Source organism: Eucalyptus grandis, chromosome 9 (genome assembly GCF_016545825.1).
Source record: "Eucalyptus grandis isolate ANBG69807.140 chromosome 9, ASM1654582v1, whole genome shotgun sequence".
NCBI classification, from domain to species: domain Eukaryota; kingdom Viridiplantae; phylum Streptophyta; class Magnoliopsida; order Myrtales; family Myrtaceae; genus Eucalyptus; species Eucalyptus grandis.
The window spans coordinates 29,125,578-29,197,666 of record NC_052620.1 but is presented as its reverse complement, the minus strand read 5'-3'; the positions used below and the strand labels follow the sequence as shown (position 1 = coordinate 29,197,666).

General features: G+C 39.9%; 3 protein-coding genes and 1 pseudogene across 4 annotated transcripts; 2 read left to right on the top strand and 2 right to left on the bottom strand.

Annotated features, from left to right (window-relative positions):
* Window positions 1-30,451: 30,451 nt before the first annotated feature.
* LOC104420501 lies at window positions 30,452-36,545 on the bottom strand (annotated as a pseudogene).
* Window positions 36,546-37,278: 733 nt separating this feature from the next.
* Window positions 37,279-38,314, bottom strand: LOC104420500 (abscisate beta-glucosyltransferase-like). Its single transcript, XM_018862414.2, is given in 2 exon segments — window positions 37,279-37,732; window positions 37,734-38,314. Coding segments are annotated over 2 exon segments (1,035 nt in total).
* A 4,985-nt stretch (window positions 38,315-43,299) lies between these two features.
* Window positions 43,300-44,887, top strand: LOC120288499 (putative disease resistance RPP13-like protein 1). Its single transcript, XM_039302518.1, has 2 exons — window positions 43,300-44,733; window positions 44,825-44,887. The coding sequence occupies exons 1-2, from the start codon at window positions 43,300-43,302 to the stop codon at window positions 44,885-44,887; spliced, it is 1,497 nt and encodes a 498-aa protein (XP_039158452.1).
* Window positions 44,888-45,644: 757 nt separating this feature from the next.
* On the top strand, window positions 45,645-50,988 carry LOC104418695 (putative disease resistance protein At3g14460). Of its 2 annotated transcripts, none has more exons than XM_039302710.1 (5): window positions 45,645-47,984; window positions 48,165-48,383; window positions 48,712-48,771; window positions 48,930-49,069; window positions 50,527-50,988. In XM_039302710.1, the coding sequence occupies exon 1, from the start codon at window positions 45,700-45,702 to the stop codon at window positions 47,485-47,487; it is 1,788 nt and encodes a 595-aa protein (XP_039158644.1). In that variant the 5' UTR covers window positions 45,645-45,699; the 3' UTR covers window positions 47,488-47,984; window positions 48,165-48,383; window positions 48,712-48,771; window positions 48,930-49,069; window positions 50,527-50,988. The 2 variants fall into 2 exon arrangements, with proteins under 2 accessions (XP_039158644.1, XP_039158645.1); XM_039302711.1 differs by having other exon boundaries at window positions 48,915-49,069.
* The last annotated feature ends 21,101 nt before the right edge of the window (window positions 50,989-72,089 follow it).

Sequence of the window (72,089 nt, the reverse complement as noted above, 5' to 3'; positions counted from 1 at the left end):
TTGTAGCAAGATAAATCCTTAAAATTGTAGGGAAAATATGGTTTCGAATTGGGTTGAACAATGAAGTCGGATCGAGTAATCAAGTCGGACTTTGAGGCGTGATATCATTTTCTTTAAGGATTTATTTTCCCCACAACGTTGCTAATGGTCACCGGCCAAAATCCTCCAGGATATAAGAAAGTCTCGGATGAGAATACTAGATAGCAATTCTAGTATTTCTCCAGGGTCTCTCTAGGAAACAATTGAAAGAATGGCCATAGTTTTTCAGACAGAAAGCTCGAAAAAGATGAAAAATGATCACTTTCGTTTTTCCAAAAAATAACAAGTATATATATAAAACAGTTTTGCAACTTTTCGTGAAAATTGCCAAATAATGAACAAACACGTCCTTTAGAAAAATTGTTCAAATAAACAAATGCGACTCTTCAGAAGAGTCGAAAACGGAACAAATGCAATCCTTCGGGAAAAGTTGCAAACTGAATAGGTAATTTTCCAAAGGTTGTATTGAAAAAACACAAATAAAATTCGGAATAATTTTTTTTTAAATAGAATTTCGAATTTTCATTTTATATATTTTATTTCCGAAATTCTCAAAATAAAAGACAACCTTTGAATTTACTAAAAATTAATTAAAAAAATAAAAATAAATAAATAAATAACAAAGGGATTAGTGTTAATTAAACCGCGGGCATGCTAAGTCCCAAGTGCGCCAAAATCGCGCAATTATTCGCGCATCCGCACGTGGGTATGGTGGGGTCTAGCCCCACCCAATCATTCCTTGAGGTGCACAAGGAAACCCTTCACTTATAAATTGCGCCACTTCCTCCCACTTTTCCTATGTGGGATAAGGAAAAAACACTTAGTTTGTTTTGACAAACAAACCTCCAACAATTGGTGTCAAGAATGGGGAGAAGCATTACTTACTGCATGTTATATTCATAACAGAATACCTTCCAAGAAGAATGACATAACCCCTTATGAAATATGGAAAGGTAGAAAGCCAAATTTGTCATATCTTAAAGTGTGGGGGTGTTTGGCATACTACTGAGCTTCAGATCCTAAGAGAACAAAGCTCGGTCCTAGAGCTATCAAAAGTGTTTTCGTTGGGTATGCTGAAAATAGTAAAGCTTATAGGCTTCTTGATTTAGAGTCTAATGTCATAGTAGAATTGAGAGACGTTGAATTCTTTGAGAATAAATGTTTTACAAGTTCTGAAATTATTGAAAATAATTCAAGATCTATGGAAACTCAAAGTGATTCTCAAGAGAAAGAAACGAATGATTCTAAAGATATGATTGAACCAAGGAGAAGTATTAGAGCTAGGAAAATAAAAGACTTAGGTCCTGATTTTATTACTCATGTTTTTCTTGTTGAAGGAGATGGAGATAATAATGTGATAAATAAATACCCTTTAGTATTAAATTTAGAAGATGATCCGCGCCACCACCACGGTGTTGCTGTGGACGTGCGTGGTGCAATTGACGGCCTTGGGAGAGACGTGGGGGCCGAGAGTGTTGCTGGGTTTGCCTTCTTGTCTGTCTCAAGAATCTGCGGTCTTGGACGACAAGGCTTCCGTGGTTCCTATCAGGCTCAAGATGAGAGTGGATCGAGGATTGACCTTTCAAATACCACCAATTAGTTGGTTAGATATTTCCTAACATCAGCACCAGATTCTTCCATTGATACAGATAAGTATATTTATTTAAAATTCACTAAGAATATGCTGTTTTAGTGTATTTGATGAAAAATCGTAGTCAGTTTGCAAACATGAACAGGTTTGAAGGTAGGAGTTGTATGAGGAAACTAAAGTGAAGAAATGAATCTTGAGAACATGATCAAATGATGAATTCGTTAAAAAAAAATGATTAAAATCTTTTGACTCGTCGAATTTTGTCATACTTGTTCAGTTGCAAATGAAAGAGCTATGCTTACTTAAAAGTTGAATCCCATTGTTTGGGAATAGTGTTTGTTTCCCTCTAGCCAGCAACCTTGAATTTGTCTAGGTGGTTCTGAATGTGAATGATGCATAATGTATTTGATTCATTTGAACTTCAAAATGTCAAGTCCAACTTTTATGTCTGGATTGTGCGTAAGTTCCTCCGTAAGGACTACTGTTGAAGTATGTATATTCATTTGCACATTCCTCAATTTCGCATGTTCAATTATCATTTGCTGATACCTTTGACGGTTTGGCCTCTTGAAGTGGCTGCATTTGTTCAGACAGCTTATATAGTGTCGGATATGTCTCGGTTTATGCCTTGTAATGCTTAATAGTGATGCATTGCTTTCTAGAGTGCATGCATGTCGAGAAGTTGCAAAGATTGAAACAATGTCTTCTTATGGTCTCGTGAAATTATAAATTTATTGGTTTATGAAAGTGTTAATGGTCATTGTAGTGGCATCGAATTTTACGGCACTAGAACTTGGCATTTTTCCGCATGAACATTCGTTGATATTTAGTGCAACAGATTTGACATAATTCTGTGATCAGTGAAGAACATCAAAACTAATGTAGTCAACCCGGGGCACTTTAGGATGTCTACGTTGACTCCACGTTATGAAGAAATGATGCAGTCTTGCATGCCAAATTCTTCAGGTATTAAATGTGCCATCATCAATGGTTAATAGCTTGCTGGAAATTAATCATGTGAACATCCTGTTTATAAGTTTGCACTCGTTTTGAGCGGGTTGAATCATTTGCTGTGGATTTTCATTGAAGAGGAATAAATATGTTGCACGACCTGACTCCATCCTTCTTTGCGTCATTGGATGTTTCATCCCCAATGGGAAAGGTTAAGTCGATATAGATCTCTTGGATGCCTCTTAAAATAGTCTTGAAGTGGGGATTTTGAAGGGGGCTATGGAGCCAATGTGATTGGAGTCATTGAGACAAAAAAGGTATCTAACTTTCATTTTAAAATGAAAGATTTGAATGAAGTAGATACCTTATTGGGTGTTAAAATTTAAAAATAGCGGGGGTTATTCTTTGAGCCAAAGTGATTACATGGAGAAGATGTTGTATAAATTTAAACATCTTGTTTTCAAATATATGAGTACTACATTTGATTCCAGGTGGAGAGTTTTTAATGTGAGTGATATTGGTCTTTAATGTATGCGATGCATTATACTAGACCTGATATTACTTTTATATATGCAAGTTGAGTAGATATACTAGTATTCCAAGCATAGAATATTGGAATGCTATTATTAGAATTTTTCGCTATCTTAAGAGAACTTAAAATTTGTGATTGTTCTATGATAATTATTCGGTTGTATTACAAAGATACACCGATACTAGTTGGATTACAAGTATGCGAGATGAAACTTCTATATGGATTTTCATATTACATGAATGTGTTGTTTCTTGGGTGAGAAAGAAACAAATGTGCATGATTCACTCAATTATGGAATTTGAATTGTTGCTTTAGCAAAATTTGGGAAAGAGGCTAAATGGACTATGAATTTGTTGTTGAATATCAATTCATGGCTTAGTCCTATGCCTCCTATTTCTATCCACTGTGATAATCAAAGTACTTTGGCAAGAGCCTATAGTAGCATTTATAATGGTAAGCCTAGACATATTAGTCTAAGACATGAAAATGTGAGACAATTGATTATATATGGTACCATAACAATTGTCTACGTGAGGTCAAGTAATAATCTAGTCGATCCATTGACAAAGACTTTACCAAGAGACATGGTAATAATGACCTCATAAGAAACGAGACTGAAACCCTTTAATTGAAATCACCAATAATGGTAACCCAACATTTTTCTAGAACATCACTAGTTACAAGGTTTAATGGGTAAGAACAAGTTATTGAATGTGATTGTTTGATACTAACGTAGCCCTGATATGAGAAGTTAGTATCGTCTATTACATTTAGTAGGTTGGATTGAATTCTTAATAAAGTATAGTACAAACTTGTAATGTGTTGATAGTAATGGAAACACATGGTAGATACTTCACCTATATGAGCTTAGAAGTGGTGCCGCTTCTTACAAAAGTTAGGGTTGCTTTCTAGAGAGCTCATGAAACAGGATCAAGCACAAGGCCATAATAGTGCGGAGTAATATAGAACTTCTCGCTGTGACAAGAGGTTAGTGTATGTGCGGTATGTCCAGTTTTATTATATAGAAGTGCAAGTTTAAAGCCGAGCTACTTGTCACTTTGATAGAGTTTTGAGATACTTACACTAAGTAAAGGTTTAACTCGAAAGAGACCTTTATATATGTATATTAATCTCATGGAAATTTTGGCTGTATATTTCTAAGGTTTTATTTATTGTTTTTGTTTTATAAACAAAAGTGGGGGATTGTTGGTAATTTGTTTATAAAACAAATAAAGAGGTACCTTGTCCCATATCGAAAAGATGTGAGTGCGCACATGGACAAGATTTGGCACTAACCGACGATCATTAATTTTATTTATTGAAAATTCGGATTTATTTTTATAAAAAATTAACTATAAATCTTATTGAAACATTGTGACTGTTCGTGAAAAGTTACAGTTATTTTTTATTTTTTATTTATTTAATTCCGAATTTTTATGTCTTTTTAACGTAACATTTGAGACGTATATGTCCATTTTGCAACATTTCTTGAAAGGTTGCCTTTGTTCTTTTGCAACCTTTTGAATGGTTGTCTCTATTCAAAAGACAAAGATAAGTACGTATGTTTTGAGATCAAACACACATCTTCTTCCATTTTTCTTTGTTTTTCTTTCGAAAGAATCTACAGCTATTGTTTCTAATTGTTTCCTAGAGAGACCACGGAGAATTACTAGAATTGCTATCTAGTATTCTCATTTGAGACTTTGTTGTATCCTGAAGGAAATTTGCTGGTGACCATTAGCAACTTTGTGGGGCAAATAAATCTTTAAAGAAAGTGATATCACGCCTCAAAATCCGACTGGAGTACTCTAAAGATCCGACTTCATTGTTCTACCCAATTCAAAGCCATATTTTCCTAGCATATGGCAGCACCAAGTTTCGCACCAGGACTTGCACCGGTAATTTCCTGAATTGCGCGCACCCAATTGCTCGTGCAATTACCCTCTTTCCTTGGTTCAGATCTGGACACGGCATTTTCTTACATGGGTTTTGATGGGTGAAGATGAAGTTTCTAGTGTTGAGCTAATTGGCAGAATCTGAGCAAAACGGGCATCTTGATTTTGATTTGATTTGGTGTGTAGACGGTGGTAAAAACCCCACATTTCAAGAAAAGTTTGTGTGCACGCTCATTGAAGGGCTTAGGGAGTTGAATCTTGCAGTGTGGAACAACAATACCCTCACTTTCGACGACTTCATCGGCAGTGGAAAGTAATTACTTCTTGCCTTGAATCCATTCTGCTCACCGAAACCGTTGTTGAGATGTTTCTGTTTTTTGGTCCTTGAGTGGCTAGTGTTCTTATCTTAGTCGTGTTTGTCATTGTCTCAAAGGGTTCAGCTCCAAAAGGTCCTTTCTCAAGGCTTTGATGATACAACCTGGCCTCTTCAGACTAAAACGGGCAGGTACAATTCGTAGAATCTATTCCTCTTATCTTATGCATGTAGGATTATTTAATTGGTTCAAAAGCAAAAAGAGAAAAGGTTAGAAGATGGCCTTTATGTAAGAATAGTGGTTTGATTTCTTTAATTCACTATTTCCTGCAATCTTAAGGGAGATCTTAGTAGTACTGCTCCCATGTTTTGTTCCATTAAAACGATACAAGCAGCCAACTGCTTAGCCTCACTTTAGCCTCCCACTTAGCCAGAAGACATTTTATATTGTATAACACCGCTTGCTATACAAAAAAATTGTTGATCTGATTAGTTTCCTTCCTTGGAATATACATAAAAGCGGGGGGCGGAAGGAAAAATTGAAGATAGTCCAATGGCAACTTACCAGTTTCTTCCATCTCATTCTTTCTCCCATATTGAGATGTATATGGATTTTCTAGCAGATGCTCCTCTCCTTTAATATTTCTTTATACGTGTATAAAATGTCTACCAAATTGATGTCCCCGGTCGATCTCCATGGCATCAAATTCTGTAGAAGGACAACCATCACACAGCATTTGTATTAGAACCCTCTAAAAAGAAGGAGGTTTTGATTGTCTAAATTAAAGTGCCTCTACTTTCTCTGTTTCAAGATATGCTGGAGAAGCACACGTGATATTACATTATGCAAATGCAATAGTAAGTACCAATTTCATTTCAGTAGAAAATATCAACCATTACCATTTACCATGATCATTCTGTGGTGGATTCTGAACAATAACGTGCTTCTGCTGCTATGGAAACCGGCAACAACCTATGCACCATATGTACTGCCATTTGTAGCTTCTTCAACTCCTCCTCATGTGTCTATGTACTGCGCACCTCCTCCCCCATCAGCTCATCTTTACAGTGCATCCGCTACAGCATACCCTGCGACTGCTCCTGCATACCCATCGTATGCACCGAATCCAACAGCATATCCATTGCATCCACTAAATCCAGCAGCATACCAACCACCACCGTATTTTCCCCCTCCGCCATCAGCCTATCCTCCTCTAGCATATCCTCCACTGCCAGAGCTGCTATAGAATCGTCGCACGGAGGAGGGGGTTCGAGCGGCACGCAGGGGTGACACGGTGAGATCGACAGTCAACGGGCAGAGCGTTGAGTAGCGGCAGGGGCACGGAGGTCGCTGGGTCGCAAGTTGCTGAGGCGCGGCGTCAGGCTCTGGTGGTGTCGATTGTAGTTGGAGTAAGGGGCACTGAGCGCTGGGTTGGGGGCAGATCTAGGCCGATGGGCGGAGCGGCGGTGGAGTAGAGAGGCGCAGTAACGTTGGGAGTGACGATCGTTTAGGGCTCGGAGTGGCGTGCAGTCGGAGGCCGGCGGAGGGAGCTGCTGTAGGCGTCAATGGTGGGGCTGGAAGTCGCAGCGAGACCGACGGAGCAATGGTGGCGGAGGCGAGCAGAGTGGCAAGGTGGCGAGACGTGGCAGTGGCTGGCGTCGTGGTGTCAACGCTGTGACCCACACGGGCACGAGACCGACGCGAACATGGGGCAGCGTCGGGAGGAAGAAGATGACACTGTAGCCCCTGTTTTTTTTTTCTTTCTTTTTTCTCTCTTTCTCTCACGTCACTCATCAGTCCTCTCTACCTCTCCCCTTTTCACTTTTTCTATCCTCTTTTTTCTTCGACGAAGAGACAAGATTTTTGAACTCAATATACCTAGATCCAGACTAAGGTATAACGAGAAAAGTCGAGAAACATTTACATCCAAAGTGAAATGTTTAACGAAAATAATTAAGACATCTAGATCTAGATTGTGATGTCAAGATTTTTAACTCGATATACCTAAATCCAGACTAAGGTATAACGAGAGAGATCGAGAAACATTCACATCCAGAGTAAAAATTTTAGATGAAAATAATTAAGACTTCCAGATCCAGAATGAGATGTCAAAATTTTTTAACTCGATATACCTAAATCCAGACTAAGTATAATGAGAGAGATCGAGAAACATTCACATCCAAAGTAAAATGTTTAGATGAAAATAATTAAGACATCTAGATCCAGACTGAGATGTCAAAATTTTTTAACTCGAAATACCTAGATCCAGACTAATATATAACGAGAATGATTGAAAAACATTTACATCTAAAGTGAAATGTTTAACAAAAAGAATTAAGACATCCAGATCCAGACTGAGATGTCAAAGGAACCTACCTGGAATATCTTACTTTCAAGGAGGGTAGAGTGATTCAAGATAGTTGGTGTTACATGTCCAAAACCCGTACTTTTCTACGGTTGCCCAGAATAGTAACGAGACTTTGTAAGGAGACTACTTTCCTAGGTCCTGTACCTTTCTACAGTCGCTCAGTATGGCAGTGTTTGGTTGTGTCTAGGACCCGTAACTTTCTACGGTCGCCTGAATTAAGGTTTTGCTTGGCTAAAACCTGAATCTTTCTTCGGTCGCCTTAATCAGACTAAATCTGGAGAAAAATCTTTGGGGGACAGCTCGATCGAGTCGAGTGTCGATACACTTGAGAGAGAATACATGTGCAATGACAAGTATTTAAGGTACGGATAGAGATATACTTACCTGGTAACATCTCCGATCCTTGGGACACGTCTCCTGTAAAACACAATTGTAGGAGAGGCAACATGCATTTACAAACATGCATTAATTTAAGTGAGGTTCATGCGTGATGATTTTTATCAATCTTGCATCACCTAATTTCCATTAGGAAAGATTTCAGAAGAATATTCCAATCTGAACACATGAGTGTCATGGATGTGTTAGGTGAGGGATCTTTCAGTCTGAAAGGACTTTTCACTTATCCTCATTGAAAATGCCATTTTATCCTGACCTTTGATGCAAGATTTTGACAATCACTCTATCTCATCATTGTCATGCCAAACAAGAGTCTGAGCAATCTCGCAAGTGGTACGACCTTACCAATTTGAGAGGTCTTTAACAGGGGTCGTAATGTAGGATTGGTCAACGGTTTATCAAAGGGGACTCTTTGAGTCGAGGCTATTGAAAAATGACATTTCGCAATTGCCTTGGGGTTTACAAGTCAAGAAACATAAGAAATGAGGTAGAAATTGCCTTACTCGCACTTCTTCGAGCGATGCTTTTAAACATATGAACTTTTACGTTAATTCAAGTGCCATAATCTGAAGAGACTTTGCAAAGGACGTAACGTAGGCTTAGCTCATGGGTTGAGAAATGAAATGATCATTAGGCTCAAAAAGTGTTTAAGGGGTCAAAGTTGGTGATCATCTTGACATTTCCACCAATTTTTCTCCACCGTCGAAAATTTCCTTCACATCACAACTCCATCGATTGCAATAGCATTTGATTTTTTTTTTTTGTACCACCTTGCTGCGGATACGACTCAAGTGTTTGATTTTTCTCTTTAGGCATTAGCATTGCTTTTACCAAGCACACTGCTTTTTCGTACCCCTCTTTTTGCACTTGTTTTCTTTGGATTTGCATAGCCTCCATCTTTTATCAGCATTATAAACAATGCTACTTGAGTGGTTTGTTTTTCTTGCCTTACCCTAGTGTGAGAGATGATCACCAACTGGGTTTAATGTGAAATGAATTCATAGGTTCAAAGGGGGTACGCAATGGATAAAAGTGTATAGGATAGAGAAAGAACTGTTCTTCGTCATCCTAAGGCACTTTAATTACCATATAAGTTATACTGCGAAAGCAATACTCAAAGATTGGTGCAAGTGTGAATAAGAAAATTTCTATAATTCATTTCAAATTTTGCCCCAATATGGGATAATCCTTGACAGGAATAATTTAAAAAGCTCTTCATATGTGTGGGCTCAAAGGGCTAAACAATGGGTATACTTGTAGTGTTTTGGGTAGAAGAAGAAACCGCATCTGATCACTTCGGTTGACGTACCCTTTGCGAGATCACCCTTTTCCTTGCAGGCATGGGATTTTTTCACACAACTCACCGAGGATTAGTGTATGAACAATGTATGGAATAAGGCTTGCCTTTCGTCATTCCAAAGTATCCCATTTGACACATTCAATTTATCTCACACAATTCATCATAGAAAACATGCAAGATTTGTAACAAATTTGAACGATTGAATTTGCAACTCATTGAGGCAATTTATTCATCATAAAAATGATTACAGTTCAAAACATGACATGAAAAATTCAATTATGGACAACATCAGAATTAACTGGAGTGAAAAACTCACGACCATCTATTTCTGGGGAAAAGTACACTAATGGTGCCATAAGTTGTGTACGACGCTCACTTTGGTGCCAAAAGTTTCCGCCAGATCACTTAAGTGCTAAAATTTTTTAAAAACGCTCACTTTGGTGCCAACTCCGATTTGATTGGCCGGAAATCTGACATGGCATTTTTTTTATTAATATTTGAAGCCGACGTGGATCGCCGAAAAATACAATCAGCATGCAAACAACAAAACGACGATGTTTAGCGTCTTTTCCCCCAAATAAGAAACCCTAAATCCCCAAATTCAAGTAGAATCGGAAATTGAAAACCGTAAATCCCTAATTCGACCAATTCGAGTGCATACTTCGATTTTCTCTCAAAGTTATTAGCTCACTCTTGTGAATGGAGGGCAGAAGCTTCAGCAGTGGCTCACATTCCTATAAAAAAACGAATTAGATGGTGAGTGTTACTGATATTGTGGGTTACCGAGTCTGAGAAGAACATTTTGGACTCGGTTGAATCCCGGGAGAAGATTCCATGGGTGCGGTAGATATAGAGAAGGCTCAAAGTGCAAATATTTCAAATGGGTTGATAGGAAATTCTCTGATCGAGCGACAAAAGTAATCCTGGAGTTACTTGAAGGCCAAAATCAACCTCCACCTGCGTTAATGGACGAGTTGGAGGATGTCGACTCAATGCAAGCTCAAATGAAGGGTTTAACATCTCTGGTCGACCATTTGAAGAGGGAGGTTTCAAGGCTAAAAATTGAAAGAAACTTTTATCGAGCGTTGATTGTGTTCTTATTCTCTTGTGTAGTTTATTCAAATATGAAGTTAAGTAATGAGAAGAAGTTTGTATGTCTACCATTTTTGTATGAAGCAGAAGGTTTTGTTGTAATCCATGGTAGAAATGCAAGGTTGGAGTTGGAATGCATTAATTGTGAGCACTTCAGAAATGCAATGTTTGCTTGCTGCATTTTTTATTTGCCCTCCTGATTTATGTTAAGAAAACTATACAAAGTACTAGTGATGTCAAGAACAGAGCAAGGAAAGAAAGTGTCGAGAATAGAGCAAGGAAAGAAAGTGTCGAGAACAGAGGAAGGAAAAAAGCTAACGAAAATGAAGAAAGCAACAATAGATATTATAGCACGTGTAGCATGTTTACATTGAGGAATCAGTATTCAGTTTTCAGCGTGTAAAGTCAAACTTTATGTTTTCGTTTTCAGTTAGTTAGTTGGTTTTCATTCTGTTGTTATCCTCCAGATCAATATAAAAACTGATGAGCCAAGAGTAAACAATTAGAAAAGTTCTTTGATGTAAGCGAGCTCTCATTGAATAAAAATACACTTTTTCTCTCTGCATCGTTTTTCATTTTTCTCCCTCTCGTTTCCATTTTCTGGTTTGTTCATCAAATCTCTTCAAGCTGGTTTGTTAGTTTGCTGCAACTGCAAACTATGGCGAATTGGAAGATTGGAGTTGGAATGCATTAGTTCTAAGCACTTTTTATTGTTTAGTTGCGTATTAGCAATGTTTGTTTTGGTTAGTTTTTGCTTCAAATAGAATGGTTGCTGCATTTTTATCGTTGTAATGGTTTGCTGGTTTGCCGGTTTGCTGCAACTGCAAACCATGGCAAAATTAAGGGATGGAGGCAAATTAACGATTGACCATTTCAGTGCCAAAAGTTGTAAATAGTGATCGCTTGAGTGCAAATGATCATTTAAGTGCTTGTTGCGATTACAAAATGATCACTTATGTTGTACAAGTTGTAAATAGTGATCGCTTGAGTGCTAATTTCAAACTTGCACCAGTTGTGGTGCATCCCGCATCTTGTTCTTGCACCAGTTGGCTTGCTGGTGCATCTTCTTGCAACACAACAGCCCTGCAACGAGATGCACTAGCACCCAAAACTGCATCTTATTCCAGCACATATAACCAAAACCCCACAGACAGCATCAACACATCAACTACATCCTATTCCAGCACATACAACCAGAACCCGACAAATAGTATCAACACATCAACGACTTCAACCAGCAACACTATATGCACACATTTAAATCTAAAAATAATAGCAACCTCATAAGAACATTGCACCAACAACAAAATATACATAAACAACTATTGTCATTGATATTGATTGATTGTTTACAAAAGAAAAGAAAAGCATGAACTTCACTCCCCAATCACTGAAGGTTCAGCATCCTCTTAAAAAAAAAAACCAATGCCAATATGGAGGCAGCAACTACCATCAGTGATATAATATCCAGCAACCTCCTAAAAAAAGAAAACATAAAAAGATGCGATCATGTCCAGCACCACATAAAAATAAACATAAACTATGTCCAGCACCCTTCCATCAGCAATACCACATAAAAAGAGACCAAGTCCAGCACCCTCCCATCATCAGCACCACATAAAAAGAGACCAAGTCCAGCACCTTCCCATCAGTCAATATGGACAACACCCTGATCTCCTTTTCGTCTTGGGGCTTTTAATTGATTCATAATCCAAGCACTCTTTCGAACTGGATGTGCAGGTTCTTTAACTGGGCGTTCTGTCATCTCATTTTCCTTGTTTTTGATGGTGGTTATTCTTGTTCTAGCACATGTCATGTGTTGGTCCATATCATCACTATCGCGTCCATTCGTTGGTTGAGATGGAACTGGTGCCGGGTTATGTTTGGATGGCTATTTTGCAGCTATTCCCACTATCTTCTTCTTTGAAGCACTCTTCTTTGGCTGTGCTCTTGATTCTTGAGTTGGCCCACCTTGAGAGAGAAGTACCTCCGAAGTTCTCCCAAGCTACAAGAACATAGCGATATTGTCAACCAAATGAATTGAAGTACAACAAATTAAATGCATGAGGCCTACAAATCTTACATTCAAAATAGTCATTCTAGTCCGTTCATCTGTGTAAATCCCATAACCATATTGCCTTAATCTTTTTCCAATAGCCCCTCTTGTTCGCTGTGGTGCATCATTTTCAGCAGCAACAGATGGGGGAGCAGCCTCTACAACTTGTGCAGTTGCTTGTCTTCTCACCTGAGAAATACATAAAAAATTTAAAATTCAGCCCATAAAAGACAAACATAGCGATGTACAACTTACATGAACTTTTTTTCTTCTCGTTTGCTCAACGGTGGACTCAGTTGTTGTTGCTATCCTACCTATTACAGTCCCTGTCCCTACACTTGAGCCTACAACAGGGCCTTTTTCTGGCCCTTTAGAAGGCCTTACAACAATGTGCTATATCAGGATCATGACAAACTACAATGAATAATTAAACATCTATTCATTTTCATAGTCAAAACAAATAGAGAAAACTTATCAAATTACAAATGCATAATAGAGGAAAAGCATCAGAGAAGCCAATGCACATGGTCAACCATCAAACTCTATCGAATAGGAAATGTAAAGTTACTGAGGTAAAGAGGATACTTACCTTACAGTAGGGCTTTCTGTTTGCCCTTCAGTAGGCACTACTGTAGGGCTTTCTGTTTGCCCTTCAGTAGGCACTACTGTAGGGCCTTCTATCCTACCTTCACTAGGCTCAACAAGAAGCTCTTCAGTAGAGCCTTCTGTCTTACTTTCAGTCATTACATCTTGCTATTGATGCTGCCTTTTCAGCTCACAACCTTTTTTACTGTGCCCTTCCTTGCGGCAATATGAGCATTTCATCTTTGAGCTAGTTCTACTCATCCTCTGACTTGATGCCTCTTCCTACTGCATTCTTCTTTTCTTTTTTGGTCTTCCAATTTGCTTCTTCAACGGCAAAGGTAGAGGGCTTTCATGATTTGTTGGCTCCCAAAATTTGCTGCTTTTGATAGGCTGCATCATGAATTGGTATGAAGCAAGGTATTAGCTTTTTTTGTACCAATCATGTAGGTAATTATCTGGGTTTTCTTGCTTCATCTTAATAGCACAAATTGCATGGGCACAAGGAATTCCATTTAGTTGCCAGGCTCGGCATGAACACTTTCTTCTATCCAGGTTGACAACATACTTATCTTGATTTTGAATAATCTCATATCCATTATCTCCATTCCAAACTGGATGGTAGAACCTACTAGCAGTAATGTTTGCATCCAATCTCTTCATAATCCTAGGGCCACAGTCTCTAGTTCATTTCATAGCCTCATCTCTTTGCCTATGCAGTCTAGTCATCACCATCACTCGAATATCATCAAGCATGCTGATGATTGGTTTGCACCCGGCCTCTAAAATTCTGCCATTGAAAGCTTCGCTGAGGTTGTTATCAATGATATCACATTTGAACTCTTCACTGAATAAGGCCTGACACCAGTGCTTAGCTTCTGTTTGGAAGAGTACATCAAAGCCTTCCTTTGTCAGCTGCAATAATCCTTGTTTGGCTAATCTGAAATCAGCCATGTTTGTACTATTTGCTATATGCCAGAACTGCTTCTGGAGCCTATCTCCTTTGAAGTTCCTTGACCAGTTTGCATATATGTGCCTCACGCACATTCTATGCTCAGCATGTGGCATCAACTCAGCCAATGTAGGAATAAGTCCCTACAAAAATTCAAACCAATAAATACAAGTCAGGAAAAATATGCAAATGATTAATATTAAAAATGAGTGAATTAATTGACAATGAAATTACTTTCTGTTGGTCGCTCATGAATGCCCATCCTCCCCCATCGGTTATCTCAAGGTCAACCATTAAATTTTTGAGAAACCACGACCAAATATCATTGTTCTCTATCTTCACCATCGCCCAAGCTATCGGAAACATTTGATTATTGACATCTCTCCCCATAGCAGCCAACAACTCCCCCTTACACAAACCCTTTAGAAAGCATCCATCCAATTCTATAACTCTTCTACAACCAGCCAAGAAGCCCCGTTTGTATGTATCAAAATAGACATAAAATCTATCAAATCTAGGCCCAATATCAGGGAGTGGCCTCTCCACAACCTCTACATACACCCTACTAAATGGGTTTTGAAACATGCACTCGCTAACATAGTCCCATACCTGCGCATATTCTTCCTTATACCCACCCATCAGTATTTTCATCACCCTCATCTTAGCTCTCTCGCATTGATTCCTTGACACATTAACCCCTACTTGCTCTTTCACTAACTGTTGAAATTGAGGACTCTTGATCTCGGGCATTGCTTTGATAGTGTTGAAAAAAATACTTCGATAACCACACACTCGTTATCCTTTTATTTTTAAAAATAATTAGACAAGTATGTTCCCCCTGCAAGGACCTAATCTGGAATGACTCATTCTTACTCAGCGCGCCATAGAGCTTCCATGGACAATTGGGTTGTGAGCACTTAGCTCTCACAAATTCCTTCGTGTTTCTAATGAATTTAACACTCCTCTGCTCACCAATGGAGTTCTTCACAACAGCTTCCTTGAACTGTTTGGCATCGTCAAATCTCATGTCCACAGACAAAATAAGTTTATCAACAATCGGATCATAGCAAGGGTACTTACTTTTTCTTGGACAAGCAGGTTCTTCATCAACATTGTCAAGCTCATTCTCCGAACCAGCAACTTCATCGCCGCAGCTTTCTTCATCTTCACTTCTATTACCTTCACCTGGAACTCCATCCCCATTTACTAGCTCGGGCCTTTTTGCTAAAGGTGCAAGTTTTTTTCTCAGAAATTCCCTTTGCTTTTGTCTTGATTGTGCGACTTCATCATCATCTTCGTCACTTAAGAAATTTACTGAAGTAAAATATTCATCTTCCGATTCACTGGATAAAGCAATTTCCCATTCTAATCCAATGAAGTCCTCATCGCCCAAATCTTCACCCAAATCTTCACCCAAGCTTTCAGGACATGTCACCGTTTGTTCATCTCTATCAATGTGAGTTCTCTCCCTTTCATCCCCGACCTGATTACTCGCTTGAATATGATCCCTCACTTCTCCTCTTTCAGTGGTGGTCTGCTCATCCCCATCCTCATCCTCATCCTCACCATTCTCATCATCATCCTCATCATCACCATTCTCATCATCATCCTCATCATCACTATAATACTTAACATATACCTTAACTTCTTCACCGTGAAGATAATAGTAAATGATATCCTTAATACCATTATCGTCATTAAAAAATCTCAACACATCCTTCAATTCCTTCCCAGGAACATAGTAATGTAGTTTTTGCATTTTTGCATCGTAAAAAATACACCAAATCCCTCAGAAAATCAATATATGATGGCTTCTGAACATTGACATAAATAGTACATTCATTTCCACCAGTATATTCACAATAATCGGTGCTGATAAGAAACTCTCCACCATAGTAAACAATGATGCCTACCTGATTCGCGTCCATGTCGATGCTGCACCCAATGAAAAAAAAAAAAGTCATTACTTGTTGAGACCACATGACAGAATCATCAACTTCACATAGAGGTCCTTGTCATTTTGTTGTCAAGAAACAAATGCAACTAATCTCCCTAATTCAGTGCTTTTAAAGAAACAAAAGAAACCGAGTTGAATAAACAAAGTGAGGTCCCACCACCCATTTTTCAATTCAATCACATTCGGTCCCCCTATTTCCCCCACAAAAGCAGTCCAATTAATTAAATAAATTCGGTCCCACCACTATTTCCCCCCGAGTCGAGCCCATTTTCCCCTCCGCGCCCTATTTTTCTATTTGGTCCCCACAAAAAAAAGGGAATGAACGACAAAACCCTCAATTCGGTCCCCACAACTTTCCCCACCACTTTCCCCTTGAGCCGAGCCCTCAATTTGCCCTCCACGCCCTAACTTGCCCATCGGAACCCTAAATTTTTCAGTAAATTGACCTATGTACAGAACATGACAAACCTGAGTGAGTGAGAGTTGAGGACGCAGCCAGTGAACGAACGCGAATGATGGCGCAACTACAGCAGTGGCCGAGCGACGGCGGGCGAGTGAACGACGGTGGGTCAGCGAGCTACGGCCGGCGGCGTTGAGCGAGAACCCTATACGAACACTGTTTTTGGCCCACGTCGTTTTTCACCGTATTGAATCCACTATACGACGATCGTTTTAAAGGTAATCCACGTGGAATGGTAAAACGATGTCGTTTCTTATGAAGAAAAGGAAACGGCGTCGTTTTATGCCATCCACCGTGGACAATATTAAGAGTTGTTGAATTTTTTTTTAAAATATAAATGCTACGTAATCATTTTGGCTGGAATTTCTCGCCGGTGGCACCAAAATGAGCATTTTTTCTCCAATTTGGCACTTAAGTAATCCGGCGGAAACTTTTGGCACCAAAGTGAGCACCGTACACAACTTATGGCACCATTAGTGTACTTATCCCTCTATTTCTACCAAGATCAAGGCACCTCCAAGAAGTACCTTCCTCACCACATATGGGCTGCTGTAATTTGGAGCAAACTTGCCCCCAAGATCTTCCACCGGATGGTCCTCTTGCCCCAAATTTGTTTTTTCATTGCAAGTATGCTCTAAGCCTATTGATCACAAGTCAAGTTTATGATCATTGAATCTTGATATGCTATTTTCAGATGTCTTTTGTCATAACAAGTTATAGAATTATGCTCTGAGACAAGAAGCAAATGAGTCAGGCAAACAAATAGGTTTAATCTGCTACAAGCTTTGGGAATTTTTTTTTTTTTTTTTTTTTTTACAGTGAAATGCTTTTGTTTTCAAAAAAGTTTTTGGGAGAAAGCATGAGAAACTCCAGCCCTTAGGATTTCTTCGTGGATGATATTTTCTTTTCATGGTTGGATATCGTCATGGGACTGGTTTGGTGTACCTCGTCATGCCCTCAAAATTAGAAATAAAATTGTAATTTCATTGAATAGAATCAAATGAATTACATTATTAGAATGGAAAATGCAAATAAGCAAACCCTAGCAACGAAAGTGATAATTGAAATCTCAGAAAGTAGGAAATCCTAGAAAAAACTTAAAATCCTAGAGAGCATAAAAAAGACTCCTTCGTAGAGGAGTGTGAAGATAAGAACTTCTTCACTTAGTGACAAAATTTGCACCTCTGTCATGGCTGGGCAGAGAATCCTTCTGATTACTGCTGAAAGAGAATGCCTTTGTATCCAAGAGGTTTTGGATTCGATGCTTGATGGTGAAACATTCATCAGTTGAATGTCCCAATTCACTGCTGTGGTAATCACACTTCTTTGCCGAGTCATAACCACGAACGTTTTCGCGATTAGGCCGCTTTGGCTCGCTAGTAAGCAAACATTTCTTCCAGAGGACTGCCAACACTTGGGATGGAGATTTAGGGAGAGGAGCGAACTGCCTTCTATTACTTGATTGACGGCCAACAGTTTGCTATTACTTTGGATTCATTTGGATAGCCGGGGCACGATTGATACTTTCTTGGCTATAAGCCACATTCACATCCACGGCAGCTTCTTTCTCCCTCTTGGCAGAGAATCTTTTACTTGATGGCTCAGTAAATCATCATTCCCTTATCCTCATCTCGATTTGTTCTCCCACAGGAATAAGTTGATTGAAGTTCTCGACGTATGTGCTAGCCATCCGATTATGGAACCCAAACAGGAGAGTCTTGACGAACAGCTTCATCAACTTCTTGTTCGTAGATTTAGGAGTGATTTGAGCCACCAGATTTCGCTACCTCACAACATACTCTTTAAATGACTCGCTTTTCTTCTTCTCCATCCACTCAAGATCCTCTCGAGAAGGTGCAATGTCCATATTGAACTTGTATTGCTTGAGGAACGCATTAGTCACTTTCTAGGTGTCGAGAAGGTTTACATTCTTCATTATGTACCAGTTCAGTGCGGGCCCAATCAGACTTGCATGGAATAATTGAATCATGAGGGGTTCATTCTTAACATATTGGGCCATGCGTACGTGGTACATCTGCAAATGTGCTTTTGGGCAGGAAGTATCATCATATCTCTCAAACTCCGGCATTTTAAACTTTTTGGGTACCTTAACCTTCTTATACACAGACAAGTCAAAATGGAGTGAACTCTGTGACTCTTGCAATTGCTTCACTTTCTCCTTGAGTTTCGCAAAGTGTTTATCTTGCTCCGCCTTGGGGACGATGTTAGGCTTTGTCTTTTCGGCGGTGATCAACGGTGGGTCATCTTTTAGCTCGGGCATGTCATCATCACCCATTTGAGCATAATTTGCTTGCTTCGGGATAACTATTTTGGGAAGAGCAGGTGCAAGAGTCGGATTCACTTGGAGAGACTGGATTTGAGTCGTTATCAACTGCATAGAGGCGACTAATTGTTTGAGCTAATCTTCCATGGTGGAAATACGATCGTGCATCTCGGTTTGGGTGGCCATTTTAGCTCTTGATTGAGTAACAATGGGCGAGTGTGGCGGATCTGTTGTCACCTAATATAATAAAAGTAATGTAAGAACCAATGACAATATAGGAAAATGGCCCATGACAATGGTCTAATCGTCTGATTTTATTTGAAATTTGAACCAAATTCCCTAACAATGAACTAAAAATTGAAATCAAAGTCCTTAAACATCAAATCTAAAAATTGAGAACATTGAACTAGAATTTGAAATCAAAGTCCCTAAACATTGAACTAGGAATCATAATTTAAAACATCTTATTTTATATGCTTTCGGGATCTCAACGCCTTGCGAAGCTTCTTATTTTCAGCTTCAATCATTTCCACTTTCTGTTTAAGACGCTCAATTTATGCTCGCTGAGTAGGCTTCTCGGTCACATTAAGGACTACTGGACGCAAGGCAGCAGGAATTTGGTGTTGTTGGATGTAGAATGCCAACGCATGGTGAATCTCCTCCTCGCCTTTCAGTCTCCTAGGCACCAAAATCTTCTCTAGGTGACATTCATTCTATGCAGCAATGATCATCCGGATCTCGTTGAAGTAGTCATAGTTTGTTCGAATAAAACGAACTTGGAACAACTCTGTTTTGAGTGGCTGAGGAACTTCTTGAAGAGCTTTGTACCGACGGGCCACCCTATGCGGGTAATAATAAGTTGCACCAGAAAGGTCCAACAACGAGATTGGCTTATCATGCTTGTGTGAGAAACGAGTCTCCTCAACTCAGAACCATTTAGTATGCCATAGGAATGCCTTAGGATTATGATCTTTCAAAAAATTAATCCAACAGGTGTATTTTTTTTTTTTTTATAGGGAAAAACGTTCTAGCACCGCAAATTTTTGTATAGGGTGCCTAAAATCGTCAATCTTAAATTGTTTCATAAGGTGCCCAAACCCTCTTATGTGGGAGAATAACCATATTTGCAAAAGTTTAGGGAGGGCACGCATGGTCCTTTCCTCATTATGTTTGAAACGGGTTAATGACAAAAATGTTTAAGCTAAAACCATATTGACATAATTTAACCTGTCACAAACATGATTAACCACCCATGAAATTGAAGGATTAATGGCATTTTTTGATAAAGAAAAATGATTAGTCCAAAAAATGCTAACATGAAAATCCTTGCTTTTGAAATCATTGGCTGGTTTGCAAAACATTCTTCCAAAAATGAAAATGGACATGCATAGTAATTGGCTTTAACAACCTTCCTTACCTCTTCGGCCTCGATTTTTAAAAATTGTGATAATTCAGAAATAAAATCAATACCGATAGGCGGCCTAATAAGTTCCTTTTTTAGGGGCATTCCAATGGCAACACTATATTCATCTAGTGTTGGGGCTAGCTCATACTCACCAAACATGAAAGTTGAAGTTTGTGGACACCAGAAATGGAGCAGCACTATATAACACCGGAGTGGATGCTGATATCTAACAATGGGAGAAGTCGGGCAATCCTGGCTTTCACAAATCTCTACTCGTCTTAATCTAACTGGTCCAGCCACATTTTGAGCTCTTTTTTGGGAGTGGAAATGAATTATATGTCGGTTTTCCCCATTGCATATAATATAAGATTGACGACGAAACCTATTGTCATGAATCAACAAAATTGCAATAAAGTAAGTAAATTGCGGAGTGAGAATTAAACAACTTACTTTCACCGGAAAGGGATAACAATCACATAGACACACGCGTGAAATGTGAGGCTCGATTTCTACCTAGATGGCTTAACAAAGTGGGGCTAAGAGAATGATCTGACTGCCACAGTCTCGCGTAACATGTCAGGTCCTCATAACTCCGGCTTAGTCAAATGGAATGTCCAATAGTCACGCAGTCTCGTGGATATTAACAAACACATTTGATACCATGGAAAACTTTCGAGGAAAAAAAAGGTCAACCTCTACATAGTGATCTCGCTTTGGAGGAAGTGTCATTCTCAATACCATCCTAAAAATCCTATCGCAGCCCAAGTCCGGCAGCAAGTTATGAGTGCAAAGCAATAAAACATGCACAACAGTTTGAATGCAAATAACACTTCTATAGTTTAAATCTAAACATTCATCCCTAACTCCAACATACAAGACAATGGTTAGCAAAGACTACTCTTCTTATACCTCCCATATGCAAGAACACTTAAATTAGGGACATACTCGGTATCCTTGCTGCCAAACAAAAACATTTTTAAAACAAAAACAAAAATTGGCCTAAGTCCACTAAGAGTTTCAACATTAATTCCTAACGGATTCACCAAGCTGTCGCGACCTAAATTTTGGGTGCACCACCTAAATTTAGGCTAATGGACTACTAAGTCTTTAAACTTAGCTCGGGCTCTTCCAAGCCCATACCAATTCGCATCTTAAGATTTAAATATTTAACATGCAAATGATTATTATCTAAGAGTCACCACTAATCGGTTTACGGTAGGTTGATTAAACACCTGAGTAAAATAATTGGAGAATTATTTTACTCATACGAACCAGAGACTAAGAGTACGGGAACTTAGTTACATTAGATTTCTCTAATGCCCTTTTGGTACCATTTCTTTTAATTTTCAAAAATGTTTTTGCAGACAGCTTGGATTTATTTTAACCTAAATTACTATCATGCAATAGGGTGATCACACAGATGTTCAATCATTATTAAACATTGAATAAATTGCACCAAATGAATTCCATCCACTAAAGCAAGTATTTTTTTGGACTTTTCTTTTAACTAGAATTTTATCATAAATCATGCATTTAAACTATATGACCTAATTTTACTAACAAGCTATTTCTAATTAAATGAACCTAACATGCAAACTAATTGACATGCACCTAATATTTTTGTATTCTTCTTATTAAAATTCGGAATTAATAAAAACCTTAATTAAACTATCTAAAATGAATAATTTTCTAATATGTTTTAAGGATTAATTTGACTTAAACCCTATCCTATCTTAGAAAACTATTTTTTAAGAAAAATGAGATTATCTAAATTTGCAAACATTATTTAAGAGTTTCATCTAAAAAAAAAAATCAATCTAATTTATTCCAAAAATCATCTAAAAAGTGCAATCCTAAAAATGCAATCCTAATTTACTAAAAACTCCGACACAAGATTTGAGTTTTTTTTTAAATATATTTTTTAGTGTTTTTCCAAGATAAGCAACTATATCTAAACAATCAAGATAATCATCAAATAAATGATTAAAATAATTAAAAAAACATGTTGTCTCACAGGTCAAATTAACGATTACTCTAACCCTAAACATTACGACAAAATGTTCAAAATAATTAAAAATCTAATTCAAAGTCTTACGGATCAAATTAATAATTATAATGATTTAACAATTAAAATACTATCAAAATGCCCAAAAATTAATATAATTAAAAAAATGATCCAACGTCTTACAAATTAAATTAATAATTACAATAATTTTGGACAAAACCCTTGCGGATAATGCCTACAAGATTCATGAGTATTGACATCCAATATTCCAATTTAAATAACTAAAATTTAAAAAAATATAAACAAAATAAAGTAAAATAAAATAAATGAAAAATAAAAATAGAAATAAAAATAAACTACCTAATAGGGGTTTAAAAAGGGGGAGCACAACGGTAGGTGGCACCGACCGGTTGCCGATCGGCGTTGAAGCTCTGGTGGGGGCTGGCAGGCAGCGACGGTGAGGGCCGTCGCTGGCGGTGGTGCCGCAGCAACGGGCATAGAGCTGCTATAGAATCGTCTCACGCAGGAGGGGGTTCGAGCGGCACGCAGGGGCGACGCAGCGAGATCAGCAGAGAGTTGAGGAGCAGCAAGGGCGCGGAGGTCACTGGGTCGCGAGTTGCTGAGGCGCGACGTCGGGCTCTGGTGGCGTCGGTCGCAGCTAGAGCAGGGGGGAAACCAAGTGCTAGGTCGTGGGCAAATCTAGGCCGACGGGCGGAGCGTTGAGGAACGGCGATGGAGCAAAGAGGCGCAATAATGCTAGGAGTGACGATCACTCTAGGCTCGGAGCGGTGTGCAGTCGGAGGCTGGCGGAGGGAGCTGCTGTAGGCGTTAGTGGCAGGGCTAGAAGTCACGGCGAGACCGGCGGAGTAGCAGTGGCGGAGGCAAGTAGAGCGGCGAGGTGGCGAAACGCGGCAATGGCTGGCGTCGCAGTGTCGGCGCTATGACCGTCTTGCCGACACGGGACCAACATGAACATGGGGCAGCGTCGGGAGGAAGAAGACGACATTATAGCCCCTATTTTCTTCTTCTTCTTCTTCTTCTTTTTCTCTCTCTCTCTCTCACGTCACTCACCGGTCCTCTCTCGCCTCTCCCTTTTTCACTTTTTCTATCCTCTTTTTCTTCGTCGAAGAGAAACCCCCCTCCTTATTCTTCACCGTACACAGCCCCTTTTATAGGCAAAAACGTGATCTCCATGGAATACTTCGTTTCGAAGATTGCATATAACCACCCAATCACAAAAATCTTTTTTAAATTTCCTCATCTCCTGAATATTTTTTACTGATTTTATCGCCTAAAGATAAGATTGCGACCCGATTTTCTTAAATTCCAAAAATCCACCGTACTATCATTTCAAATCTCTATTTAGGTAATTTTTGTCATTAAAATAAAATAGGCTTGGGCCAATTTATTCGTTTCATGGGCTTAGTCCGACCTGCCAAGTTAAAACTCAGAACCATTAATTTGAACCCATCCACCACCGGTTCAATAAAATGCAAAAAATGCAGATTAAAAATAAATGCACCTAAATTTATATGCAATTAACATTTTTTTTTTCAGGAATAAAATTAACCCCTAATTTTTTATGCAATAAATAAATGACCAGATCGCCAAAATTTAGGTGTCAACAAGTATCACTTCAATCTCCCCTGCTATTGAATTTTCACAACTTTTATCCTTTTCTTTTATTCGAATCTCAAATTTATCGTGCTTTTATTTAATTCCTTTTTTTTTAAATTAAGCCGTGAATTCTATCTTGCCATCAAATATATTTTCACTCTCACTATCAAGACAATAAAATAATTAGAGATTTCTTTCGTTGTTCGTATGTATGTATATATATTTTTTTGGCCGGAGCAAATGAAAATAAATTGTTATTTTCTATTCATGTTTTTTCAGTTACAAGTCATGCCTCATATGTATATTTTTATTCATGCTGTGGACATGTACCGCCATTGCATTCCGTGCAAATGCAAAAATTATTTTCACAACTTGATTGACCACATGTAATCAACTAAATTCCTATTTTTTTTCGCTTTTTTTCAAAGTTGTTTAGACATAATATCTAAAACTTTAAAACAAATAACGACCTTACTATGGGGGAAAAACACACGCTCACACACATATTTTTGTTAGAAAGAACATCTATAGTCGAATGTCGGGCCATCTTTTAATTTTAAAAGCCCGTACATCAGGCCCATGGGGTTTTATTTGACAAGTGCCAAGCACGTGGCCTTGTATATCCGAACGTTGGGCGTTGCGTCTTCTTTTTTACGCTCCCCTTTCTTCTCGAATTTCAAATGCTAATCCCTTCTCGATCGATCAGAGAGAGAGAGAGAGAGTGAGAGAAGTTGATAATGATTGCAGCTCGGCGACTCAGTCACATGTGGCGGCGGAGGTGAGGCCGAGTGCCAGCGTGTAGGTGACGGATTCGAGGGCTTGCTGGATGGAGCGCAAGGTAGGATATTCTGTTCTTCACCCAGGTTCGTTCTGTGAGTCTCTGGAAACTTGATCTCTTGTTGATGTTTTCTTGTTTTCCTTGGTGATGACCGATTACTAAAAGTGTTTGTTGTTACTGGTTGTTGATTGTTCTGTTCTTGCTCTGCTGGACGTTCTGCAGTTGTAATCTTGTCCTACGTTTCTTGGTTCTTTTTGGGCTTGTGAGAATGTCTTGTTGCATTGCACGACGATGATGCTTTGGGGTTGTGGTAGGTTATCATGTGAAAGAAATCTAGCGCAAGAATTTAGAAGAACAAGATTCTCGCTAAATTACCCTTCGCTGATTAAAGTTTCACATGCTTTTCGACATCCATATGATTCGATATATGCGGATTTTCAGGATGTACCTTATCTTTGTTGTTTCAAACGTTACATATTTTCAAGTCAAACCTTGTCATCGTCTTGCTACAAATCTATGGACTCTGCTCTGCTATTCTTGACCAATTTTCTTGCCCAAAAATATCTTGGTACAGTCAAAACAGAAGTGCTTCCAGCAAATGATCGTTTCAGAACATCCGCTATTCAACCTTTCTTTGTTTTTTCCAGCCATCTTGGATGTATGTCTGGAAAAATGTTCCTCTTCAAACTATGTTCTTTTAGTTTGGTTTAATGATTGTCATATGCAGCTCTAGAATTAGCCTTTCAAATCGGGTTTCTAACAAGCCTTGACAATAATTTCGCTTTTAGAATGTTATCATTAGAGAGAGGAGGTTCTCTTTTTGGATAAAATTTATCAACTCGAACTAAAGTTAGTTAAATCCTCTTATTGAAGGAGTTGTACTGCTTTTCTAAGATGTATCTGTTTTGCTATTTTTCAGATTCCCTCCTTATTCCTTCTGTGTTATATTTTCCAATTTACAAGAAGGACATGATATCTCGGCATCGATAATTTAATGTGTACATCAGAAAGTCCCTCTTTTTTGGGTTATATAGAGGCAAAGTCTAAAAGGAAAATATGCTTCGTTTTCGCTCTTTTAACGGAGCGTAATTTTCGAGAATTCACCCCCCTCATATTATGTGGTCAGAAGCCTCGTTTTAACTTATTGTCCTTGGTTAAAATCTCTCCTTTAAGAAATTTTGAAGTTGATGTTTGGCAAATTTCAAGGATGAAATTGATTTGAGGTGAGTACTGAGTAGTTGTAGCGTCCCCATTCTACAAAGAAATATAGAATAGGATACTTTTGGGGTTGACACTGGTGTGATGTTTTCACAAGTGTTTTTTCATATGGTTTAGTAGGTGTTGTTAAGAAATTTTCAGGTTGTTGTTCCGCAAATTAATGGACAACTTCGTTTACTGGCACAAGCATAATAAACAAGTCTAGAGAGAAACGTCAAGTGGAATGATTTTTGAAGTGATGGTTTCTATGACTTCTGAAGTTAGGTTTGATTGCGAAACAATTTCAATGATTTTGGTATATTATTTGAGGTTGATTGATCAAGGAATGACTTTTTATGACTTCGAGTAATTATTCGAGATTGTTGTTTGAGAATTTCAAGGACGGAATTCATTTTTGGTGACTAGATGCGAGCGGGTCTTGATTTTAGAAAGAAATATGTTGCAGAAGAGTTTTCAGATTGATGTAGGTTGATGTTTTGCAGTGGACAAACTTCGTTTAAGGGGACAGTCATGATATCGATTTCTATTGACTTCTCAAGTTTAGCTGATTGTGGAATGATTTATATGATTTTGGACAATGCTAGAAAGAAATGCAGAACATTATTATTTTGGGGTTGATGCTAGTGAGATTTTTTTTTTTTTTCCTTTTTATGTTTTTTGATTTTGATTCATAGGTTCCCTTAAGAAATTTGAGGTGGACTTTCTGTAAATTATTGGACAACTTTATTTAAGGCGTAGATGTGACATACAAAGTTAGAGAGAAACCCAAAAATGAATGAGTTTTAGAGTATTGATTTTTATGAATTTTGAAGTGGAGTTGATTACTGAATGCTTTCTATGATTTTGGGTGATGCACTCATTCGAGCGACGCCCTCGTTGCTCATAGCTTGGAGAGCGGCCTTTTTGGCATGAGCACGGGCTCTCTTCTTCTGATTCCACTTTGTTCGGACTTGCTCGTACGATGGACTACACCCTTCCAACATTAGCTCGGGCATGGCACGCGACGAGCACTCAACCTCGGGGAAGAGCACTGGGATCGGCATGGTGTGTGTTGGAGTAAGATCTAACTCTCATTCGAGCAATATCCTCATTGCTCGCAGCTTGGAGAGTGGCCTTCTTGGCATGAGCGTGGGCTCTCTTCTTCCGATTCCGCTTTGTTTGGACTCGCTTGTACGATGGACCACACCCTTCCAACTTCAGCTCGGGCATGGCACGCGACGAGCACTCAACCTCGGGCAAGAGCACTTGGATCGGCATGCCGTGTGTTGGAGTAAGATCTCTCTTCCTTTGGCTTCTCCATGGTTGGTGGCTTGTTCATGTGCTTCTCCGCCTTCAAGCTCTTGTCGAGACGCCAGATCGTCGCAATGGTCTTGGTGTCGATTACCCCTTTCGTCATGGGGATCATTGCAGGACATTTTGGATTGAGGATCGTGATGCACTTGGTCATCATGTCGATCATGGACCTCATACTATGGAAGAATTGCATACCCAGAATGAGATCATAATCGTCGAGAGGAATTACCTTGAATGACAACTTATTGGGGCGATAGCTTTGAAAAGACAGATTGCCTATCTTTTCTTTCATCTCAGGTGAAATACAATCGGGAGGCACTAATTCAAATCCCTCGGGAAAAATAAGAACAACCCCCAAATTCAAACCTCCCCTTTTACCATTAGCAAGAACTTGTTTAAGTTGCCCTTCCATCCGCCAATTTGGACGTCCACATCGAGAGTGGATCCTATGCCATTGAGTCCATTCGAGTTGATGGTCTTGAAGGACCTCTCGGTTGGCTCTACGCGAAGTGCCAAGGCTTTTGCCACTTCGATTGACATGAACATGTTCGAGGCTCTAGTGTCAACCAAGGCGTATAGCGCTCGGCCGCACATTTCGACCTCCACGAAACACGTCCGACTTTGAAGCAACTTTCTTTTCTTTGGATGGCGATCGAACTTGGTGTTGACAACCTTCATGCCTCCAAGTCGGATTTGCCGCTTCCTTTCTTTGGGCACTTTTGGATCCAACGTGCACCTTTGCAAATGAAGCAAGGAGAAGGCGGGGTTGATTGAACTTCCTCGTCGTGTACTCCATTTGTTGTCGTCCCCTTTGGAAGGACAGCTTGGAAGTTCCTTTCCCCCATGTCTTAACTCGGTCGCCTTGATCTTTCGGCACATGGGAGTGTCTCCAGCTTCGTCTTCGGAGGATCGATCCGACCTCCAATCCCTTACTCGGTTTTTGGCTCTGGTGAGGTCGACAAGAGACTCGGCCATGCTTAGCGCTCTCACGAGACTTTGCACATCCCGTCGCTTGAGTTCGAGTTGTCCCACGACTTCGGTCCATCTATGAACGCTCCGAGAGTCTCCTCCTAGGTTGTGGATTTGGAGTTTGAGCTCCGTGAATTCCTTCACGTACTCTTGGATCATGCCCTTTTGTTTGAGGCGATGGAGCTTGCTATGGGCTTCTTGTTGAGCAAACTCGAGGAAGAAATAATCTCGAAACTCCCTCACGAAGTCATCCCATGTGTCCACAGGATCGGCGCCACGCTTGGTCTCGTCGCACCTATTGCGCCACCAAAGCATTGCAGTATCAGTAAGGAACATTGAAGTGGTTCCTACCTTGATCAACTCATCTTGGATGTTGACGGCGCTAAAGTATTGCTCCATGCTTCAAACGAAGTTATCCACCTCCTTAGCAGATCGGTTGGCTTTGAATTCTTTAGGCTTTGGCACCTCAAGCTTGGGCACCGCTTGTATAGGCATCGACCCATTGGCAATGCTCAATCTACATAGGGCAAGCTCAGTCTTGAGCTCTTGGATCTCCACCTTCATGACTTCGACCTCATCCCTACAAGGGTTTCCTTTCTCAATCACTTGGACGCGCTCCTTCAATACATTGCTTCAAAGGCTTCGTCCTTGTCGTGCAATGGAGCCGTCACTTGGTTGATGCCGACTGTGAAGTCTTCATGGAGCAAGACCTCAACCTCCATGATGCGGTCTCTCACGTCGTCGAGTCCTTCCATGAACTCGACCATGGCACTTTGAACCTTTGCCAGCTTCTCATCCAACGCAGTTACGACATCCATCGAAGCTTCTCTTTTCTTTGTTCGGTCACGAGTCTCCTTTACTTCAACGGCCTCTCCATCCATGATAGCTTCTTGGCTCAACATTCTCTCGAACAATTGGTGCTCATCAATCTCTCGAAATGGATCCCTCCTTTGCTTTGATACCTCTTGTCACAGGCTGATCGATTGGGATCGTGACCATGTGGCGACTTAGACACTTTTGGATCAACTTGGATCGTTGGAATGCCTAAGCCAAGCCTTGTTTGATCGATCGTACACTCCCTCACTTCACTTGGATCATAAAGAGAGAAGCTCTGGAAAGAAATGAGTCTTTGTATTGTTGAAATGAGGGGGAGGGCATCCCTTCTTATACTAGAGGCCTTCAGATTACATCTATTGATCGAGAATTCATCCAGTGGACGCATCACCAAACCTACCAACTACCGAAACTAATGACAGGAGAGTTCTAGAATTTGGCGTAATAACCGTATCGTCCGACCTTGAAAAGTTCTGGAAGAAATCTTATCGTGAATCCTAGCGATCGCAGGAAGTCCTCCTCGGAAAGGCACGGCCCTTTAGCTATAGATACCTCTTGGCTGTGACACTAGTGTCTTGGGCCGATCGTTTGGGATCGAGATCATCGACTTAAGCTCCTTTGGATCATTTGAAATTGTTGGAGCGCCTAAGCCAAGCCTTTCTCGGATCAATCACTCACTCGCTCGCTCCCCCTAATTCTTAAAAAGAGAAAGTTTCTAGAGAGAGATGGACGAAATGTTAAAGGTTTCGCGGGAAGTTTGTATTGTACATTAATCTTGTAATTACAATGTCTTAACACCGGAAGTTTTCTGCCTTTGACCTGGAAACTTAGGGCGTGCATGACAACCATTATGTTCCAATTCTGGAACAAAAATAGATTTTTCTATTTCTATTTCTAGAAGAGTTTCTAATAAAAAATAACCGTTTGATAACGACACAAAATTTCTTCATTTCGGACGACGGCGGAAGTGGCTGGCGATCGGCAACCGGCGGCCGACGGCGAGGGCTGGCGGGCAGCGGGCAACCGATGGACGGTGGTCGGCGGCAACGAACGATGGACTAGTTGACGAACGATGAGAAAATTTTTATTTCTCATTTTGTTCCAGAAATAGAAAAATAAAAAATTTAAGCTTCGATTTCTATTACAAACATATTTCCGGAATATAAATCTATTCCAGAAATAGAAAAATGGAATAAGTTTATTAAACGGATTTCTATTCCAGAAACAGGTCTGATATAGAAAATTGTTTATGGAATAGAAATTCTGGTTTATCATGCACCCCCTTAACTTTTCGTTTTCTTTTTTGTTTGTTGCTTGTCAAGAACAGTTTGGGTAGCAAGTTACTCGATTCTGGTGTTTTATACCGGTTCCGGTTCCCTTTTTCTTTTTTTTTCTTTTTTTCAAACGCTTAAAGTCTATATCAACCTAAAAATATAAGGGAAAAAACAATTGTATTGCAAATGGACGTCTTCCACGGTGGGTGTACAAACCCCGTTGATTTGTGTGTCTTGTAAATGATCGTGTCCTAAGTGCTATTCTTCTGGTCACATGTAAACCAAAATCTCCTTTTCAAATATCTGCATTGACCGCCACAGTTTCGGCATCGATCTCTCTTTTCACGATGTATGTAACATCTTACATTTTCAAGCAGAAGCTATTGCTAACTACATCGATAATTACAACACCATGGAAGAGAAAATTTGCATGGACCTAGTAAAAAATATGTTCAAATGCAATCAAATAGCCAGCAGCTCTATAGTAACTGAAATGCAGAACACGGGAAACAATCCAGACGAGTCTTATTTTGGACGCGTAACATTATTTTTGTAACCATAGACTCCGTTTTGCCTATAGTAATAATCAAACATATTCACACGATCGCTGAAGTTCCACTTTCTCAGCAAATCTGTCCCTTCAAAAGAACATCTGAATTCTGAGGAGAACGTGCGTGCAATGACTTCTCTCACCTGGCGCTTTGGGAAGCTTCTGCTCTCCTGGAACAGCTAAAATCTTGTTAGCACTTGGCATTATCATATGCATAGTCACGCAAACAACAAAGAGTTTTCAACTGACACCTCTATGCTAACCAAGCAGATACAAATCGATCTTGTGCGACAATGATAATCTTAGATAAAGCAATCGCTGTCAAAGTAATTCCCTTCCAAAAGAACAAAGCTCACTCATATAAGTGATTTGATGAGGATGCATCTTATAGGTGATCCTCCTGCACCCAGCAATCTCAAAGGCGGACAATGGATGGTATGCACTCCTGCAGGGACATCTTCGAGTTTCAAGCCCTCAACAAGAACAATTTCCTGCAGCATTACCATAATGTCAGTTTCTTGAGCCAAGAGCTCCATATGAGAATGCAATGACGTGAAATCTAGGCAAAATTACCAAAGAGACAATAATTAGGTGATGAAACGTGGTCATTCTCAATTTTGAGCCAAAAATTTCAAATAAGTCAAATCATTTTCTTACCTGGCTTTCAAGGAAGATGAGATGGGATGGAATCAAATTATCATATGCAGCAACAGACAGGTAATCAATTCCTGCATTTTATAGCACAGACTGCGTCATGCAAGAGTGCATCTCAATCTCAGAAGCAATAATCTACAAGTTGCAGAACAAGAAAGAAAATAGATGGTCAAGATGCACTACTGTTCAAGAGGTAGGTTCAGAAAATAAAAGAACCTGCAGTAAAGCTCAACAGCCTTATAGAAACATACGCTCAAGCATATAAAAGTCAACAGAATATCACGTATTCATGTTGATGGATATTACAGCACCATACTGCAACTTGTGTCATCAGAGAGAAAATCAATAAGATGAAAGAGTAGGCATTTCTTGTCATGCCCAAGAGAAATAACATTTGCTTGTAGTGAAGCTGCAAGTGAAGATTGGTGGTGATAGAAAAGGTAGCTGCCCAACAGAGAAATAGATCCCAGCATTGTTTCGGGGTGATGATTAGGAAACATCATGAAATACACTGTAAAGCAGTGAGTCTCTGTAAAAAGGTGAAGATAAGATGATAATGAAGCAAAAAACCATAAAAAGAAAATTAATCTTCTCACTAAAATTTGCATTAGAATAGTACTTTAGTAAAGAGGGACGAATCCTACCTGCAAGTTTAATGTCTGTGTTCTCTACCACCATTTTGCTCCATCTCTCATGAATCCCACATAGTTTGTGTTGAACTCTTTTTTGTACATAAGCCATTTGAGAATGAAACAGAGCACAGATCAAGCTTTGTCCTTCTGATAATCACACTTAGTAATACCAGATTATATTAAGATACTCTGATAAGTGCTCCAACAGCACATGAATGGGTAATGCGGTTTACAACAATGTGACAACATCAAATTAGTTCAGCTGACCATGACCCAAAAAAGGATGCCTAGGAACAGAAGTTTACCTGTCAGTATTTAGGGTTCTGAACAACACCCTTCTCACGCCCTTGGGAATATGTAAAAGACTCCATTACTTCAGCTGCAGGAAGTAGTCTATCATTCTCACAGAATTGGTTGGACAATATCACTATGTTTTAATCACAAGTCGTATCAAATGTAGGCTGAATGCTGCAACCATGCAAACTATCAGCAGAGCAATAGATGACAAATGACGCAAAGACCATTGGTTATTGTTAAGACCCAATACAATTTCAGTTAATTGTTATCTAGCTCAGATGTCGCATAAATTAAGATAAAATCTGCTACCTAAGGGTGTGTTTGTTTGTGTTTCTGTTCAAAAATTGTTCCAGGGAACAGAAATAGAAAAAACTATTTCTGTTCCAAGGAATAATTTTTGACCAGTTTTTACAAAAAAAAAAAAAAAAAAAAATTTTGACCGAAGAACGCGTTTAGTAAATTTGTTCCTGAAATAAAAAAGAACAGAAACATGTTTGGTAAATTTGTGTTTTTTTTTTATTTCTTTTAATTTTTTAATATTTTTATTTTATTTTTCATTTTTTTCTTTCTTTTTCTTTTTCTTTTTTTCTTCCTTGTGGCTGGTCGCCGGCCTCGGCCATGGCCGAGCTCGCCGAGGGCCAGCGACGCTCCGGTGAGGTTGCCGGCCCTCGACAGCCGGTCACCAGCCATGGCCGAGGCCAGCGACTAGCCAAAGAAAAAAAGAAGAATAAAAGAAAAAAAGAAAGAGAAGAAAAATAGAAGAGAGAAAATTTGTTTCTTGAAAGTGTTTGAAACAAGAAACAAGTTTTTTTTTTTTCTTGTTTCTGTTCCAAATTTGTTCCCGGAAACAAAAATAGATTTGGAACAAAAACGCAAACAAACGCATTTTGTTCTTTTTTATTCCCCGGAACAAAAAAACAGGATTTTTGTTCATTAAAAAAAAAAGAAAAAGAATACAAACAAACACCCCTAAGTATCCAGTGCCAAGCACTCTTAAAGCAGTTAGCCCAATAAGATGTATTGATGTAATCTTGTCATTCCAAATATTTCATAACTTCGTAGAAAAAGCATGTCAAGACTAAGTCAAGACTATGTTTTTGGATAACTTAGCATGCATAACAGATAAGTGATCAGCATGCTGCAAGAAACTCAACTGAGGGACAAAACTGTGATATTATTATCCCTCGGAACATCAACCAAGCAAAGCAGGACCAAAAGAAGGAGAAACCGATGATCATCAGAATTTTACAAGACAGAGCATGACATAGTGATACCTCAATGAAGATGAGGATTTAACACAAATGAACAGCAAAGATGGAACCAAAACTAATGGGAAAGCTCAGGATATGAAAAGTAAGAACAGAGACCCTTAAATCAACTTTAATTAACTTCAATGTCTTTCTCCACTGTATAAAAACTGCTCTACTCTGATTAACAAGACTTTTGCCTTTTCAATAAAGCTTCTAATTTCTTGGCCACAAAAGAAATTATTGAAGTTAACAAACTTTGATTTACAATTGAGACTCACGAGGCAATGAAGTTTACAAGACAAAGGTCAGTGCAAATTATCGCTCGACAAAGAACAATTTTCAAGATGCTTAAAGCTATAGTCGGCAGAACCACACGATCATCAGCTACAGAAGCTAGAGACACAAATTAAAAACTCCTCCCAAAACCTACTAATATCCAAAAGAAGAAATCAAACCCACCATCAAGAAACAACACAAAAAGCCCATAAATATACCATTGAGGACTGCCAAATCAAGCGTGTCCACATTAAAACCAGCATCGAAGTAATGATCAAAGACGTGACCGGAAGCATCCACATAAGTCCCCATGTAAGTGGGCAACTTCATCTGAGTTATTTGCTAAAGACCCATTCTGCATGCTTGCCGCAAGCCTCAGAAACAAACCCAACCCATCTTTTGATCCCCGTGACGGCATGTCATTGGTGATTCTATGACTAATATCGAAGATCATCCCACCATCATACACTTCTCAACAAAAGGGGCTTGAGCTCCTCGCACCGTCAGACACCGAGCAGTCGCCAACATTGGCACTGGCGGGTAGGTGTCAATGGCTGTGGCTATGACAACAGTGAGGAGGTGAGCAAAGAGAAGTGGGGAGAGAGTCTTCATGGTGACTCACGGTGTGGAGAGGGAAGTGTAATAGACCAAAAAAATCAAAGGTAAAAGAGAGCTTTTTCACTTCCAACTGATATAATGTTTGAAGGGGTCGATGCGATGTTGATGAGGACTGAATTGTAGACTTTGATAGTTCAATCACTTGATGTTTTGTAAAACAAAAACTTTCGACGAAAACTCACAGATCTGAAAGATATCGTGTTCCCAACATTTCATATGAAGTGCATGAGTGCAGGATCAAATGTTTCAATTGTCTGCGACTGCGTTAGTTTTATTCAATGATTTGTAAATTCTCAAGAGGATTAATACTGACAAGGAGGTTGGAGGAGGAAATGTCTACAAGTTTCTCTACTTCCACCTTTATAGCTGTCTCTTGGTAACTCAATCTTCTATCCATTTTACCTACGATGATCAACTACCTTTCGAGAAGCAAAATTTATCTTGAAACAGCCATATAGCATATGGTCTTGAGGGACTATCTCTTCACCAAATCAAGTGTTATTAAACTCGAATTGTTCGCTCATAAGTAATAGCGAACGAAATGATCAAACAAAAACAAAAGCTAATCAATCCAAGAGAAGAACACATTACCATTGAAAACTTCCAAATCCGGCATCGTAATAGTGATTGAATACATGCCCAGGATTGTCAACATGAGTGCTTGTGTGAGCAGGAAGCTTGATATCAGAGAAATTCGCAATGAAGCTGTTCTTCACACTGAGGAGAAGCAAGAGCAATTGTCCCAGGCTCTCTTTCAGAGTTGAACAAGGGTAGGTCTGGCATGATCCTATGCGTGAAGTTAAAACATCACCAAATACCACACCACATCCTCCAATAGAAGTTAAACTTTCAACCAAGAATATTCTCCTATCATATGAAGACCAATGTACCAATTTCACCACAGTCGAAGAGTATATCACCATAAAATGAAACAGGGATAAAAAAAGCGCCACTTAATGAGCCAGCCAAACAGAAAATGCTGCATAATGGGGACCTTTTCCAAGACCTCTGCCTTATACATCTTCAGCAACCCGATATTCGCCTGTTCCAATTAGGCACTCCACTAATATCATCCAGCAGCGCCGAATGCCCCGCAACAGTGCCTTCTTCACCTTCTTAGCAATGCGAGAGAAATATATGTACTCATTGGAGAAGTTCTCCAATATGTCTTCGTTGAAAATTGCCTTGGGCTCCGTGTACTTATGGCCAATCAGCTGTGATGGTCCAAAAATGAAAGGCGGGAAACAATAATCATCAAGACCCCCAACACCATGGGAAGCAGCAGGCTCCAAAGAACACACCAACTGCAATTTTCCTCATCAATTCTAAATACTTCACAAAAACCCTAGCCACTACAGCTTAGTAATCTTCTTCCGTATGAACTCCCATCCTCGCTAAGCGATACAACCATGCAGCAAAATTGGTCTAAAGCCCACTGCCATAATCAATACGACTCGAATTGCCAAAACTATCAGTAACTTCAGGAACAGCGTCGACCGCCGCAGATCGCAGATCGCAGATCAGCAGGAAGAAATGTAACCATCAGAGACTCACTACTACCAAACGCTCATGCCACCTTCTGTACGATACATTACCGTTACGCGCTGCTTGCTGGACCTGAGGAGTTTCATCGATCCGACGAGCCGGATCCTCGAGAATGGACACGATCGCGGACACAGTGGATGATGATTCGTGGCACAAGTCAGAAATCTTGCGGCCGCGAATCGACTCAGAGAGAGCGACGACGAAGCCAAGGAAGTTCTTGGAGACGTCGGAGTTGTGGAAGCGGCGGATATCGCTCGGCTTCTGCGACTGAGGGACTGGTGCCAGAACGATCGCTTGTTGCTGAAAGTACAGAGACCCCGATGACAGATTGACGGCGGGAGCGCGGAGGGGGCGGTAGGTAGGCGGCGGGGAGACGCCGGAGAAGGGAGGCGGGGGAGAGGGTTTAGAGGTGGGGCCGCCGCATCTGGCGCAGGTGGCGCCGGAGTGTTCGGAGGCGGCGCCGGCGACGGCGCAACCGGTGGAGGTAGGTGCTTGGTGAGCGGCGGTCGTCGTGAGATTCCATCGGAGGTGGAGGAAGTCGGCAACGTGAACGGTGGGGATTTACCGGCGTGAATGTTTGTGAACGGGAACGGCGATGGTTAAGAACGGAGAACGGACTTGAAGGCGCCGGACGGCTCTTCGTATTTTACATTTTTAAGCGCGGCGAAAGGTTACTGCCTGCCATGCCATGACATTTAATATATCTCGTATGTTATTTATATAATTAATAACAATTTTAAGTAAAATTAGGTCGTATTATTTCTTATAGAGTTGGGATGTGGCGACGGGATACTTCTCTTCTTTCTGGTATAAGATTATTAAACGTCAATTCATTTTATTCACCGTTTTTGCGTGACCTATTTATAAGGATTTGTCTAATGTTTAAATGACGCAATTTCTGTGGTTTGATTTATTAATGGTATATGAGAAGACAATGGAATCTATCTCCCCCTACAGCCATTGAAAACACACAAGCGATGCTATACAGCCATTAATGCTAATTGGGGAGCTGCTAACTACATATATGAAACTCCGCAATTTCAAGGTGGTCATTAATAATTTACAAACGTTCTTTTTCTTTTCTTTTCTTTTTTTCATATTTGACATTCACTACAAATGCCAAATAGAGACTCATTCCATTAGACCAGACCGATCACTCCTACCAAGTTTCAATTCAGCTGGTCCTTGTTTAAACCATAAGTGCACAAAGTTACAGAGTCTTTGCCGTCACATAACGCCAATATCATCATGTTGCATACTGAGGTAATATATTACTGACTCGATCCTTGTAAACTTAGACCTTCTTGCGAGACTTGAGCTCTTGAATCAAGGCCTCGGCATCTTCATATGACGACCCGCCTTGTTCGACCGCTCTCTCGACCTTCTCTCCAAGATCTTTGGCTCTTCTCCTCATCTCCGCCGCCTGCTCTACTCCGTCCATCACTTTCCTCACGGCCGCCTCCACTTTCTCCCTACCCACCGGCGGGCCCGGCTTGCTGTTCCAAGATGTGCACTCCATGCTTCCGACCTGGACCCCAACCCTCAACTCATCAGTGACCAGTTTCTCATTGAAAAACTGCTCGGCTGATCGCGGGAAAGTGACCATCGGAACTCCGGCGCTCACGCCCTCCAGAGTCGAGTTCCATCCGCAGTGTGTCATGTACCCACCCACCGGAGGGTGTTCGAGAATCAACTGCTCCGGCATCCATCCTCCGATAATCAACCCTCTCTAGGACTCCTTCAGTCTCTTCGAACGCACTCGGAAGCCAACCCTCTCCGCCTCTCTCTCCATTTTCCGACGACTCAAAGATTTTCCCAACCGCCCAAATGAACGAACAGCTCGAAGCCTCGAGACCATATGCAATCTCAAGGAGTTGCTCCGGGGTCAACTTGGCCAGACTCCCAAGACGAACATAAAGGACGGAGTTGGGTTCTCTAGCATTGAGCCAACTCAAGCAACTCTGCTCGTCAATAGCCGCTTGTTGCCCTCTCTCAGCCATATCCTCCACATTCCTATTGCACAGCGACACTGGTCCGACGCCCCAAGCTTTCTTCGCCGTCTCCTCCTTGAAGTACTCCACATTTGTCGATTCCAGATCGAGAAAGCTATTCACCACAACCCCAAGATTCCTGTCCTCCGAACTCCACATCCGACCTGGCAGCTTCCAGCCGCCTGGACGCTTGTGAAAATTCAGAAGCTGCGACCTTGTCACCACGATCCTATCCGACAGGCCCGGAATCTCAAGCGGGTCGTATTCAGATTCCACCATCTCGTGAGGCGTGTGAATCCGCATCAGTTCTTGGGCACACCGAGAGAAGTAGCCGTTCATACCGAACACGACCAGTAGTGGTGGACATGTTGGAGTCAGGTGGCTCAGAGCATGAGGGCAAGTCAAGATTTAGTTGATGGAATATTCGATTATCGACAGCCGAGATTTAGTACTAGCAATCCAACGATTTTAGAATCTTAAACGGAGGCCCAAACAACAGGAAGAAAGAGGAGATGGGTATGGACTATAAAGAGCTGTAGCTTAAATTTATTTAAGGCCTTAACTAAAGACCGGTCAATTACTTGGGAAAGCTGAAAACTCGGTAGCAGATTGCTTCACACCAGCCAAAACAAAATCATAAAGAAAGACTGTCGCGGGTCGTCTCAATCAAGATACGAATAGTGGACTTATAAACAATCTAGTAATAGGGAAGGCCACCCATGAAGAAGTGGATCTACTTTGCTGCTCAGTCATCACCATCCATGTCTAAGTCTCAAATATTTCCTCAACTACTAAAAGGATAAACATAGATTGAGCATTGAGAAAATTATCAAAACAGTCCTAAATTTATTATAATTTTTTCAATTCAATCATATATATTTTTTTATTAATTCAGTTCTAAGTTTTTTACAATTCAGTCAATCCAGCCATTTTTTATCCGCTGGCATTGAAGTGGATAATTTTTGCAATGGATTGAGATGATTTGCAAGAGTAGTGGAAGGCGATTTGCAAGAGTCTAAGCTGAGGTCGTCCATCGCGGAGTGAGAGGAGAAAAAAAAAAGTTTAAATAGAAAAAGGAGAAAACGAGTGAAAAATTAACTGAGGAGAGAGGATGCAAAGTGTCTAATAGAAGAGAGAGGAGAGAGAGTGTCGATTAATTGAAGAGAGAGGGGAATGCAAGGGTATTGACGGGCGGGCCCAAAAATAACACGTATCAACCGTTGAATGGACAAACTGATGTGTCTATCGTTTGGGCACCTTATATTTTCTCCCACATGGAGACTAGAAAAGTAAAAATAAGCAAGAGAGAAAAGACGAGAAAAGAAGTCTCTTTCTTCCTTCGGCGATAGCTTTGTCCCACGCCGGGAGGAACCTTGACGGCGCTGCCATAATTCTTTGGCCTAACGCCCCTGTCCTTCTGCCAACAACGACGCCGCTTGCTCGTGTTATTCCCGCCGTCGTCTGCACTCATTGACATCGCTGTTCTGTCCTGTGACGATCCAGCCGCTCACTGATCTCAGCCAACCCGAGCCAATCGTCCGAGCTGCTGCCCCACGGCGCATCCTGCTGCGCTAATCCACTTTCTGCCGTTTGTGTTGTTGCCATGGCTCGTTAATGCTGTAAACGAGCCTTTGGTCGGGTCTTCTTTGCCTTTGCAGGTCTTCACGGTGTCCCAACGTAGACGCCACGGTGTCCCAACGGAGACGTCCCGACGTAGACAAGACAGCACTCAACTTTGAGAGGTGGGTTGACCGTGTTTTACCATGCTTCAGTCCTGTCCCTCTTGCTAGCAGTGTGTCCTTATCTTACTCGGCAAATATCTTGAATATTTTGTCTTCTCGCTCGCGGGATCCAACGAAGTCAACAGAATTCTTGGGTCCAATCTGAGTCACATGCAGGTTTCTTTAGTCTTGCTAAGAAGTGCAACAAGTCCTCACGCGGGAGTCCGTCGTTGGTGAACGTCCATCATCGTTATTCATCGCAAGCCACGACATCGCTGTCTTTTTCCAATCGGCCGTTCCCCACACGTCTTAGTCCGCGACTCCGCGAGCCGTGCACTTCCACGCCGAGTCCCAATTGTGATTCACCAGTCGTCGTTCATAGATTCAAATTTGGAAGTCAACATTCAAATCAGGTAAAATTTTTGTCTAATTTAATTTTCGAATATTCCGTTACCTTATTTAAAATATCGTTGACGTGCATGATTGAATTTCCAAATATATTATCCTATCCAAAATATCGAATAGCTTTTTAAATTATGGATTATTCCACTTGAGATACGATTCACGATTGCATGCAAAATAGTCAATGCTTGTGATATGATTTTGCGATTTCATGAAAAATTATTCAACCCGATCTTATACTCGAGATATGATTTGTCAATTTATTTCTAAAATTAAATGAATATAGATAATATTTTGCATGATTTGGTGCCGTGTTAGATGTTGATGTGATTTCTCGCTATTTTTGTTTGATTTGAATTGATATTGCTTCCATAAAAGAAAATTTGACTTGATTCTTGTTTTGGACTAGATTGCATGTTAAGTTAGGTATTTTATTCTGAATTTTTAAATAAAAATCCAAAAAAAAAATTGCTGTAGGATGAATTAAGTTTCCTTTCTTAGGATAGTTTGCATGTTTAAATATAGGGTATTTTTAATTCCGAATTTTAATTAAAAATGAAAATGTAAAAAATATCATTTACGTGTCACGTAGAGTAAGGTCACATAATTTGATACTACAAGTCATTTGGAAATTGTATGATAGGTCTACTTAACTAAGTTGCATGTCAAGTAGAGTAATATTAGGTTAAGTCATTTAATTAATGTTGCATGACATATAGTACGCACATTAGTTTACATGTTGCATGTCATTTTTAATTAAGCATTTTTGCATGTCATTGCATTGCACATAAGATTATGTTTCATTTAAATAAGTGAAAATCCAAAAAAAAAATAAAATTGAATGATTGCATGTTAATTAGAAATCATATTTAGGGTTGTTGATGTGATTTTGAGCTAACATTTGTCATTGCTTTGAGGTAAGTATTTCTTTCCTACACTCGCAATTTATTTATTGCTTTGCTTTATTGAGTGTTAAATGATGGTTGCATATGATCACCTTACATGTTATGAGTAATTTAAAATCAATGCAAGCTAGCTGTAAAATATGTATTTATTTAAATAAAAGTGAAAATGTATAGAAACAACGTTAGAGAAATCTAACATAATCAAGTCCCCAAACTCAATTAATCTTGTTCGTAAAAGTGAAGTAATTTGCCTGTTACTTTACTTAGGTTTCTAATCAATCCACCTAAAATAAATTAGTAACGACTCCTAATTGAAAAATGATTGGCATGCTAAATAGCTTGAACCTAAATCACGAATTGGTATGGACTTGGAAGAGCCCGAGTTAAGTCTAGACTTAAAATTCATTAGTCAAATCCTAGGTGATCCAACCACCTTTGGGGAGGTCGCGATGGGCACAATTGCAAAATGTTTAGGACTGAATTTGCTAGAAAAAAAAAGTTTATGACCAAATTGAAAAAATTGCAATGAGTTTACAATTATTTTAGTAATTTTTCCATTGAGCACTAGTCCAATGCTCCTTGCCTGCCATTATTAGTACAAGGAAATAAATAAAGTAGGAACTTTTAATGCGTAAGTCTCCATTCTTTCCTCCACTACTAATGGGTGAAGCATGCTGGCTTGCTATCCCACTTCTTGAACCACCCCTTAAACCTTCTAATTAATTAAATTTATCAATTTGTGAATCTTTGATTAGAATATTTATCTGGTGGACGAATTGTGGTTAGGTTGACAAAACAATAAGCATATTTTAATATGATCCCAGATCAAATAAGATGAGGAAGCTCCATTATGATATAATTATTGTAAAAGGGAAAAATAAAATGATGCTTGAAGGTTTGTAATTTAATTCCATCTACGGGAACTCAATTTTTGCCACTAATCTACTGCATAATGTATCTTTCAGAGAGCCAAGCTAGGTAGCAATGACAGTAACAAAGAGAAAGTAATATATATATATATATATATATATATATATTTGCCATTATTTAAAAATGATTTCATTATCAAGTCTTTGAGGACACTTGTGGAGCAACTAACTACATAAACTACATCAACTCAGCCGCTCCTTGAGCAGGGCCCAATCCACATATCCATCTACGCCTTCCTTGTTTCCCTCACCCTTCTTGTCTTCGCTCTCTCCACCTTCGACCCCCCTTCTTCCTCCTCCTCCTCCGCCCTAGCCTCCTATTCTTCCCGTCGCTTCTTGCCCAAGCAACAACCTCAGCCTCTCCTCGCTCCCCTAGTCGAGCAATTAAGACGAAGGCCGAGCGACGGTGGCGAGCAACTATGACAGAGGCCAAGGCGACGGTGGCTGAGTGATGGTGGCCGAGCGAGCTAAGTTGGCGTTGGGCGAGGATCGGACAAAAAAACCCTAATTTCAATCCCCAAATAAAATAAAATAAAAATCTCCATATGAGTTGTGCGATGTTATTTTTGTGAGGTCATCCACTTAAGACGGCAAAACGACGTCGTTTTCTTAAGGAAGACGGAAAACGACATCATTTAAAAGCCATGTCGATTTTTTACGTAATCATTTTGATCAAAATCTCTTGCCAATGACACTAAAGTTATCGTTTTTCCTTCGATTTACCAAAGTGATCAAAAATAAAGTTTTGGTACCAAAATGAGCGCCATACACAAGTTTTGACACTGATAATGAATTTATCTCCAGAATTATGTATGCTTGTTCCAACACTTATTCTAATATAAACATTAAAATATAAAGTTTTGTTAACTTCAAAACCTAGGTAGAGTTTTCTTAACGGTTGCAAAATGGGGGTGAGAAACAAATTGAAAGAACAACCTTTTTCTAATTCCGAGTCGTCATCGGCCAAAACTAAATAACCAAGAAAGACCGTTGCTGGTCACCTCAATTGAGTCGAGAATAGTGGGCAGTCCCCCATCGGTGTCGTAAGTCTCAATCCCTTCCTCCACCTCCCTCGCTAAAGGACAAACATGGATTAAACCTGCTCCTTTTTCTATCATTATTAGGAGGAGGAAATAAATAAATAAAAAGTAAGAACTTTCAATGGATAAGTCTCCAAGACCTTTCGGAAGGGGACCCACACTTTGAAATATTTCGGTCTAACTAGAGTACTTTAATGCTTAAATTTAAAACTTTTGATGCTACCGTCCGAAAATAATAACGTTTGTTTCCTCTGTTCAAAACACCCTGACTCCAACCATCCGGGCACTCTTGTCTTGTGTAATTCTCTACAGCTCGCAAACCAAGCCATGCCCATCGCGGACCTCTTTCTTGGCGCCCTTCTCCCCGTGCTATTCGAGATGTTGGCCTCTCATGAACTGCTCAACTTTGCACGGCGTGTGGGGATTGATAAGCTGCTGAAGAAATGGGAGAAGATGCTAACTAGTATCGACCAAGTGCTAGTTGATGCGGAGGACAGGCAAATGACCGGCGATCCCGGCGTGAAGTGGTGGCTTGAAGATCTCAGGAACTTGACGTACGACATCGAAGACTTCCTCGATGAGTTCACCATAAATTCTATGGAAAACAAGTCCAAGGCAGAACCTGACACTAGCAAGGTGTGTGCCCTTCTTCCTAGTTGTCGCTTCAAATTGAGCCCAAAAGCATTGATGTTAGACCACACAATGAGATCCAAGATAAAAAAGATGGATGGCAGATTACAGGAGATCATAGCTCGTAAAGATGTTCTCAGCCTAATAGAGAACAGGGGGAGGCGATCAGCCTACCACCAGCTAGATAAGCCAATTCCCTCAACGAATGGGACCGAGCCTTGTTTCATTAGTAGAGAGGATGAAAAAAGGGAGATCCTCAAATTATTGACAAGAGAAGAAGACAACAGAACATGCATGGAACTAGAAGTGATTGCCATTGTAGGGATGGGGGGTGTTGGGAAGACAGCTCTAGCTCAACAAATCTACAATCATCCTCATCTCACCTTCGATGAGAAAGCATGGGCTTGTGTTTCCGATGATTTCAACGTTCTTTCTATTACAAAGAGTATCCTAGAGACAATCGATCATCATTTGTCCTGTGAAGGTAAAACCTTGAATTGGCTTCAAGATGAGCTTAAGAAAAACCTTTCAGGGAAGAAATATTTTGTCGTATTAGATGACATTTGGAACAAGAATTATGAAAACTGGACTATCCTGTTGAAGCCTTTTCAATCAGGAGCAAAGGGAAGCAAGATTATTGTCACGACTCGTGATCTCGATGTGGCTTCAATGGCCAATGCTCGACTAATAACTCTCAAAGTGCTATCACTAGATGATTGTATGACTTTGTTCGCATCTCATGCTCTTGGAGTCCAAAATTTCGCTCATCATCCTGATCTTGAAGTATTAGGCCGGAAAATAGTGGAAAAATGCAAAGGTTTGCCATTAGCCGTGAAGGCATTGGCCGGGTTGCTACGTACTAAAGTTAGTCCCCATGAATGGGAAGCTATATTGAACAGCAAGATTTGGAATCTACCAGAAGAAAGAATTAACATCCTTCCGGCTTTGAAACTTAGCTACCTCCATCTCCATTGCCATTTAAGGAGATGTTTCGCTTACTGTGCTATATTTCCCAAGGGCTATGAAATCCAACGGGACGAGGTGATTCGTTGGTGGATTGCAGAGGGCTTGGTGAAGGAAAAAGAAGGAAAAGACCGTTGGAATGCGGGTTTGAATTATTTCAACGAGCTAGTATCTAGATCATTATTTCAAAAGTCAAGTAGCAATGAATCACGATTCTTGATGCATGATCTTGTGAATGACATGGCAAAACTAGTTGCAGGTGCAACCCATTTTAGCTCAGGGGAGTTTGAAGTCGAGTGGGATCAAAATAATCCATCTTTAGCTCGTCACGCCTCATTCATTCCTAGTAGTTACATTGTGTCAAAAAAATTCGAGATATATCATGGAATGAAAGGACTTAGGAGCTTCATATCGTTAGGGAAGCAATCTAGCTGTTGTTACAGGTCATTTTTGTCCCAAAAAGTTCTATGCGAATTGTTGTCAACATTAAAGTATTTGAGGGTGCTTTCGTTAAGTCACTATTTCATAAGAGAGATACCAGATTGCGTAGGCAAATTGAGGCACCTAAGGCACCTTGATCTATCATATACTCATATTGAAATGCTTCCAAAGTCAATTGTTGCTTTATATAACCTAGAGGCTTTGATGTTGCGAGGTTGTCAATACCTTATTGAATTACCAAATGGTATGGAGAAATTGATCAATCTAAGATTTCTCGATATTAGCGACACTAGCAGACTAAAAGTGATGCCACCGTATATAGGTAGTTTGGCAGGTCTTGAGATGTTGCCGAAGTTTATAGTGGGAATGGGAGATGGCTTGAGGTTGAAGGAGTTAAAAAACCTAGAGAACCTTGGAGGGGAATTGTGCATTTCTAATTTGCATTTGGTTCAAGAAGCCAAAGATGCCAAAGATGCGAACTTATGCACGAAAAAGGGAATATGCCAGTTGACCATGCACTGGAGTATAGATTTTGAGAATTTACGGAATGAAGAGCTTGAGGCAGAGGTTCTTGACTTTCTTCGCCCTCACCAAAACCTTGAAAATCTTGGAATTTCCTACTATGGTGGCCCGGAATTCCCATCATGGTTAGGAAGTCCCTCACATATTAATATAGTTCATTTACGTTTACACATGTGTCGGAGGGTCAAAGCATTACCATTGCTCGGGCAACTATCTTATCTTAAAGAACTATACATCAAAGGTCTAAATGCAATATGCACGGTAGGGTATGAATTTTATGGAACTAAAAGCCCTTTTCCATCCTTAATAACTTTGGAATTCGAGGACATGCCATTGTGGGAGGACTGGTCTCATTGTGTCGGCAGTGAAGAAGTAGGAGTTATATTCCCTCGTCTTGAGCATCTCGTCATTCGGGATTGTCCTATATTGATTAGAAGATTGCCTAGTCAACTAAGCTCTCTCAAAAAGTTGGAAATCAACTCCTGTCCCTGTATGGATGCATCGTCCTCTATTATTAGCCTTCCATCCCTCAATGAATTAAACTTTGGAGGTTGTAATGAGGGGGTGCTGAAGAGTTTGGGAAACCTGACATCTCTAACCGCTCTTGTCATACAAGATGTTGCTGAAATAACTTGCTTAAATCATGGGTCTACAAGCTCCTGGATCAAGCTGGAGAAGTTGGAGATGAAATGTTGTAAAAACTTGATGTACTTGTGGCAAGATGGAGATGTAATTCAGAATCTTGCTTGTCTGAAGAGTTTAGTCATCGAAAGTTGTCCTGAATTCATATCTTTTATAGTTGGAGAAGAAGATATAGAGTTGCCTAACAACTTGGAGACTATGAATTTGCGGAATTGCATCAATTTAAAGAAGCTCCCAAGTAAGATTCACACCCTCTCCTCTCTTAGAGACTTCACTGTCCATGGGTGTCCAAAACTTGTATCCTTCCCCGAAGCAGGTATGCCAATGTCGATGATATCATTAAATATCAACAATTGCAAGATGTTGCAATCATTACCCAGAGGATTAAATGTTCATACGGATGAACCAAGCAGCAGCAACAGCAATAACCATAGTGACGTGACGTCTTGTTTGCAAGAATTAATAATCTTCAGATGCGATTCTTTGCCAACCTCTCTATTCAGCAGGGGTAGATTCGCACCCGCAACCCTCAAGAAACTTGAAATTGAGTCATGTAGTGGAGTGGAGTTGCTTGCGGAGAAACTTGTAGACCGTCTTCAGTCAATTGAAGAGATCAGAATTTCGTCTTGCGATAATTTAAGAAGCTTACCGCAGGGCCTACACATGCTGTCCCATCTCACTTCCTTGATATTGTGCTGTTGTCCTACACTTGAGCTGGAGTGCTTCCCTCCTCTTCCTTCCGGCATCTCAAGTGTTTGTCTTCATGAATGTCCAAAAATAAAATCGTTACCTAATCGGTTACATCGACTTACATATCTCCGAGATTTGACAATAGCCTGGTGTGAAAGTATTACGTGCTTCCCTGATGGAGGATTGCCACCCCAGCTACAAAGACTTGCAATATGGGGATGCGAGAATATGAAGCAGCCAGTGAGGGAGTGGCTTACCCCCCTCACCTCCCTTCAGTGGCTCGAGATCGGTGACACCTTGGGAGGAGCGGGAGCGGAAGAGGACCTTGTGCTTCCGCTCCCTTTCTCTCTGCTCGATCTCCGTATCTGGGATATGGGGAATGTAAAAAGATTGTCCACCAGTCTCCCTCCCTCTCTCCTGTTCTTATGGATCATCAATTGCCCAAGTTTGAGGAAGTTGCCCCAAGATGGCCTCCCTCCCTCCTTAGAACAACTCTGGATCTTCAGTTGCCCGATTCTGGAGGAGCGATGCAAGAAAGGGACCGGCTGCTATTGGCCCCTCATCCGCGAAATCCCGCTAGTTACATTGAGTGGTGAGTCTAGAGACGCACTCGAATCAATTACTTAAAAAAGGAGATTTGGACTCGAATAATTCTACATGGAAGAGATTAGAGTATTTAAATTATCCGAGAGCCTTGGCTCTTTACGAAGGAGAGGGAGAGGAGAGGGAGAGGGGTTCGTATTTTTAATTTTATGATTGGGAAGCTGACGACAGCTGAAGCTCTCCGCGAACTCGGAACTTTTTGCACTCGACACACACAAGATAGCTCCATCGGAGTCGCAGCCGTGGAGCACTCGTGCAAGGCAAACGACCTCCCACGAGCCAGCTAGCGCCGGGCCTTTCGAGTATGGCCGTGTCGTTTTTTGGCTCTGGGGCCTTGTTCGGGCTTTTGGAGCGTTTCCTGTCTTTGTTCGTTCCATTGTTTTTGGGGATCCAGCTCATCAGCAATTGGAGATCGATTGCGTGATCGGGGAGCGCCATAGGGGGGGGAGCTCTTGCCTGGATCATTCCGGACCTGCTGCCGCACCTGCAGTTGTCCTTATTCCCGGGGTCGCAAGGCGAAGGTAGAGCTACTTTGCGCTTTCCTTATTTGAACTCTTGTTAGTAGTCAGCTGCATTTCCTCAGTTAAACACGGCTTGTAGATCTCGGTAGCCTGAACGACCGACGGTTTCTCTGAATGTTCATCCTTCTTTTTAGCTTCCATTGAATTCTATAATGGGTTAATTGCTTTATGACCTTTTAGTTCGTGGGCATAGTCCATAAGACTTTCTTTGCCATTGCCTCGTCGGTATCAAGTCTAGGAGGAGAAGATGCTGAAGGGGGGGACCCGGGATGTTAGATTGCCACTCATTGCAGAGACGAAGGGGAGATGCCACTGCAGGCTCTGTTCTTAAGATCTCGACTTTCTGTGGAGACTCTTTCCATGATTAGAGTCGGTTCTTAAATTGCTTGCGGGAAGGAGGTATGTATGTATGTTCTCTTTCCCTGTTCAAGAAGTGTCTGTTTTCCCCTGATGTTTCAATCCGCTAGATGAATCTCAAAAATCATAAATAAATAGCAAAAGACAAGTTTGAGAATGTTTGAAAGTTGCATCGCATCGAAAAAGTGTAACTCCGAACTTCAGATGGATAGAGCAAGTTCATGTCATGTTAATAGCAGTTAGGTGCTTTAAATTCTCTTTCTCATTTTAGTCTGGAAACTCCATTTGAACACTTTTACTAAGTTGTGTGACGCACCTGACTATTTTCCCTTATATCTCTGATTCTGATATACCAAAGTTACTCCTGCAGCATTTGGTAGAAGTGGAAGGAACTTGACATCAACTTTCTGTCTGCATTTACCAATACATGGTACTTATGCCCATGCACGCAATCGTCTTATTTCAAAGCATACTGTGATGTACCTCGAGATCTATGGGGGAAACAGATTTATTGCTGCTTAAACCTTCCATTCCAGCATTTTATTCACCATCCGAGATTAAGGAATGGTTTAGTTGGCTTGTGTACAGACACGAATGAAGGCGTTTCGCATCCTGGATAGCACTCAAAGAAATCTTGGCACGTTGTTCATTTTGATAACTATTCGTATACCACTTCATGGAATCAAAGATGCAAATCCCTGGAGTTGCTGGTTGGAAAAGTTTAAAGGGTGAGTAGATTTGTTTCTGCCTTTTCTTTCGACTGGCCGTTTAAGAGGCGGGTAATGATCATGGGGTATAATCAGAATGCAGAAAAAATCTCTTATGAAGGATTAGCGAATTGTTCGCATTCTACTTGTTTTGTTAAATTTCCAACAAATTTTCTGCATTCTACTTGTTCATTTCTAGCATTGTATCAAAGCACATGTTAATATTTCAAAATTGCTTGTCTGTTATATCGCTTGTTATCATTTCCCCGGTTGTCCCCTTGATGTGATTACATCCACATTCTGTCGTGTGTGTGTAAGGGATTGGCTCTATGCAAGGGGAGTGTTAAGTCATATATTTGGCACATTTCCTAATAGCTTAATCTTTTACAGTTGCATTTGTCTAACATGCAGCAGTCAAATCAAATAGCATGACAAATCAGCCAACCCTATGTTCTTGTTTGGTTCTTTCTTCTAGTTTTATTAGATGGTCTGGAAGACAAAGATCTAACGCTTGGACGTTTAAAAGCAGCTTATATGCCAGCGTTAGCTTATTAAATCTGTTATTCATAGTCTGGTTAACTATTAGGGTCAACTCTTTTGTTGCCCAAGAAAGTTTTGAAATGTTTGAGTGGAAGTGTAGAGCTTTCCTTTGGAAGGGAGATCCCGATGCTAAAGAGGGAGCAAAAGTTAAGTGGGACACTGTTGGTCCCCCTAAGCAATTTGGAGGCCTTGGCATCCGAAGACTGGATTTCTGAAATCTTGCTTGTATTTTAAAGTATGTGTGGAGTATTTCATTGAGGTGTGGTCTTTATGTTTTGCCTAGCTCTATAGCTATCATCTTGACTGTAATCCCAATGCTGCTTATGCTTAAGAGTAGTTATTAAAAGTCGGGAATATTTTGAAACCCCATATTATACAAATAGTGGGTAGTGGAGATCATATCTCTCTTTGGTATGAACTGTGGCACCATGCCGGGGTCTTGCTGGAATCATTCTCAAGGAGAATAAGTTATGACTCCTCTTCATCTGCAGGCCAATCTATAATTCGTTACTCTCACTGGAAATGGCCTGCTACTAGGTCTAAAGAGTTGGTTCTGATCCAAGCTGCAGTTTGTGGTGTGATTTTTCCTAGTTCCTCAACTGCAGACAAAGTCGTATGCACAGCTTCTTCAAATGGTTGCCTTGATTCTTTTGTTGCTTGGGATATTGTCAAAAACAAGAATGCTGACGTTGACTGGCACCAACTTGGGTGGTTCTCCCCTAATGTGCCAAGATTTGGCTGTACTTCTTGGAGTAATACATGATAAAGTTCCCACTTTTGAGAGGATTAACAGTTGATCTGTTGAGAGTACTATATCTCATCATTTATCCTCATTTATATAGTTTGATGAGATCATTAGTAAAAGTAAGCTCTTTGATTAGCAAATTAGTTAAGCAGCCAGTGTTCGTTGATTGATTCAAATCTTCTTCTTTCCGCAGATGCCATGAGAAAGGAATGGCGCTTTCACCAGATGAAGCTCAAGTGTGGCTTCGACCAAGTTTAACGATGTGCGGAGCTGATATGTCACGGACAATACTTGCGTGTTCAGCGTGGAGGTTTTCATGACGAGGGAAAAGAGCACTGGCGAAGGAGAGAATCTGTTGATGGTAAAGGACATGATCAGTCAGAAGCACACCTGGAAGGTCGACAACTGCTTGAGATTGGACAAGGAATTCTCCGAGTTGAAAGTATTTGTAGCTGGGAACCAGAATGGTATTGCTCTCAATGTTCCTGATATAGGCATGCACTAAATAATGGATGTTAATCTCCTCTGCTCACTTGCCTCTTGATATTTTCCTAACTGATCATGGACAACAAAGAACTATCTTGACAAGTATTTCTCAGGGAAGTTTCTTCGATCGGTCTTTTGCTTGATGGTTTATAAACATGGACATTGCACACATTCATTTTAATATAAATTTGCGTATTGGTGATATATATATATTCTTAACCCAACAGTCAGATGCATGTTTCTCTCGCTGGAGATGGAACTACAACACTGAAAAAATCCTCACCAAGTTCAGGACCATCTGTCCTTCCAGGAAGGAATAGGATTGCGCATTAACGTTGTGAAGACTGGCAAACAAAAAGTACATTGATTAATCAGAGATGTGGTATATTACATTCATTCAGGAAAATATGGCTCTATCCTGATGGAAAGGCTGGACTCGGAACTCACATCTCCTTAGCGAACAAGCTACGGGTGATTGAATTCTTTTTTTTTTTTTTTGACATTGTTCATGCCAACTTCTATAATCCGAACAAAGGCACTTTGGTGGAGGACACTTGCGGGGTCAAAGCAGAGGTCACTGTCCTCGGCATGGTGGATGTGCTTTGAAGTCGCTATTCTGCCAGAAATCACACCATCACTCAGTAGTATTGCTGTGAATATGTTCATATCATTTCTGATATGATACAGACTAATTTTCAGGTCCTGGTTCTCAACCCGTTGAGTAAAACTGAACCTTGGTCTGAAAGATATGCATCAAAGTGGTCTGAAAGATATATGCATCAAAGTATACATTTTTCTTTCCTTCACTCCGTAATATCTTAACTACTACCGACCTGCGATTGCTTCAGACAGATTGTTATACTTTTCTCGTGATTTCGTTTTAAGTATCATTGCATAAATCAAATCTCTGTTCCGATAAATAATGAACTCGGTAATTGTCAAATCACTTCTTTTCCTCCTCCATAAACGTCATTGTGCTCGAATAAGTTTAAGATCTTGTGCATCGAAATACTGTTTCCAGAGACATGATCTTTGCACGAATTGTCTCTAAAAATCGGTCTTTGTACAAATTCTTGAGCTTGCTTGCCCTTGCACACGACGAATCCTGTGATTTTTTAGGTGCTTATTGAATGTCAAAGCCCGAGCTCACGGGCACGAGCTAGCTCTCTCCAACCTGCAAGAAACTACGAGTTGAATTGATTACCTCTACTACTGAAAATTCTAATTAACTTCACCTATTCACAGTCTAAACACACTCCTTTCAATCTTCTACTCGAGTTTCAACTTGGTTCGAGCTCAAATTCGTTCAACCATGGCTTCTTCTTGTTCCTTCCACAGCAACAACGCTGTCTATCTACTGCAGAATTTCTCAATGAAACGGCGAAATTTGTACCCTTGCAAGATATGGTCCGTCTTCATTTTGTCTCCGATGGATCGGATCGCCAGATCTAAGGAGAGGGAAAGTCTCTTTAATCTTCCCTCAAATTAGTCCGTCCATTTATGGAGAGGTGACAATCATTGTATCCAGAATGTAGCATCATCTTTCCATGAAAGTTTTGATTGGTACCATGTTTGGCAAAGTTGTATGAAGAAAGGATCATAAGTCCTAATAATTTTTTTCAGCAAAAAATAATTAATTGATTTGATCTTCAAACTTGAACTCCATATGAGTATTTCTCAAGAACGGATTATGAAACCAGGACTTAGACATGACTTGGAATTGCGCGACATTCCACTATACATGCCATGCATACCATTACACGACACTCCCAACTTCTATCCGGACACGATTCATTCAAATCAAAGGCAGATTTATCGGCTTGAACATAAACGAGAGAGAAATCACGAACTAGCAGCAGCTTTCTTCTTGTCAAATGATCTAGATCATAATCAGATGGATTGACGAAAATCGACAGTGATATGTAGATTAAGGTATTACTACGATTGCCATGGGATTCCTTTACGGTAGGACGAAAGGGCTAAATCTCTAGCCCATAAAAATTTCAGGCCAAGAGGAGCACTGTGAACATTGAATGCAAAAACAGGAAGTCCTTCCACATAAAGGGCACAAGATCATGAAGTGACACAAACTTTTTAAGTGAGAAGAGCCACATTGTCTGGGAGCTTAGTGTGGGAAGCTTAGTGTGGGAACCATGGAGTGATTTTCAACGTTGGGAGACCTAACCATATGCTACTAGCTAGTTTTGGCCCCTCCCCTCTCTCTCCATCAATTTTATTTTTGGTACTTTGGAAGTCAAGTATATCATCGCATGCCGAGGATTATGAATCTATCCAATTCTCTTATGGGAGCAAGCATGCAACAATCGGCTTCGGTGAATGGGAAGGCCGCACCCGAGGAACACCATGTTTCTCTTCCCTTTCAAAATTATATGATGAAATTGTTATATCTATTATATTGAATCTAGATCAGTAGTGCCCAAGAAACCACTAGTGATCTATTAAAGATCTTTCTGTTTTTTGTCAAAGAAACATTTCATTCATTACTCAAAATTATCCAGTAGAGCCCGATAGAGGCTTCAACACAAAACACAACACCAAAAGTGAGATGTGCCGTATCAAAAAAGTAGTGCCAGTGATGAGCAACGCTCGACCCACCAAAACTGATTTGTCACATTCAATCATGAAAGCAAATGAACTTCAGATCTCAGAAAAAAAATGGCCTAAGGATCCGCGCTAACGAGTGTGTTCAGATACGAAAGGGGGCTATCCACGGCGAGCAAATTACAATCGGATCCGTCGCCCACTAGTTGACAGAGGAATGTGTGAGATTTTGTAGGATCATTACTAATTGTTATAAAATTCTTAAACTGTTAGATGAAGGCGTGACTTATTATTTAAATTTTTTAACACTCTCCCACTTAGGACCTCTAACTCTTGAGATTTTGTGAAGTTATTGTCAACTATTCTAAAAATCTAAGCTTTTAGAAAGTATAGTTTATTAATTAAATATTCTAACAGAATGGATGAAACGAAAGGGTGGAGGAAAGATGAACTTAAGATAATCTCTCGGGAGAAGGAAGTTCTCGCGCTGGAGAGAGAAACGAAAGAAAAAACAGAAAAAGAAATCAAGAAACACCCTTAGACGAAAATGCCATCAATCATGGCTATGTAAGGTGTAAATTTGGCCGGTCCGTCAGTTGAGACCTTTATTTAAGACTTACCCAATACAAGAGGTAGGGGCCCTCCTTACACTCAATGAATGAGTATTTACTTGCCAAAAGCAGACTAGTATAAGCAAATACGGCGCGGATTTATGCCATGGTCATCAAGAAATTCACCCCACCTAGATAGGCTCGTGATGTTGACACATAAAATTGAGCCCCTTATGGTAGTATTCAGAAAGAGAGGGCTCATGTTAGTCGTCTTTTCATGCCATACAATACTCTCGAAAGAAAAAGGAAGTAGGATGAGTTATTTAGCTCAAAAAAATCAAATAAGTAACCTTTTGTACAAGTCAAAATTCACCACGCTGATGTATTTTTGGTATGCGATAGCAAGAATGATTATCCTTTGTCACAGATGGAATTCATTATTAAACTTTCTTGCATGAGAATTAAAAGAGGATCTCTTCAGCTGAAAACATGAAATTACCAATACCTTCTCTTTTTGACGAGAGAATTATCAATACTTCTGTGGTTAAAAGACAAACTCACACACTTAGACTCTATTTGTTTTGTCGAAAAATGAATGATTTGAAAAATATTTTTGAAAAATGATTGTTTATATTATTTAAATTAAACAGTCAATGAAAATCTTTTAAATTTTGATAATAATATATGTCTAAACATTTTTGTGGACACTAAAAATATTTTTTATTAATTCATTTTTGTGAGCTATACAAGCAATCATTTTAAAGAAAAACATTTTTCAAATCATTCACTTTTCATAAAATAAACGCATCCTTGTATTTGATTGGATGTAGTGGCACACTTTATGTTGAGTTGAATCCACTTGTTTTCAAAAAAAAATAATTTTTACTTGTAAAAGTTTTCAATAAATATCAAAGCGGCCAAGTTAAATTATTTAGTTAAATAAGGATCTTGTAGAGACATTTGATTTTACAATATTTACAAATTCTAAGACTTGTTTGTGGTATTAGAAGTTTCCTGACTTGACAGCATTTTGAGAAATAATTAGTATTTTCAGTGAACTTATCTTTTTGACGTGCTAATGCACACGCCAAGCGTCTTGTTTTTGTGTATGATCATGCCATGACTAGCAAGCAGAGAAATCAGGGAATGGATCGAAACTTTATTTTTCTTTGCTGGTGTTTTTGCTTCCATGGTTCTTCAGTAGAATAAGGGCGAGGACTGGATACTCTCCGTAGAACGAAAAGGAAACCATCTTCAAGCAAAGTATAACGGTACCGTAAAGCACCTTCAAAAAGGCTACCAACAAATGCATATGAAATATTATATATAAGCCAATAAATTTCACGGATCCTCTCATCGGTCTCTTTACTTTGCAAACGGCTAATCCCGCATTTGATGATCGACAGGGTATGTGACTCTTTCTCTTGTAATTTGTACGAAAGAAGCATTGAAAATGTGCTTCACTGTCGTCAATCTTGTCTCCTTGCCTCGTGTCTGATTGGCGGGAGTAGAGAGAATGGTGTCAGAAGCTCACTATGTGATCAAAGTACATTCATACTCATCTCTCTCAAAGAACTCTGTGGACAAGTATGAGTCCGGGGTTTCCAAGAGAGGCTACAAATGGTAAAGATCCTCCACTTTTCCCAGTGCACATATTTATTTACCATTTTTTCTGGGTTTACTGGGCAGTAATTCTTCTTTCTTATTTTTAAAGGAAGCTGGTTCTTTTCCCAAATGGGAACAAGAACAAGGACGTGAAAGAGCATGTTTCGCTTTGCCTGTCAATGGTAGAAACAAGCTCACTCCCCTCCGGTTGGGAAGTTCATGCTTTAGTCAGATTCTTTCTGAGTGACCAGGACAAAGAAAACTACTTGATAATCCAAGGTATAGCTTCAAACCAGATATTATCTCATCACTTTTTTCATCTTCTTATACTCTTCAATAGTTGTGCCACATAGTTAACATGCATTCTCCTAATGCATGCATGATCAAGAAACATACCACCTCCTTCTTACCAAGTTATTAAATATAATTATAAATCCATTGTCTATAGAATGAATATTGAGTAAATGAAGTCCTCTAAAGATAAGTATCTTATTTTTGGGATGGCTACCCTATTTCGCATAAAAAAGGGGAAAAAGTATTGAATTAAGTAGTAGAGAATAGGAACACTCATTTCCTTTTCATGCTTTGAGTCATTTAAGTTTGAGTGTATCCATGTAAGTGTACTCTTAATGGGTACAAGCAATGAAGCAATGAATGTTCATGGTAGATAAGCAGCAAGAATTGGTTGATGTGTGATATCTTACGCCAAAAAATAAGGCATGATTGCAGAGATATATCTTACGCCAAAAATACTCTTCCTTCTGGGTGTTGTATGATGTTGGATTCATTCAATTCTTGTCCTACCCGCAGATGCCATGAGAAAGGAATGGCACTTTCACGGGACGAAGCTCGAATGTACCTTCAACCAATTCATACCTCTGAAGACACTTAACGATGCGCGGAACGGATATCTTGCGGAACGGATATCTTGTGGACGATACTTGTGTGTTCAGCACAGAATTTCCATTACGTGGGAAAAGAGCACCGGCCAAGGAGAGAACCTCTTGATGATAAAGGACGCAATCAGTCGGAAGCACATGTGGAAGGTCGACAACTTCTCGAAATTGGAAAAGGAATTCTACGACTCGAAAGTATTCATGGCCGGAAACCATAACTGGCATCGCTCTCGACGTTCCTCAGATAGGCACGCGGCTAAACAAATTGGATGTTTATCTCCTCTGCTCGCTTGGCTTGTGAAATGCTGCTATGCTGATCACGGATAACAATGAACTTTCTTGACTAATGTAGGTTCATATTTTTCTGATAAAGTCTATTCAACGAGACTAATGTAGCCTCGTTGTTGTTCTTGGGCATGGAAAAAAATCCTTCAACTGAGGAATTACTTTCGCTTATCCTTTGTGTGGAAGATTGGAAATGGCCTATCAGTGTCTCTTTGGCATGATCACTGGCTTTCTTGTGGCCTGCTTGATGCCTTTATCCCTTGCTCATTCCGTGAAGGCTTATGTCTTCCTGACAATGCTGTTGTTGCGGATCTGTTTACCTCTATGGGTTGTTTATTTAAATCCTTTTTGGAAAGATGGGGGATCTCTCTTCCGGTCCTCTCTTCGGCTCGTGATAGGTTTACCTGGTGCTGTGACGCTTCTGGATCATTCTCTGTAACTTCAGCATGGAATTCCATTAGAGTCAAGAAGGATCGTGTTGATTGGACGTCTTTTGTTTGGGACAATGCTGTAGCCCCGCGGTTCCAGTTTAATTTATGGCTTATAACCAAAAATCGCCTGCCGACCCAGATGCTGCTTCTTTCTCATGGAAGGATCGACTATAATGTTTGTGCCTTCTGCAATGATATTCCAGATTCTGTCAAACATTTATTCTTCGGGTGTCGCACCTCGGCTTCTCTGGCCTACTTTTGGGCCGCTAGGTGTAACCTCCCGTGGCGGAATAGATGTTGGAAAGATATCCTCAGTTGGGCCTTAAAGTTCTTATCTGGTAAGGACTTCTTCCATTGCATTGCGCGGTTCTTGTTTGGAGCTATGTGTCACCTTATTTGGAAAAAGAGGAATGCGATTATATTTCGGGGCGAATCCTTAGTGGTCTTGGCTCTAAAAAACCACCTTATTAAGGTTGTGAGGGATAAAGCTATAACATTCAAAGATGTTCCTCTTACCCCGAGGAATAAGAGGCTTCAGCGTGGTTGGGGTTCGACCTGCGGTGTTCTCGTCGTCTGACTAGTGCTCCTTAGTTGCTGCTTTGCACGAGTTGCTCCTATCTTTCTTGGCTCGCCGTTCTTAGCCGCTTCCTTGGGGGGCTGAGGGTTGGTCAGCCTTGTTGTTTCTCTTTCCCGCTTGTTTGTTTTGTTGCTGTGCCCTTGTGGCTTTCTTGTTTGCCTATGTGGCCTCTTACATTGGCTCCCCCACACTTTGTCTCCTTCTGAGGAATGAGTGTAGGTTTTTGGTGCCAATCTTTTGTATATTGCCTTAGCTTTATTTATTTATTTATTACCTTTACCAAAAAAAAAAAAAAAAACACGGAGATTACAACATTTGTAACCTGACAATAGAGGCATGTTTTTCCTGCCGGAGATGGAGGAAAAACGGTCCAAAACTTTTGCTACAACACCAAAAAAAAAAAAAAAAAACCTTCACCAAGTTCAGTACCATCTGTCCTTCCAGGAAGGAATGGGACTGGGGGTTTAAGCTAGTGAATCACTCTATTCTTCAATTGACGTTTTATAGTCTAGAAAACCAGAACACATTGATGGATAAGATGTCGTGTGTCATTCATTCAGGAAAATACGGCTCTATCCGAACGGGTGGGGAAGCGGACTCGGAGGTTTCGTCTCACTGTTTTTAGCTCCTGCTAACAAAGACACCCGTCCTCCAGGTACTAGAGTATTTGCAGGCTTCTCGCTGCGCATCATGGATCAGCTTCATGGAAATAATGACGTTGGAAATGGTAACCACTTCTTGTACGAAAACAAGCTACGAGCGAGCGATTAAATTCTTGTTGTTGACACTGGAAACTCTCTCTCTCTCTCTCCCTCTCTCTCTCTCTCTCTCTCATGCAGCTAATCCCTGGTTCAGCTCTTCAAGCGAGTTGTGCGGTTGGGCGGAATTTACTTCACATGCCGACTTACGTTCTCCGAAGACAAGCTATTTGGTGAAGGGCACTTGCATGGTCAAAGCAGAGGTCACCATCCTCGGCGAGGTAAATGCGCTGTGAAGCTCCCATCCTCTTGAGATTCACACACCCTCAATCATAGGCGAATTATTAAAAAAAATCATAAATATTTTGTAATTGCGCCAATTCAATCCTAAATAGTTTTCGGTCAATTCAATCCTAAATCTTTTCAGTCCATATGACCAAATTTATCCACCGGCGATAACGTAAATGCCAACCGATGTTGATGTGGCAATTTTTCGTAATATTTTTTTAATTTTTTTTTTCTCTTCTCTTTTCTCTACTTCCTCCTTCGACTTCTTCTTGTTAAGAACAGCAAGAACAGAAGGATATCAGTAAGAATAGGGGAAGTAAGATATACAAGAGCAATGAAGAGAAAACATAAAAAGAAGAGGAAGTAGAGAATATAAATCCCGCTGAGAAGAATGAGAAGAAAAGGGGCTGCAAGTCTTAGCAAGTCTCGATAGTTAGTTTGGTGTACTTCAGTTCTGGAATTTAGTTTTTTGCTTTAGTTAGTTAGTTTTCATTTCTTCAACTGTTCAATACCTGTAAAACAGTTTCCAGAGATAGCCATTGTATATAAAAAGGCTAACTCTCGTGATTGTAAAGCAATGAAGAAAGAAATAGAAAGAAGTTTTCCATCTCAAGATCTCTCTACTGTTCTTTCATCCAAGATTTCCTATTTCTTCTTCGTGCATAAACTTCTTCATGGTATCAGAGCGTCTGCATCCTGAAGAAATCATCTTGATGCTACACAAAATAGTTAAATCTACATCAGATCGAAGTTAGATTCGAAACTTCATTGATCTCTAAAGATATCTGTATCTTCCAACAAGATCTATGAGTTGGTATTTTTTCATCTTCATCAAAATCTTCATTAGCAATATACTTGCAGCAGCGTACTGCAAACCAGTAGAATTCGTGTCTGCAACTAGCGTTGATCAAAGATCAGGAAGAATAGAATGGCAGCAAGAAATTTGAGATATCCATTTCCTATTTATGTTAATATCTCGAATTTTGTTACCATCAAATTAGCTGAGGATAATTTCCTTCTATGGCAAGCTCAATTCTATAGATTTTTAAGGAGCCAAGATCTGTTTGGTTTTGTGAATGGGGAAATTCCATCACTTGCAAAGACATTGCAGGTCAAAGAAGGAGGTCAAACTTCTGAGGTTCCTAATACTGATTATAATGACTGGATAAAAACAGATCAGCTTGTATCTTCTTGGATTAGTGGTGCTGTATTAGAAAATATACTCAGCTTGATAATCGGCTTAAATACTGCTTATGAAGTTTGGCAAACTCTGCTAAATCGGTTTACACAAAAGTCAGTAGCTAAGGAGTTCGAGTTAAGAAGAAAACTGCAGGCTTGCCAGAAACATGAACAAACATTATTAGCATACCTCAGGGAGTACAAGTCAATATGTGATCAATTGAATGCCATAGGAAAACCAGTTGATGAAATCACAAAACTATTTGGAGTTCTTGAAGGCCTAGGATTTGAGTATGAAAGTTTTAAAACTACAATCTATTGCTTAAAGCCTCAACCATAATATGATGAAGTAATCTCACACTTAGAAAGATTCGAAGCCAGGTTACAGAATTACTATTTAAATCAATTCAGTCCTAACCTAGCTTACTATGGCCAGAGGAAAACTGAAGCTATACATGAAGAAGAGGCTGACAAAGAATATATACAACAGAATACTATCCTTAGAGGATCAAGAACAAATAATCATGGAGGAAGAAATTATGGAAGAGGAAGAACATATAATGCCAAATATAGGAACTTTGGTTATCCTGGCAGAAACATGAGTTATAGAAATAATAACTCAAACTATGAACAAGAAAATCAGCAGTTCAAACAACTCAATACCTCCTATGGCTTGGGTCCTGTTCAAGGATTTAGACCATACAATGTATCAGCACAAAGGTATTTTGATACCAAGTCATATCCTGCATCAAATTCAACTCTTCACAAAAAGTTGTAGGTGGAGAAAGCAGCAGAACACGCTCGACTTGAGTGTCAAATCTGTAAGAGGCCTGGTCATGATGCCTTACATTGTTGGTATCGATTTGATAACTCCTATCAAGCTGAGGAGATACCAACAGCACTAGCAGCACTACATATTGAGGAGGCAAATGATCAAGGATGGTATCTAGACACTGGAGCAACAGCCCATATTACCTCTAATGCTGGTATACTTCATAGTCTTTCTAAAAATAACAATGCTGATACAGTCATGATAGGCAATGGTCTGTGTTTACCTGTCAAATACATTGGCAATGCAATACTGAATACTGCAATTGATGCCTTGCCTCTAAACGATGTGCTGATTGTTCCTGAGATTAAGAAAAATCTTCTATCAGTATCAAAGTTAACTGATGATTACCCCTGTTCCTTTATCTTTAACAAAACTAGTGTGTATATCAAGGACAACACCACCAACACAACCATGAAGCTAGGAAGGAAGGTTAAAGGGCTGTACAGAGTAGACCCTCATGCTACAGAAGTCTACTTCAGTCAAAGACAAAGGATTGTTACAGAAAGTATCTGGCATCAATGATTGGCTCACACAAATCAAGATAACTTGAAGCATTTGAGGAATCAAAATCTGATTCAATACAACAAGGAACCGCAGTCTGTATGTAGAAGTTGCCAAATAGCTAAGAGTACTGCTCTACGTTTTCCATTATCAAATTATACAACTACAAAACCTCTAGAACAAATTCACTGTGGTATCTAGGGGCCTTCTCCAGTTAAATCTTTTCAGAGTTTCAAGTATTATGTCATTTTTGTTGACAATTTCTCTCGGTTCAGTTGGATATATCCATTAAAGCTGAAGTCTGATTTCTATAGTATCTTTCTCATGTTTCAAAAGTTAGTAGAAAATCAGCATAGCTGTAAAATCAAGACTTTTCAGTGTTATGGTGGAGGAGAGTTTATTAGCCAAAAATTCAGAACTCACTTACAGAACTGTGGCATTCAACAACATATCTCCTGTCCATATACGCCTAAGCAGAATGGAATACCTGAAAGGAAACATCGACACATAGTTGAACTTGGTTTGGCTATGCTGTACCATGCAAAAATTCCATTAAAGTTTTGGGTAGATGCATTTGTAACAGCCAACTACATTGTTAACATTCTTCCTACTCAAAAATTACACATGCAGTCTCCCTTCAGCAAATTATATTAGCATAAGCCAAGATATGACCATCTCAGAACCTTTGGCTGTGCTTGCTATCCTTGTCTTCAACCATATGCACAGCACAAGCTTGATCCACGATCTCTCACCTGTGTCTTTCTAGGATACAGTGATCACTATAAGGGATATCGATGTCTTGTCCCTACTACTGGTCATGTTTACATTAGTCAACATGTAGTATTTGATGAGAATTTCTTCCCTTTCTCTTAGAAATTAGCAATAGTTTATCCCTCCTACACACACTTGTATAAATTGTGGACGAAGAAGAGCAGTTCCTAGCTCCCTCCACTAGAGATCACATAAAACATTCAACTTCTCAGAATACAGGTTGGGAACAAGAATCCACAGCTGAGCAAACAAGTGGAATGATCTCACCTGAATGCACAAAACAAGCAGTTTCTGTTTCTCCAGCTGAATTTCCTATGGATCAAATGTCCACCACCACTCAGAATAGTCCACAACGAGTTGAAATACCTGTTTCCATAACCGAGACAACAGATGAACCAGATATGGAACAACACACTTCAAATAATCAGACAAATTCACAAGGTACATTACCTACTCACCTTATGCAGACTAGGTCTAAGTCTGGCATTATCAAGACCAATCCTCGATATGTATGTCTTGCTATATATGAAATACCTACTAAACCAAAAACAATCAAATCAGCCTTAGCACATAAAGGCTGGTATAAAGCAATGACAGAAGAGATGGATGCACTTTATCAGAATAAAACTTGGGAATTAATCCCTCGAACTGGTCAAATGAATGTCATTGGTTGTAAGTGGGTATTTAAAACAAAGCTTGCAGCTGATGGTAGCCTTGATAGACTTAAGGCTCGACTGGTTGCTAAAGGATTTCATCAGGAAGAAGGCATTGACTTTACAGAAACCTTTAGTCCAGTCATCAAACATGCTACAATTCGTATAGTTCTATCTGTAGCCATGATGAAACACTGGCCAATCCATCAACTAGATGTCAAAAATGCATTCTTACATGGTACATTGAATGAGATAGTTTACATGGAGCAGCCTCCTGGGTTTCAAGATCCCAAGAAACCTCATCATGTATGTCTCCTCAGGAAATCTCTCTATGGACTTCGACAAGCTCCTCGAGCCTGGTTTGACAAGTTCAACAACTTTCTGCTTGAATATGGGTTCTTTTGCAGCTCAGCAGACCCATCCTTATTCATCTATCATACTAATACATACACCATTCTTCTACTACTATATGTTGATGACATTATCCTGACTGGAAGCTCCTCTCAGTTACTTTCCAATCTTATCCATTCTCTAAGTCTTCAGTTCTATATGAAAGACCTTGGCCCACTACATTACTTTCTTGGCATTGAAGTTACAAATATTTTTTATCACCTGTTTCTTTGCCAGACTAAATATGCCAGTGATCTTCTTACTCGAGCTCATATGCTTGAGTGCAAACCAATTACCACCCATGTATCACTAAAGCCGGCTGTTCTGATAAATGATTCTGCTCTCCTCTCCAATCTTGTTGAGTATCGAAGTTTAGTAGGTGGCCTTCAGTATTTGACTTTAACAAGACCTGACATTGCATATGCTACAAATCAGCTGTCAGAAATTATAGAAACCCACTATTGCAGACTTACATAAACTCAAGAGAGTTTTGAGATATGTCAAAGGCACTATAAATCTTGGAGTCTTCATTCACTCTCGAAGCTCTCTCCACCTATATGGGTTCTCAGATGTAGACTGGGCAGGATGTGTTGAAACAAGAAGATCAACAACAGGTTTTTGTACATACCTTGGTTCCAATCTCATATCTTGGGCAGCAAAGAAACAATTCACAGTCAGTCGATCCTCTACAGAAGCTGAGTATCGTGCTCTTGCTTCTGCACCTGCTGAACTTATCTGGATCAGTTTTGTCCTTCGTGATATAGGATGCTCATTGACTCGTCCAACATAGCTCTTTTGAGACAATAAATCAGCCATTTCTCTTACTATCAATCCTGTCTTACATGCTTGCACCAAACACATTGAGGTAGACTTTCATTTTGTTAGGGAAAAAGTCTCATCAGGGTCATTACAAGTGAAATATGTTCCAAGTAACTATCAACTTGCTGATATATTCACAAAGTCTCTCCCTCGTATTACACACTATCGGCTACGAATCAAATTAGGAATTGGTTTCTCACCCATTCCCAATTTGAGGGGGGATGTTAAAAACACCAAGAACATAAGGATATCAGTAAGAATAGGGGAAGTAAGATATACAAGAGCAATGAAGAGAAAACATATAAAGAAGAGGAAGTAGAGAATATAAATGCTGCTGAGAAGAATGAGAAGAAAAGGGGTTGCAAGTCTTAGCAAGTCTCGGAAGTTAGTCTGGTGTACTTCAGTTCTGGAAGTTAGTTTTTTGCTTCAGTTAGTTAGTTTTCATTTCTTCAACTGTTCAATACCTGTAAAACAGTTTCCAGAGATAGCCATTGCATATAAAAAGGCTAACTCTCGTGATTGTAAAGCAATGAAGAAAGAAATAGAAAGACGTTTTCCATCTCAAGATCTCTCTACTGTTCTTTCATCCCAAGATTTCCTATTTCTTCTTCGCGCATAAACTTCTTCACTTCTCCCAGTGGTGGCCGGTGAGGCTTTGGTGAGGGTTGCGGTTCTTACCCTTCCTCACCCACCCTCGCTGACAGCCTCCCCTAGATCTGGGTGAGGCAGCTTCACCTAGATTTGGCAGCCTTGCCGTCACCTTGCCACAGGCAAAGGCGGCCTCACGTGCAGCTAGTGAGACCATCGCAGCCCTGGGCCATTGCCATATGCAAATGAACCATTGCTCCGTATTTGGGTTGCATATGAAGCGTCGTGAGGGGAGAGCGGCGAACTTGGGGGGTGGGGGGAAGGAAAGAACAAACAATGGTGGAGAACATGGAGGCATTGCTGAAGAAGGACGAGAAGGCTCGGACAAGAAAGAAAATAGATGGTCAAGATGCACTATTGTTCAAGAGGTAGGTTCAGAAAATAAAATAACCCGCAGTAAAGCTCAACAGCCTTATAGAAACATATGCTCAAGCATTTTCTTACACATGCATGTCTTTAGAAGTCAACAGAATCTCACGTATTCATGTCGATGGATGTTACAGCACCATACTGCAACTTGTGTCATCAGAGAGAAAATCAATAAGATGAAAGAGTAGGCATTTCTTGTCATGCCCAAGAGAAATAACATTTGCTTGTAGTGAAGCTGCAAGTGAAAATTGGTGGTGATAGAAAAGGTAGCTGCCCAACAGAGAAATAGATCCTAGCATTGTTTCTGGGTGATGATTAGGAAACATCATGAAATACACTGTAAAGCAGTGAATCTCTGTAAAAAGGTGAAGATAAGATGATAATGAAGCAAAATACCATAAAAAGAAAATTAACCTTCTCACTAAAATTTGCATTAGAATAGTACTTTAGTAAAGAGGGACGAATCCTACCTACAAGTTTAATGTCTGTGTTCTCTACCACCATTTTGCTTCATCTCTCATGAATCCCACATAGTTTGTGCCGAACCCTTTTTTGTACATAAGCCATTTGAGAATGAAACAGAGCACAGATCAAGCTTTGTCCTTCTGATCATCACACTCAGTAATACCAGATTATATTCTGATACTCAGATCAGTGCTCCAATGGCACATCAATGGGTAATGCAGTTTACAACGATATGACAACATTAAATTAGTTCAGCTGACCAAGATCCAAAAAAGGATACCTAGGAACAGAAGTTTACTTGTCATTATTTAGGGTTCTGAACAACACCCTTCTCACGCCCTCGCGAATATGTAAAAGACTCCATTACTTCAGCTGCAGGAAGTAGTCTATCATTCTTACAGAATTGGTTGGACAATATCACTGTGTTTTAATCACAAGTCATATCGAATGCAGGCTGAATGCTGCAACCATGTAAACTATCAGCAACTCAATAAATGACAAATGACGCAAAAACCATTGGTTATTGTTAAGACCCAATACAATTTCAGTTAATTGTTATCTAGCTCAGATGTTGCATAAATTAAGACAAATTCTGCTACCTAAGTATCGAATGCCAAGCACTGTTAAAGTAGTTAGCCCAATAAGATGTATTCATGTAATCGTGCTATTCCTAATATTTCATAACTTCGTAGAAAAATGTTTAAAAAAATTTTGGATGTGGTTTTTGGTTAGTGACGTGTGCAAATGTATGGTATAGTTTGTAGTGGATGGACAAGTGATAGAATAGGATAATTGAAGGACAAAGAACATGGGATATGGGAAATAGTTTCATTAGTTGGATAAAATAATTTTACAATAGTTGAAGGAAGTGTTGGTGAGGGAGCTACATGATATGGAGTATTATCTCATATTCCTCTCACTCTTTTACATTTGTTGTTTTGCTACGCTCCCCTCTTTCCTATTTATAGAGACTAAATACAACATTCTAGAATAATGTGGAATGTTGTCCACTTAGGCTTATTCTAGGAAATTCTAGATTGTAGTTCTTCTAGAGACTTCTCTTACATGTTGGATATTTTCCTCTTTCTTCCAGAAACTTCATCTAGGGAATTCTAGAAGTTTAGCAACTCTAGGAAATTCTAGAAAATGGATCACTATTTCCAACACTCCCCCTTGATCCATTTTCCGGATACTTCGGATATTGTAGTTTATCCCATGCTTTTAGTCCGTCTTCGTTCCATGATCCCTTGTATCCTTTTGTTGGCACACTCGCACCTGCTTTCGAATGTCCATGTCTTTTCTTTAATGATGTCCCATATGTCTCAGGGCATCAAAATGCTCTTAGTTGTAGTTGTTAGCTCGGGCTCTGGCTCTGGCTCTCAAAGGCTCTGGCTCTGGCTTCGGCTCCGGCTCCGGCTTTGGTTCTGGCTCTGGCTCTGGCATTGGCTCTTTTGGCTCTCACTCGGCTCTGGCCTTTGATTCTAGCTCTGGCTTCGGCTATGACTCTATTGGCTCTCGCTCGGGCTCTGGCCCTTTTAGTTGAGGATGGTGAGAACAAACGCCCATAACCATCCGATTTGCCTGGTTCTGGCTTCATGGTCCCTTATGCATGACTCAGTTACGAACCTAGGCGTAACTTGGCTCTGATACCATGTTTAAAAAAAATTGGATGTGATTTTTGGTTAGTGACGTGTGCAAGTGTATGGTATAGTTTGTAGTGGATGGACAATGGATAGAGTAGGATAATTGAAGGACAAAGAACATGGGATATGAGAAATAGTTTCATTAGTTGGATAAAATAATTTTACAATAGTTGAAGGAAGTGTTGGTGAGGGAGCTACATTATATGGAGTATTATCTCATGCTCCTCTCACTCTTTTACATTTGTTGTTTTGCTACGCTCTCCTCTTTCCTATTTATAGAGACTAAATACAACATTCTAGAATAATGTGGAATGTTGTCCACTTAGGCTTATTCTAGGAAATTCTAGATTGTAGTTCTTCTAGAGACTTCTCTTACATGTTGGACAATTTCCTCTTTCTTCCAAAAACTTCATCTAGGGAATTCTAGAAGTTTAGCAACTCTAGGAAATTCTAGAAAATGGATCACCATTTCCAACAAAAAAGCATGTCAAGACTAAGTCAAGACTATATTTTTGGATAACTTAGCATGCATAACATATAAGCGATCAGCATGCTGCAAGAAACTCAACTGAGGGACAAAACTGTGATATTATTATCCCTCGGAACATCAACCAGCAAAGCTGGACCAAAAGAAGGAGAAACCAATGATCATCAGAATTTTACAAGACAGAGCACAACATAGTGATACCTCAATGAAGATGAGGATATAACACGAATGACCAGCAAAGAAGGAACCAAAACTAATGGGAAAGCTCAGGATATGAAAAGTAAGAACAGAGACCCTTAAATCAACTTTAATTAACTTCAATGTCTTTCTCCACTGTATAAAAACTGGTCTACTCTGATTAACAAGACATTTGCCTTTTCAATTATGCTTCTAATTTCTTGGCCACAAAATAAGTTATTGAATTGATTTACAAGTGAGACTCGTGAGGCAATGAAGTTCACAAGACAAAGGTCAGTGCAAATTGTCACTCGACAAAGAACAATTTTCAAGATGCTTAAACCTATAGTCGGCAGAACCACATGATCATCAGATACAGAAGCTAGAAACACAAATTAAAAACTCCTCCCAAAACCTACTAATATCCAAAAGAAGAAATCAAACCCACCATCAAGAAACAACACAAAAAGCCCATAAATATACCATTGAGGACTGCCAAATCAAGCGTGTCCACATCAAAACCAGCATCGAAGTAATGATCAAAGACGTGACCGGGAGCATCCACATAATTCCCCATGTAAGTGGGCAACTTCATCTCCGAGTTATTCGCTAAAGACCCATTCTGCATACTTGCTGCAAGCCTCAGAAACTAACCCAAAGCATACTTGCTGCAAGCCTCAGAAACTAACCCAACCCATCTTCTGATCCCCATGACGGCATGTCACTAGCGATTCTATGACTAATATCGAAGATCCTCCCACCATCATACACTTCTCAACAAATGGGGCTTGAGGTCCTCATACCGTCAGACACCGAGCAGTCGCCAACATTAACATTGGTGGGTAGGTTTCAATGGCTGAGGCTATGACACAGTGAGGAGGTGAGCAAAGAGAAGTGGGGAGAGAGTCTTCATGGTGACTCATGGTGTTGAGAGGGAAGTGTACTAGACCAAAAAAATCAAAGGTAAAAGAGAGCCTTTTCACTTCCAACTGATATAATGTTTGAAGGGGTCGATGTGATGTTGATGAGAACTGAATTGTTCACTTCGATATCATACTTCAAAGTTCAATCACTCGATGTTGTGTAAAACAAAAAATTTTGAGGAAAACTCACAGATCTAAAAGATATCATGTTCCCAAAGTTTCATATGAAGTGCATGAGTGCAGGATCAAATGTTACAATTGACTGCGACTGCGTTAGTTTTACCTCAGTGATTTGTAAATTCTCAAGAGGGTTAATACTGACGAGGAGGTTGGAGGAAGATATGTCTACAAGTTTCTCTACTTCCCCCTTTATAGCTGTCTCTTGGTAACTCGATATAGCTGTCTCTTGGTAACTCGATCTTCTATCCGTTTTAACTATGATGATCAACTACCTTTCAAGAAGCAAAATTTATCACGAAACAGCCATATAGCGTATTGTCTTGAGGAACTATCTCTTTGCCAAATCAAGTGTTCTTAAACTCGAATCGTTTGCTCATAAGTAATAGCGAACAAAATGATCAACAAAAACAAAAGCTAATCAATCCAAGAGAAGAATACATTACCATTAAAAACTTCCAAATCCGGCATCGTAATAGTGATCAAATACATGCCCAGGATTGTCAACATGGGTGCCTGTGTGAGCAGGAAGCTTGATATCAGAGAAATTCACGATGAAGCCGTTCTTCACACTGAGGAGAAGCCAGAGCAATTGTCCCAAGCTCTCTTCAGAGTTGAACAAGGGTAGGTCCAGCATGATACTATGCGTGAAGTTAAACATCACCAAATACCACACCACATCCTCCAATAAAAGTAAAACTTTCAACCAAGAATATCCTCCTATCGTATGAAGACCAATGTAGCAATTTCACCACAGTTGAAGAGTATATTGATATAGCTAGTATAAGCACCTAGAGGGGGGTGAATAGATGTAAAAATAATTTCTTGAGATATGAAAGCAATACTGGACTAACAACAGAAAGGAAGTTCTCCTTTAGTTAACAAATCGAACTATGATCAAAGTAAAACGGAGAGTAAGGAAGAGAAAATTGAACACAAGGTTTATAGTGGTTCGGCTTATTCCAAGCCTACGTCCACTCTTCTGCACTGACAGCCTACTGGCTGGATTTCACTATGAACAAAAGAGATATTACAGCACTGCTTTCCCTTGATTCCACAGTGTAGATATTCTATCACACTTCCTCAAGGTCTCTCAAAGTATAGACTCTCTTTTGTGTACAGGATTTCGCTCAGTAGATGAATTGACTAAGAATCAAAGAGCTTCAAACTTTGGAATTCTTCTATCGTGCACTCCTCGAACAATTGGAACGTCTTCCTTTTATACTCCTTTGTGCCATCATACCCGTTGGCACTTACCAAAGGGATTCTTCCAATCCTCCCGTTGAGAATCAATTAGGAAGATTATTCGAGCTATTAAAGGAACATGTCGATAGCCCATCAATCATGCTCGCCCATACAATCAGGATCTTAGTTTCCATAAGTAGAACCTTCCAGGAATACTTCGCAATCATCGGATCTTTAATCATTCTTGATTTGAATAAAGGAATCCGTTATGTCTTATCCAGCCAAGAGATCTTCTCCAGTCGATAAGGCCAAACTCCTTAATAAAGTAGTTCTGGATAGCCTTTCTTCAATGGATTAGAAACTGTCAATGAGAATAGACTTTGAGTCTTGAGTCTGGTAGTCCGGAGGTCTTTAGACTTTAATAGAAGAGTTTGCAAGGCTTCAGACTAGACTGATAGAAACGTTTTGTCAGCTTCAAAATATTCCAGAAAGATTTCTCCAACAATCTCCCCCTTTTTGATGGTGACAAAAATTTCCTGCAGATTTGAATAACTTTGACCTGCAAAACATTACTCAAGCAAATATTGATATCTCATAAAGATTAATAGCTTAATGATAACACTAGAATCTGCAACCACAAAAAATAGGTTAGTCTTTCATGAGAGTAAAGCCATTCATAAAATATCAATAGTACTTAATATAAGCAGCAATCAAATCCAAATCCATGTTCAGTCAATCCTCATCCAGACACAGACACACAAGTCACACATCAAAACAAACTAAAAATTCAACAAGTTTAAGTTCAAAGATTTCAAATCTCGCATCTCTCCCCCCTTTTGTCATCATCATAAAAAGAAGTTGAGATGAGAATAGAATGGAGTCAAGTTTTCTTAGGAATGCGAACAAGCTAGAAATCTCCCATGAACTGGATGATGCCTTCCAACTTTTTCAGGTCCTCCTTTAGATGATCCACCTCTTCACTTTTAGCATTGGCTTGAATCTGAAGAGCAAGGGCTTGGATCTGATCAGACAATGAAACGGAAGAAGCTTGTCCTGCATTCTTCAAGTTCTGAACTTCGCTTTCCAAAGCATATATCTGACCCCGCAATTCCAAAAGAACATCAATGATTCTGCAAAAATCTGCTGAGTTATCAGTTTGCGTACTGGCTTCGACATGATCTGATGGAGTAAAGGCAGACGATGGTATATCAGCATAATCACGCAGATTTGGCGATGAAGCACCATGTCCCTCCTTAGGAAATTGAGAGGCATGAATGTCTTCTGGATCTGCTGGAGAACGACTGACTCCTTCATTGGTAACAGGATATGAGGACATTCCTCTGTTTTCACCATCTCCCCCTATCTCCATGGCTTCAGGTGGAGAAGAGTTTTCCTCATGCTCTCCTTCCTCTTGCTTTTCTCTTTTTTTTTCTTCTTCAAACCTTTCTTCGTCTGTTTCTTTTTCTTCAGCTTCTTTCTCCTTTTCTTCCTTTTCCTCTGCTTCTCTCTCCTCTGCTTCTGTATCTTCTTCTTTCTCCTGATCTTCTCTCTCCTCTGCTTCTTTCTCATGTTCTACTCTCTCCTTTGCTTCTTTCTCCTGACGTTCTATTGATTCAAGAACAGAACGACTCAGCTTCTATAATGCTATAGCAGAAATTGTGAGGTCATCCTCATCATCTTCATCAGTAATGAAAGCTTTTCTCTTTTTGGATGGAGTAACCATGGGCTCCTTCCCTTTTCTTTTCGCTGCAGAAGAGACTTGATGAGATTTGACAGAGGTTTTTTCCTTAAATTTCTCCAACGCCTTGTCGAGATCTTTCAGATGCATTTTGGACACCATTTTCAGTCCTACCACCATTTTGTCACGGTGGTCGAACACGAGAGAATTTGTGGAGGCTGAATATTCAAATGTCTGAATATCTTTGACACAAGACCTGGATAAGGAAGTTGGCCCTTGTCCTTCACCACTGCTCTATACATGCGAAACAGAATAGTATGAGGAAGAGAAAACTTTTTACCAGCATTGATGGCGTACATCAGCTTTGCCTCTAAGTTAGAAACATCAGTCTTGGAAGTTGATTTGGGTCTGAGGAAATTTATCACAATTTTGTGAAGCAGAATGTTGAATGCATGCATCCTTGAGTACGAAATCCTTCCT

Coding starts and splice junctions, on each gene's coding strand:
- LOC104418695 (XM_039302710.1), top strand. CDS start 45,700: ATGTGTCGGAGGGTCAAAGCATTACCATTGCTCGGGCAACTATCTTAT.
- LOC120288499 (XM_039302518.1), top strand. CDS start 43,300: ATGCCCATCGCGGACCTCTTTCTTGGCGCCCTTCTCCCCGTGCTATTC. Junction 44,734..44,824: donor TGAATTATTTCAACGAGCTA/GTATCTAGATCA, acceptor AACTAGTTGCAG/GTGCAACCCATTTTAGCTCA.